Source organism: Lonchura striata, chromosome 7 (assembly GCF_046129695.1).
Source record: "Lonchura striata isolate bLonStr1 chromosome 7, bLonStr1.mat, whole genome shotgun sequence".
NCBI classification, from domain to species: Eukaryota; Metazoa; Chordata; class Aves; order Passeriformes; family Estrildidae; genus Lonchura; species Lonchura striata.
In genome coordinates, this window is record NC_134609.1 from 26,370,927 (window position 1) to 26,443,015 (window position 72,089).

Below are 72,089 nucleotides of genomic sequence, written 5' to 3' on the forward strand. Positions count from 1 at the left end.
GAAAAAAAATCGGACTTGGCCGTGGAGAGCTCCCCGCTGCAAGCGTAGCCTCCTCCGTTCTGCTCCAAAACAACGGCACCCCTCTTCGGAGAGGGATTTTAGGCTAAAGGATATTTCCACGGCGGTAGAGAAGGTCGAGGGAAATTTATCGATCATTTTGGAGGTTCTGCGTGTGTGAGGTTTCTTTTCAAACGCATATAATTCCTCCCTCCCCAAGTGCTAAATTACTCGATGCAGTTTTCAAAGGAGCCCCGTGATTATGTCAGGATGTCTGGGGAAAAAAAAAAAAAAAGGCAAAAAAAAGGAGTTGAAGTTTTTCCAATTCAGATTCATTCTTCAGTCCCGAAGAAGTGTAAATACGCAGATGCAGAACAGTGTTCTTCCTAGAAGGAGAAGTTTCTCTCTTTTTTTTTTTTTTTTTTTTTTTTTTTTTTCCCCTTCATTTTCAGTGCTCTGGAAGCAAGACCCCAGTCGAAATCAGCACATCAAACCCCCGTCCTATTCAGGGCACTTTCTCATCCTTGCTCTTGTCTATAACCCCAGATCTTTTCGAGAAGAGGCGTAACGACCACCGCTTGAGGGGAAAAAAAAGTTGCACGGAGAAGGGGTGAGGGGACTTTAAAAGTTCAGATACCAGCGATTCACGAGGGACACGAGTGGAGCTGAAGGGAATTCCTTCTCTCCCTTGCTCGGCTCTCTCAGCTCAGCGGGGCCGGAGTCCTGCGCTCTGGCGTCTTCGGGCAGGAAAGGTTTCCCCAAACGTGTGAGACCTGGGAGAATGGCACCTCTCTGCAAAATCTGCCCAAAGACTCGAGTTTTGCCGTGAAAAGCTCACTTTGCTCTGCGCCCGCACGCACGTGTGGCTGTGGATGTCTATACGTGCAGCCGCCCCACGCCTGGAGATCAGATTTACATTTCCTACAGAAGTGAACTTCTCCCTCCACAAAGTGCGCGCAGCGCGGGGTACACAAAGGGAAACACGGCCTCAAACAAAGGCGCAAGAACAGCCGCATCTTTGCGTGCCCGACACTGTTTTGTCACTTATATTATCCCCTCGATTTGGTATTGTGTTAAAAATATCGGCAGGCTGGGAACAGATGCTTTTAGCAGAGAGTGGGGAAGGAGAATAGAATTCACCTCGCCCTTTACTGGAAACAACCATTTAGACGGCGATTTGTTTTTTAGCATAATTTAATACAGTGAAGTAACGGATTTTTAGTGTATGAAGTGGAAAGAAAATAGAAAACAACGTCCGGGAGAGAAGGAAAGAAACGCGTGACTGGTTTTAAGACTCCCCCCATCCCTTGGTTCAACAGAAACATTAATTTACATTAGCAATTCTGCATCTTTAAGATAAATTACACAGCGGCGTAATAGATTTAAAGTACGCCAGATTTTTTTTATCATTAATTGTAAATGTGCAAAATACCTGCTGGTACTTCACTTTAGAAGAATGTAATTGGCAAAAATGGGAGGCTGATGAATAGATAATAGATCCTTAACTACCAATAAACAGTAAGCACCAGCCAAGAGTATTAGGATGTGATCATAATTATTCTGCCAGCCAATGGGAGGAGGAGAACTCAGCCCTAAAATCATCTCCGGACCCAAAGGTAAACGCGAAAATACGGACAAGGCTGGAACCGGAGACTTGATCCCCTGTCCCGTCTGCAGGAGTCCGGCGTGTCCCAGCTTTGCACGATGCGGCTGCCCTGCGCTTTGTGCTCCGCACCGCGCGGCGCGGGCAGCGCGGAGGAGCCAAGGGAAAATAAATAAGTTCGGAGCAGGAGGACGACCCCTTCTCTCACCGGGACGAAATCTTTCCCAAGCGGGGCATCTCTCCCTGACGCCCCGGGGCCGACCAAGGTAACCTCGCCGGGCTGAGAGTACCCGAGAGGTGGCAGGGACATGGGGTGTCGCGCCGGCGGAGCAGCCCAACTCCCCCCTGCCCCCACCCGAGGAGATGCAGGGCCCCCATCTCCTGTCCCGCTGAGCCTCCCCCCGGCCCCCGTCCGCCTACCTTGGTCGCCGAGCGGCGGCAGGGGAGGGAGGGCAGCGCGGCTGCGGAGGGGCGCGGAGGGGCGCGGAGCCGAGCGGGGGCGGCGGCGCGGCGCGCTCCCCCCGCGCTGGCGGGCGCGCTCCCGCCGCACTCCGATCCGCGGCTCCATCCCTCCCGATGGCGCTGCCCGGCGCTCGCCTCCCCTCTGACGCACTTTAAAGAGTCTCCCCCTTCAACCTCAAGGCGAGTAATAGCGACCAATCATCAAGCCATTTACCAGGCTTCAGAGGAAGCTGTTTATGTGATCCCAGCACTAATTAGGCTCATGAACTAACAAATCGTTTGCACAACTTGTGAAGGGGCCGATCACATCCATGGATTGTCTTTGGACTTAGGGGGGGAGGGGGGGGCGCGACCGCCTTTTCCTTGCAGGAGGGAAACTTCTCCCAGCAACTTTTTTTTTTGGTGTGAGAGTGTGTGCGTGGTGCGTGTGTGTGTGTGTGTGTCTCCCTTTTGGGTACCGCTGGCTGCCGCTGCCTCCTTTTTCTCCAGCCCCTGTCTATTTATGTGTGTATCTATCCCTCCTCAAGTCACTCCCTGCTGCAAACTTCCCCGGATCGTCTCCCGCGCACCAGAGAGAGACGGGCAGAGATTGGGTCGGGGACTCTCGTCGCGGCAGCATGTTTCAGCCCACACCCAAGCGGTGTTTCACCATCGAGTCGCTGGTGGCCAAAGACAGCCCCTTGCCCGCGTCTCGCTCCGAGGATCCTATCCGGCCGGCGGCGCTCAGCTATGCCAATTCCAGCCCGATGAACCCTTTTCTCAACGGCTTCCACTCCACTGGCAGGGGGGTCTACTCCAACCCGGACTTGGTCTTTGCAGAGGCCGTCTCCCACCCGCCGAACCCGGCCGTGCCGGTCCACCCCGTGCCCCCTCCTCACGCCCTGGCCGCCCACCCGCTGCCTGCTTCGCACTCCACGCACCCGCTCTTCGCCTCGCAGCAAAGGGACCCCTCCACCTTCTACCCGTGGCTAATACACCGCTACCGGTATCTGGGCCACAGGTTCCAAGGTACGTGCAACTTTTCTTCTCCTTCCGATCCAGCCCTGCATCCTCCGGCGGCCCCGGCCGGTCCCCGCCGTGCGGATGTTGGGGGACGGCGGGTGGGCGGACGGCCCCTGCCCGGAGCGGAAGGCTCGGCTCGGCCGGGCCCGGGGTCTTTTGTCCCCGTCTCCCCCTCCGCCAAACTTGGGAGAGCTGTCAGAGCCTAGGGGCTTGGGCTTGGTTTTGTTTTGCTGCTTTTCCCGGTTTGTTTTGGTTTCCCGGGAAGAGGGGGGCAAGCGGGAAGGCAAGGCCGGCTGGGACCTCGTCAGCTTTCTGCCCCCGTTAAGAGCAGAGGAAAAGGTGGATGTTTTTTGTTCCGGTGTGTTAAGAGCTAGAGAGGAGCCCCCGAAGGAAGCGGCCGCGCAGAGCGGGGAAAGGAGAGGTGGTGAGGCTGAGCTCCCCCGGGAAGGCGGCGGTGCCCGCCGAGCTGCGGGGCCGCAGGAAGCTCCCGCCGCCGCCCCAAGTCCGGCCCTCGTTAGAGGGGAAGAAACGAAGCGAACCCCAGAGAAAGGAGGAGGGGAGTGTGTGTGGGGAATTAATCCCAGCGCCGGAGCAGCGCGGGGAGATGGGGCTGCGGAGGACAGCGAGGAAGGGGCACGGAGGGCGATCCCGACCGTGCGGTCAGCGAGGGGCTCCGAATGCCAAGCGATTAATAACCAGCTGAAGCGAAATAACCGAATCCAATGGCGGACAATCAATAAAATCCCCCTTGCTTAACCCTTTGTAACCGGCAGCGTCTTCTCCGAGGGGTGAGCCGATTTCTCCCGTAATGGGTCCGGCTTCTGCCACTTTCATTATAGGCAAACCAGCAAACAAACAAACAAACAAATCAGCCTCCACTCGCAGGGATCCATCTGCCTTTTTTTTTTTTTTTTTTCCATGGTATTTTTATTTATTAATTCGGAACGAAAACAAACCACCTGCATGTTACATTTTCCCCGGCCTTCCACAGCCGGGCCGCTGCAGCCGGGTTGGAAAAGGAGCCACTCTCTCCGAAGCCAGGCGGTCTGAGACACAAAATGGATTATTACCCTTTCAGAATAAAATTACAGGTTTCGCTCACCAAATTATTTGTCGCAGGCACCAGGCGATTGGTAACGAGGGGTAGATGAAAGGCGGAAATGTCCTGGTGTTGAGCCACAGCCTGATTTCAAACACACCCTCCTCCTCCAACGATTTTTAAAGCACTTACAGAGAGAGCCCCTCGGTGCCGCTTCCACTTTGGAAGGACCAGCCCGGAGAAGCAGCACAGGGGCACCCCGGAGGGAAATGCCCAGCGAAAAACCCCGATTTACCACCCCCCGCTCCCGCCCCCGCTCCAGTGCAGGCCGGCAGGAACGGGATGGGATGGGATAGGATGGGATGGGATGGAATTGAATGGGATAGGATGGGATGGGATGGGATGGGATGGGATGGGATGGGATGGGATGGGATGGGATGGGATGGGATGGGATGGGATGGGATGGGATGGGATGGGATGGGATGGGATGGGATGGGATGGGATGGGATGGGATGGCCGCTCTGTGGCCTCCTCGGAGTTTGATTCTTCATTTCCACGCCGGTTCCCAGCGCCGCCGAGGCAGCGGGGAGGGTCATTGGGCCGGGAAGGCGGTGGGAGCCCCGCTGCGGGCAGCACACCGGTAGAACGAAGGGAAGCGGCGGGAGAAAGGCTCCGGCCGAAGTTTTGGGCGAGGGAAGCCGAGACAGGCCAGGGGAGCAGGCGGGAGGCTCCCGGAGCCTGGTGGGCGGCCAGGGAGACTCGAGGGGCTCGGCCAGACAGCCCCGAGAGCAGCTGGCCACGAAGGGAAGATGGAAATAACAAACAAATAGGGAAAGACGTGAAGCTCCGGTGATCCTGGGGCAGGGGGGCAGCCGTGAGGTGTAGCCGTAGACACCGCAGCCGTGCTCTGGCCAGTTGTTTTTTTTCTTCTGCTTTATTTTCTGTAGTGTTCCCCAGGTTGTGTTTTAGCATTTTAATTTATACCAGTCCTCTCCTGCTCCTGCTTATTTACCCTTCACCTCCATGTATTTATCAAAGGAAAATTCAATACAAAGAAGGAGCTGAAAACAAAAAAAAGAAACTATAGTTGGATTTATCCTGAGGATAATGGTGGGAGACAAAAATTATTGCCCTAAAAAGTGCTGTCGAATGCGTTTGGGGAAAGTGTTTTACTAATCTGTTTTACCCTGTTTCCCAGGGAATGAAACCAGCCCGGAGAGCTTCCTATTGCACAATGCACTGGCCAGGAAACCCAAACGGATCCGTACAGCTTTCTCCCCATCCCAATTACTGAGACTGGAACATGCCTTTGAGAAGAACCATTATGTAGTAGGAGCAGAGAGAAAACAGCTGGCACACAGCCTCAGCCTCACGGAAACTCAGGTAAGGGGCGAGCAGGGAACGGGCAGCTGGGAAAGCGAAAGTACCGGCATCTCCTTTGGAAAACCCACCCGGCCGGGCCGACCCTCGGGCAACGGTAAGGGCAAATTCTAGGGGTGTTTAGGCCTCCAGACCCGAACCGGTGCAGCGGGGAGAGGGATCTGCCCGGCCTGAGTGCCGTAAAATCCTTTCCCCGTTCGGGATCTCACGGCCCGTGCCGGGGGTCCGGCCGTGGGAGCCGCAGCGCTCGGGGCGCGATTTGGGGTCCCCCGGCAGCCGCGGCTGGAGCTGCGGCCCGAGCTGCGATCTGCGGCTCCGGTCGCTTTGCTGCGGGACCGCTCTGACCCTCCAGAAGGAGTTCGATGTTAGGGACAAAACCCCCAAAATAAATGCAAGGGGGGCAAGGGGGAGAAGCTCCCCTTTAGACCCTAAGGCAGAATCACTGTTTCTTGGATGAATTTTCGCTCGTTTCTAGCCGACAGAGGGGATGTGACGAGCCGGTTCAGGAGGGCAGAAAGATGAAAAATAAAAGCAGAGATATTACTCACAAGGAATCCCCCCCTCACCCCTTCCACTCCCCCCTTCCTCCCCCCGCCCCAGCAGCCTGGCTGCGGGCCAGAACCGCACCGGAGCCTGTTTCGGTCTCTCCGGCGGGACGCTCGGCGATGTTTCAGCCGCGGTCGTGCCGGGCCGAGGCTCTCGGCAGGTCCCGGGGCCGGGCACTCGTGGCGGGGGCGCGGAACGGGCCGAGAGCAGCGGCGGGGCCGGGCGCAGGCTGCCCCCGACGGCCGGGGAGCCAGGGCCGCTGCGAGCGCGTTTTTCACGCGGTTTTCTCCCCGCCGGAAGAAAGGCTGGAGTTTGGAGGATTGGTGGATTGGTGGTAGTTGTTGTTGTTGTTGTTGTTGTTGTGTCGGGCTTTTGTTTTGTGCCCTTCCAGGAGACTCGTGGAGAGAGGGCTCCAGATGGGGATTGTCTCTGCTACAGTATGTGGCACTGTACTGGAAAAAAAAAAAAAAAAAAAAAAAAAAAAAAAAAAAAAAAAAAAAGCCAAAATACCCAGCCGCAGCCTAGTTCAAAGTTCCCAGTAAACACAGCGTTCTCTGGGCGGATTAAGTTGTAACACTTTTTTTTTTTCTTTCTTAACTCCTTTTCGTGGGGGAAGCAATAAAGGGTTTGGAGCTTTTGTTTTAAAATGTCTCCCTAACAAAACAATAAAAAGGGATCGCCACTTTTATGAGGTTCCCCGAACAAGGGACCGGTCACAGGCTTATTTCTACTGGAAAGCTGTATTTAAGGTGGTCTTTGTGCTGCTTGATTCCGAAGCTGGTTGGGGTCTTTTGTCCGGATGTCAAACCCCCAGTCCCCTACAAATGAGCTCCCTTTTGGGAGATCAGCGTGCAGAAATGAACCGTCCTCCCCTTCAATTAGCAAACTAAAAGCAAATTAAACTCACCCCTTGTTCCCCGCTCAGCTTTTTAATGGGGGACTTTTGGAGAATATGAAAATGCAGCAGAGATGTGTGTCCGGCCAGTCAGGTCTCTGTTCTGAAGAGGCAGCGAAGCGGGTTAAACCAGCTTATTAAAATGCTCCAGTTCCCTTTCCCCCCCATTGCTGAGGCCTTTATCAGGCACTTTCAGACAGAACCAGAGTTTAAATTGCTTTAAAAAAAAAAAAAAAGTTTACCTTTCGACGCTACAAGGAGTGTGGCCAGCCCTGGAGATAGCTCCCAGATCAATACTATCTGTAATTAAAGCACTGAAGTCAGCTGCCGGATGGTTCGGTCAGATTTACGCGGCGCTGAACAAAATCAGAGGGATATTTCTGATTTTCTGATGCCACTTACCGCTTCCACCGCGCTGCGATCGCTCCTGGACGGCGCGTCCCAGGGAAATGCTGCGGGGAGCGATGGACCTTTTTCTATTCGGGGCATTTTTGTACATTTTATTCGCTTTTCCACGAGGGAAAAAAAAATAAATCCCGTGCGTCCGCCCCGCAGCCCATCCCGGCGCCCCGTTAGAACGGAGGAGGCCCGGCCTTTGCTCTGCTCGGCCGGGCAGGTGGGAGCCCCGCGGCCGGCCCGGCCTCCCCGCCGCCTCTCCCGGGGCTGGAGCCGGGGGAGCCTCGCCAGGAGCGGGGAACCGGAGCCTCTCCGGGCGGCGGGGCCGTCCAGGTGACGGCCCACGGGCGAGCTCCACGCAGCGTGGGCTACCTGGGCGCTGCTCGGGGCTACGCGCCCGCGGAAGCTGCGGGTGCGCGCACGGCGCATCCCCCGGCGCTGCTGCCCGCTCCGAGCGCCGGGAGCTCGGGGGGCCCGGGCAGCCTGCCCGTGCCTTTCCCGCAGAGCTTTGGGGGCAGCGGGGTCCCGGCTCTGCTCGACACGCCAGGCCGGCCAGGGTGACAGCAGTGGGGACACGCCGCGGGCAGGGCACGGCCCCGGTGGCACACGGGGAGTGAAGCATCCCCCTGGTCCGGGCAGGCGTCGGACTAACGCCCGGTGCCTTTCCTCCCGCAGGTAAAAGTATGGTTTCAGAACAGACGGACAAAGTTCAAGCGGCAAAAGTTGGAAGAGGAAGGTTCAGACTCACAACAGAAGAAAAAAGGGACTCATCACATTAACCGGTGGAGAATCGCCACCAAGCAAGCCAGTCCAGAGGAAATCGACGTCACGTCGGACGATTAAAAACTGGCACTTTTGGACTTTTGCAAGCCAGCACCCCACCAACCGAAAGTGTTAAAGGCTCACCCCCCCACCCCCTCCACCCCCGCGGCGTGGCGGTGCGGGGAAGGACACGGAGATCTTCATCCAAACGCGATTCCCACCCGGGAGGGAGCTGGGAGCGAGCGAGGGCCAGCCAGCGAGGGCTCCGAACTGTGGCACTGCCGGCACCGCTCTGGCAAAGGGGATCTGTCAATCAAAGCCAAAACACCGGGACGAGGTGATTGACAGGTATTCCGTTTATCGCAGTCCACTTTTAAAAGCATAACGTGAAAGAAAAAAAAAAAATAATTAAAACTATATAGAAAAAAAAAATTAAAAAGGAAAAAAAAAAAATAGAAGCAAAAAAAGCCCCCAACCAAACCAGAAAAATTAACACCTTACGGGACATTTTGCACTTCACGGTTTTTTCCGTCTTTGAAAGAGAAATTTCCATAAGCAGCCAAAACCCACACCTGTTTCAGAAACTTGAATTGCATGTGTAAAGCCGTCTGGGGAAAAAAAAAAAAAAAAAAAAAGAAAAGGAATAAAACCGGAAAAAAATTACTCCGGTTCCTAAAGACAGAAATGAATTGTAATTTTTTTTTCCCTTTAAGACAGGTTCTGTGTGCTTTTTAATTTTATTTTACGAGAAATGTGCAGTCTGTAAACATTTTATAATAACTTCTGGCGTCAAAGTGTTTGTGAAAGCTAAATGAAGTAGCAGTAACAAAGCATAGTGTTCCTTCCGGATGGACAAACACGGTGGGGAGGGGAGGGACGGGAGGGAAAGGCGGGGGGGCGGGGGAGGTTGGGTCTGGTCATAACTTTTGCTGAAAAAAAAAAAAGAAAAAAAGAAAAAAAGAAAAAAAATTCAAATGGAATTATCTCCCCCCTCCCCCCAACTGTACCCCATTGCAAAACCGGATGATGATTACTTTTTTTTTTAAGATTTACAAAGCGCAAACCCAGCGACCAGTTTTGGCGGTGGGGACACCTTCTAGGCTGGGAGGATCCAGAGAAAAGGGACTTAAAATCGCGGATTGATTTTTTTTTTTTCTTAATGACCATTTTCATTGGGTCAATTTTCAAGCACTGACCTTATAATATTCCGAGATCATAGAGCTACTAAAAAAAAAAAAAAAAAAAGTGACAAATGTTTCCTTCATGTCTCCTATACCAGAATGTAAATATTTTTGTGTTTTGTGTTTAATTTGTTAGAATTCTAACACACTATATACTTCCAAGAAGTATGTCATTGTCAATATTTTGTCAATAAAGATTTATCAATATGCCCTAATTTTTTAAGCAATATCTTTTCCCTTTCACCCCCAAATTTCTCGGAAACCGATGGTTTCCCCCCACACCGCCTTGTTTTTAGCTGCTGAACCCCCGCGGCCGCGCCGCGCATTCCTGCGGCCATAGGCGCATTTTCTTAATGTATTCGCTGGCTGCTAAATAGACCTCTAAAAATAAGCCGCAGAGGCGCACTTGCTGTATATAAATACCCCAAACGCCCCGAAACAGAACCAACCAACCAAACAAAAACCTCAAGGAGAAACCCAGCCCCTTCCCTGGTTAGAAGCTGGAGCGCGGACCGGTTCGTGATGGTGAAACTGGCCTGCAGCAGCCGCGCTTTCCTTGGCAAAAATATGTGTTTTATTCAGACAGAAGATTTTTTTTTTTTTGGTCTTTTCCCCCATCTTTTCCATCCCCTGTCCAGGTCGGTGAGGTGAGGAACAGCTCCTGAGAGCAGAGGCTGCGCCCCAGCTGCTGCTCTCCCTGCCGCTCTCAGGGAGCGATCCTGGGCTGTACAGAGTAAAACTCTGACATTAAAGAGGTGGGGGAAAAGGGAAAAAAAAATTAAAAAAAAAAAAAAAAAGAAAGAAAAGAAATGTTGCTCTGGGTCCTTGAGGAAACTAGCTGGTTTTCTGGGGGTACACAGTTGTTTTTTCATGCTTCATTTGCTCCTTAGCCTGATAGACTGCATTAATCAGTTTTATTTCCATTGATAGAGAAACCTCGTCTGCTCTGTTCGAGCTACAAAGAATCCTGCAAGCTTTTGTGAAAGTGCAAATCAGTTTAGGCAATTATCATACCAGGAATATGAAGGGGAAAGAGGAGGCATTGCCCAGTGGTCTCCTTTAATCTCTTAATCCGTGGATCCAGGGGGGCTAGTTGGACATAATTTAGGACAATCTGACTACCCTTTACACTGTGATAAGGCGAAGTTACAATGCATCGCAAAAATACAAGCTTTGTTAAACATACTGCCTTGAAAAGTTAAGATTAGACATTCTGTGCACGTGTTGGCTCTATCGGGTACTATGTAAATTTAATTTTTAAAAAAAAAATATCCTCTCCTATTATTTTTTTTTTTTTTTAGCATCTCTTCTTATACAATCCCGGTGACTTTCCATTCACTTGCGCTACAAATATGAGAGAGGCCCAGTCAGGGTTAGGACGCATGTCGCAATGCAGTCCCTTGCATTTAAACCTAGGCTAATTATTGAGTAGAGCTATTCCCAAGGCAAACTTCTCGTCGCGTTTCTTCCCTCCTCGAGCAGCTGATGGTGCAGATCTGGAAGCCAAGCAGGACGCACATTTCCCCTGAACTGCCCGAGCTGCCTTGCTCTCCACTTCAAACCCGGGCAAATGGGCAAACATTAAACGGATTGCGGCCGAACAGCAGACTTGGCCTTTCTAGAAATTGTTACCCATCTTGATAAAAGGCTTATTTCTGCAGGAACCATATACTTCTCTCCCCACGCCACTTTTTTTTTTTTTAAATTTTTTTTTTTTTTAACCGTGAGGGAAGAGAGAGGGAGAGAGGGGGGAAAAAAATTAAGCGTCCTATGTAGCGTAACAGCAATAAAATCTTCAGAGAATGCCATTAGCTTTGAAAAAAAACCCTAAAAGCTTTATTACAAACCCAGCTTTGAAAATAGGGGGGATTAGGAGTCTGAAAGGGTCCCACAATGGTTAGAAGAAAAGGTTTCATGCTAATGAGGTTAATGCCCTTTGTATCTCAGGACTCCACAACTTCATTACTCCCTATCTCCGGCTGCACCAAGCGGCTCAGAACACTGCAATCCACTCCAGCTCTCCCCTGCCTTGCCTAGAGAAGGATTTGATAGCAGCTCTGTTCAAACTAGATAATTATATCTTTTCAAGTCGGAATTAAGATAAAGAAAGTGAAGCAAAGGCGGCTAGCCTTGATCCACTGCAAACAAATTTGGCGCACTTTCTAGTCTCTCTCCCCCTGCCTCAATAGGCAGGACAGTCAGCTTATTAGACCCTCATTTGCTTTATTAATTCATCTATTTAAAGTGGCAGGATTAGAGAGAGGGAGAGAGAGGCAGAGTCTAATGTGGGACAGTGGATGCCAGGCAACGTGGAAATATAAATATTGGCGAGATGCTATCCGAGCGGGTGTTCAAAAATACATTTTATATGAAATAACTGAGAGGGGTGGGGGAGGGAGCGTGGATTTCGGGTGGCGAATTGCAAACTCGGGCGGATTTCTACGGCTTTTTTGAAGGAAGGCTGGGGCACGGCTGCCGGGTACGGGCTCTCCCTCCGGAGGACGCGCGGCCCTCGGTGCCCGGCGGGGGATTTGGCCCCGCTGGTGCCCCGGGGTGCCCAGGGGGCTGCAGGACAAGCGGGCACCCCCGCAGCCCGCGGCCCGCCCGGGGCCGCTCTGGCAGCGCTGCGCGGCGGCCGCGGGTGCGGAGCGGAGCGCGCTGCCCCGCGCAGTCCCGGGAGCGGGGCTGCGGCTCCGGGCGGCCGGCTCTGCGTGCTGTCCCTCCTCCGTGGCTCTGCTCTGTCTGTCGGCCAAGGTCAGCGCATCCCGCCCCCGCCCCTCGCCTCCCCCGGCCCCTCTCGGCCCGGGGTCCCCGCCGCTGCCGCGCCCGCCGGGGGCCGGATCCGCACCCTCCGCAGCGCTGCTGGCTCCGCGTCCGGGACCTGACCCCTCCGGCCTTGGGTTTTTAACCCCTTCCCTTCTGACACAGCCAGCGGCTCCCAGCCCTAGCTGCTTGCCGCCGGTGGGATTTGCGCTCCCCACGCGGCGCAAGCCCGCACCCGCGCAGCCCTGTCTTTGCCACTGGACCGGGGTGAGGCCGGAGGCCTTGGGAGCCCTCGCTTTGTTGTGTTTAAACGCTGTTTATTTGCTTTCCTCCTCTGACGGATGGCGCTGTTACCTGCGAGGGCTCGGCGGAAATTAGCGGTCCCCCCTAATTAGCAGCCAGCCTCGGCACAGCCCGTAGGAAACAGGCAGAGCGGCTCGGGCCGGGTTCCCTGCTGAACGGGATTCTCCCGGCCCCTGCTCCCGTGTCCATCAGCGGTTCAGCGCTGCTCGGAGCTAACAGAGCCATTGATTTACTTCTGCAAAGGGTCCCGCTGCGAGGGGGAAGCGGGAGTTTAGAGAACCTCCTGACCCCGAGCCGTAACCTCTCTCCTCGCCAGCCTCTCTCCTGGTGGGACACTCGCAGCCGGGGAAGCCCAGCCCGTGGCCCACGCTTGAAACCGAAAGGGCCATTAATCACCTTCCCTCGTCCGCTTTTAATTGACCTTTTGCAATTAGCGCCTGTTGCAGGGAAGGCGACCCGTCGGTGGTGAGGGAACCCTCCCGGTGCCCCCTCGGACCCCTCTTTCCCGGGGGGGCCGCGGCTGTCCCCGCCAGGCACGGCGGGGAGGATGCTGCGGGCGCCGCTCCCGCACCGGGCTCAGCCCGCCTGGCAGGTGGCTGCCCTGCCGGAGCAGGGAAGGCAGGATCTGCCTCCTCTCATCCTTCTCCTTCTCCTTGTCCTTGTCCCCGCCGTGGGGCCGCTCGGCCCTGCTGCCTCGGGAGCCCCATGTCCCCGCACGGCCTGGCTGGAGCCCCGGCTGCTGCGGGGGCTCCGGAGAGCATTTATAGACCCGCTCTCCATCGCCCACGGCTGGACCTGACGTCAGGAAGAACTTGATCTCGCCCGCTTTGCTCCTGCTTCTGAAACTGATCCTTGAAATGAGAGAACAGACTCTACACAATTCCCATGGCCTTGACATAAGGTACAGCGATAAATATACACCACTAATGAGCAATTACCATATAATCACCTTCCAATTAGCTCGCATAATGATGAATTAAACATTCTAGCCTGCTGGATTAGGTTTCTTACTTTGTATATTATTTACGAAGGCTAGCTTCTGCTGAGCACCAAATATCAAATTAGATAGGGAATTTTCAGTTGGGGGTAATTACGCATTCAGAGCATGCCCGGGGTTTTTGTCACCAGCCAACTAAAGTGTATTGGAAGGTAGTGTCCATCCTTTTCTGTCTTTCCTTTTTGATGTCTTAAAACAAAGTCCACGCTTTTCTGCCAATGTTCCGCACGTCGCCTCCCCCGTGTTAATTCTGCTTCCTTCACCAAGGCTGGACAGACAGAAAAACTGGCCCATTTTTTTCCCTGGGACAGTAAAATAATAGGGAGCAGGCAGAGGCAGGATCCGGGGGCAGCAAAGGATCTCGAAGTCCGAAGAAATCCGGCCTGTTATCCCGGACAGGTAGAAAAGCCCTGGCGCTCTGCTCGGGGTGGTGAGGACTGGCAGGACACAGGGGGGGACATCCCCCACACCACCACCCTGGTTGCTCTCGCACAGACCCCAGGACACCCTCCCACGAGTGGTTGTTTCCTTCACATTCCGGGGAGAGGGATCCGAAAAAATTGCGTTTGGTCGGTCTGGGCTGAGGGAAGGGGCAGGAAAGGTTTTGAGGGCCGATTGCCCCTGGAAGGGAGCGAGAGGAGAAGCACCAGCCCCTCAGGAGGAGGGAAGGATGCGGAGCCCGGGCACCCGGGCAGCCCCAGCCCTCACCCACAGGGGATGGAGGGACGGCGGCTCTGGGCGGGGAGGGGGCTCGCAGCCGCCGTGTGGAAAGTGGGAACCCGTCTCGGAGCTGCTTGGCTTTTGTTGGTTTAAGCTGGACCCTTAATGTTTTCTTAATTAAGCGCTTGAGTGTGAGTAAACCTCCGCGAGGCGTTTACAGCCTGGCTATAAAGTGGGAGCGGGGGATCTCCCTGCCTCCTGCAATGCCTGAAAACATTCCTCGGGGGCTTGAAGGGGGCAGAAAGCTGCTCCACAGGGAACAATGTTCTTACCCAGACTCCTACTTGGAATTACCTTTTTAAAAGTCCTTCACCTATAAAGGAAGAGACAAACTAGTAGTATCCTCTTTCCTCGCTCCACTCTCCCGCCTGACACATGGAGCTCTGGAAAGTTTCAGGGATTTCCAGTCAGGAAGGGAGCAGTTCAAAATAGCAGAGATGCTCAGCTTCAGCTGCAGGTTTTTTTCCCCCCCTCCCTTTCCTATGTAATTGTGTTTTTTATTGAAAAAGGAATTTAAAAAAAAAAGGGAAAAAAAAAAAAAGGAATGAAGAATTCGAAACAATTTTTCCCAGTGAAATTTGTCTGAATGAGTGTTGGTGACCTAGACCCAAATAAGCTTAGCTGAGGTGAGGAAACTCATCTGTCAAATCCCGCACAACTGGAAGCAGCAGCTGATCCGAGCCTGACTCGTGAGAAGCTGCTGGATTCCGGTGTTTTTGTGGAGTTACACTCATAGCTTTGTCAGTGTTTGAACAACCTTTTTGTGGTTTTGCTGTGTTCACAGAAAGCGCGAAGTCCTGACTTTCTCCGCAAGGCCGGAGAATACAAGCACGGCTGTTATTTTATCTTTAGATCAGCAAGTGGGTATCAGAGGCAGGGAAGAAAGTGCATTCTTGTGGGTTGCGAGACTGAGATATTCCTAGATAAACTCTTCTGTGATCTCATTTATAATCCACGCGATCACGGCTATTTTATTTGGCATACGTGTGTCGAGAGGAGGGGTTTGCTGCGATGGGAAGTTTAGGATCCTAATATGATTTAAAAACCTTTTTCAGAGAGTTATCTCCTGTGCGACCCTCCTTGTCCCGGGTAGCATGTTGCCTTTTTGTAGCCCACACCTTACCTGATTCTCCGTGGGCTGCCAAATATCTGCTCAGAATCAAGGAAAATAGAGGAAAGGGGAAGACGTGATTTGGAAGAGTAAAGGCTGTTCAAATAAACCATGAAAAGGTATTTTCATAAGAACAACATTATTTTATTTAAATTCCATAGGAATGCAAAATAATAGAAAGCCCAGACAGACTAAAATCTGCAAGGAAACAGAAGAAAAGAAAAGGGGAGAAAAAGAAATAAAGATGAAAAAAAAATGCACGTGGGAGATAGGGGAAAAGAGGGAAAAAAAGAGAGAGGAAGGAAGGAGGGAAGGAAGGAAGGAGGGAAGGAAGGAAGGAAGGAAGGAAGGAAGGAAGGAAGGAAGGAAGGAAGGAAGGAAGGAAGGAAGGAAGGAAGGAAGGAAGGAAATGGAAGGAAATGGAAGGAAATGGAAGGAAAGAAGGAAATGGAAGGAAATGGTAGGAAATGGAAGGAAATGGAAGGAAATGTCGTGTGTAAGGAGAAGCCAAGGTCCCAGTGTGGGATTGAGTGGAACCGTGGCAGGGACAGTATCAGGAGTCTGGGCAGAAGGGCCGTGAGTTCAGCGCCGGACCGACTTGGAAATTCACGCCAATTTGTCTTTAGGAGACTGAAGGGCTGTCGGAAATCCGCTTTCTTCCCACCATTGTGGCGAAGTCCTGAGAGGCTGGGGTCGGTGTTTTCTGTAGGTTTTCCCTGGCAAATCAAAATCCCGGCTCGGCAAAGCGGAGGGTCCCGGCGGGCGGGGAGCGGTGCCCGCGGAGCAGCGCCCGAGGACATCGCCGGGCAGGGCGGCCCCTCTGCGCGGCCTTTCCCCTCTCCCCAGTGGGCACTTCTCCTACCCGAGCGCCCGACCCTGGCCTTGGAGAGGCAGGAAAGGAGAGCCGGGGCTGCCCGGCGTGGGCAGCCGTGTCCTGCGTGGCGGGGACCACCTTCCCGCTGCCTCCCCGCGCATCGCCATGGAAACCGCTGCAGCTGCACATCAGAGTTCCCGGAGGCTCAGCCCCGGTGCCCCGGCAGGGACCGGCGGGGACCCCCCGGCCGCGCTGCCGCTGCCGGGACCCGAATCCCCCTTCCCCCGCCTCGTCCGTCGGTGGGCAGGAGCTCCTCTTGGAGTGGCTGCCGGGAAGAGCCACTCTGGCTCCTTTTCCACCCTGACAGGAGGGTCAGGGATAGGCGAGGGGTGGCTTTGAACTGGGCGGCAGCAAACGGGGACTGACACCGGCCAACAACCCTCTCTCGTCCCCTCCTTGTTCGGGAGGGAAAGGATGGAGATGCCAGCCGGCAATTACGGGCCCAGAGCTTGTCCCTGCCCTCCTCTACCATCGCTCAAGCTTTGCCCGTCCCAGGCAGCGACTCTCGTGTCGCCCCAGGGTCCCTGTCCCCGCACCCGACCCCGCGGCTGTGCCCAGCGCAGCGGGAGCTGCAGCCCCGGCCCGCTGCCCCTCCCGTGGAAAGGGGCTGCTCCTTCTTTTTTCGGGTCTAAGGGTAAAAGTCGGTCAACCTGCTCACTCCTCCCTATAACTTAAATAAAAAAGGAGTAAAAGGCAACGTTTACACCAGTTTAATTAAGGAGAGCCCTTGTACCTTGGGGGGGATCGCATCATTTCACATGAAATATTCATACAGAAGGTTTCCCGAGCTGCTTCGTTTAATCATTCCTGCTGCCAGCGAAGGGCTCTGTCTTTATACATAGCTGTAATTTGATTTTAATGTCTCCACTTTTCCATCTGCACATGTCCGGAAGGTAAGTTCCCGTGAGGAAGCCAGGGCTGAGAAACGCTGCCCAGCCCGGGCGGGACCCGCACCCGCGGAGCCCTCCGCAGCCTCCCGCGGGCGCGCATCTCCCGGCTGCGCATCTCGTCTCCCTCGCTCACCGTTCCAGCCGTGCCCGCCGCTTTCCCTCTCCTCCGCTGGACTGTTTCGCATTCAGCTGGGTGAAACAGCGCAGTTTTATATCCCTATTGAAAGGGGGGAAAGGAAAAAAAAAAGACAGAAAACAAAACACACAGAAGGAAAAGAATGTGGCGTCGGCTAATTTAAACCAGTTCGAGTGGAAGGGCTGTCAGTTCTGTAAGTAAATGTTACTGTGTTGATTCAGATGTTGATTCTCGCCTCGTTGCTGTCTGAGGGGGAAGAGCTGGGCTGGGGCTCGGAGCGGAGGGGCCGGGCAGGACGGACGGGAGCAGGACCCGACACCTCCGCGCTCCGCGCCTCTTGGCAGGCTCCGGCTCACCCTGCCTGGATGGGGAAGATGATAAAAGAAGGGACATTTAGCCCTGAAATGATGAGCCCCACTTCCCCCTCGAGGTACCCAGGCAGGCTTGTGTCAACCACGCTGTTTAGTGGGTGTCACCAGCTGGGCGGCGGGCAGAGAGGCGCATGTTAAATGATGCCATTAGACTGTAGAGCAACAAGCAGAGACGAGGTAATTTGCAGCAGTTCTCAGAGCCGGTCCGGTGATCTGTTAATCTGTTGCCACCAGCACTCAGTCAGGGAAGAAAATAATAAACCAAAAAATCTGCAGAATGGAGAAAAATCTGACTTACCTCAGACGTGGACACCTTGTTAGTGTTCCACTTGTAAAGAAGGAAGGGTTCTGAGTGAACCCTGTCTGTGTTTAATCAGACTGTTCCTCCATTTGCTGTGTGTAATATATCCTCCGTGGTTTAATCTGTTCTCCTTTCTTTGTTAAATTTGTTTTTTTTCCTTCCCTTTCTTCATTTGGATCCTGTGAGTTTTGGCATCAGCCTGTTGGAATTATGAACCAGAGGGTGTCTGCAGAGCAGGAGCACCATTCAGCACCTCTGCCTTTGCATGTCCCATGCAGAAGGCAGCTGTGTGATCGGAAAGTTTGGGATGGACGTGCAAACCTTCACCCCTCCAGAAGCTTTGCTCAATAAACGTCCCTCTGTCATTCATACCAGAGCACAGAAAGAGCTGCTTGTGCAGGTGGGAATGTTTGTGTGGGAGGCTTTATACAAGCCCTGCATCCCGAACCAAATATCCACAGTGGCTGGAGATGTGAAATAGAAACTTAAACAAGGTCAAACCAACTGTTTAAAGCCAATTCCTTCACAACATTACTTTGTCTCTGAAATAAAAGAGATAGGCCCTTGGGTAGCTTGAAGAAAACAGATTTTTAACAGGTGACTTGGAAGCAGCCGTGTTTTGAAGAGGTCAGGGTAGAAAGAGTGATACTCCCCCAAATTAAAACTGCTTTACAGAAAGTTGAAATCATAGGAGATGCACAAAACTACAATCATGATGTATATTTTCAGCATTAAGGAGGAGATATAAAGTGTGTTTGAGTGTGCTTTATTTTATTTCAGCCTTCCATCCTTCCTTGATATTTTTATTTTTTTATTTTTAAAATGGAAAGGATTGTCAGGAGACCTCCCTAAAAATGGTCTTTGGTCTTACTGCAAATATAGGGCTGAAACCAGCAGCCCTTACTTAACACTAAACCATTTCTGAAATGGCTGCTGGATTGCACAGGAGGGGATCCAGGGTATTTTCCATTATTCATAAATATTTCAAGCAGGTAAGTTTAAGATTTTTTGTTTTTGATGAGCTATTCTCACACACATGCACACAGACAAGAACTACTTAGAACACACTTGGATTCAAGTCCAAATCAATGAATAAATTACACAGATGGGTTTCATTGCTTCTATATTTGCTGTATGTAACAAATCAGCAAAAATGTTCAGCTCATTAGCAGGGACAATACTGTGTTGGAGGGGTCAGACACGAGAACGAAAGAAGCATTCATTTTTTCCTGTAATGTGACTGATGTCTGGCTGAACAAGTGTGATTTATACCAGACCTCTCTGTTAGTATAACATATTTCTGCAATTCTTGTGAGAGAGCCCGAAACATTCATACATGACAGAATCAAAAATAACTCCCTCTGAAAGGCTAAATTACATGGTTTGGAAAGTTTCAGCTGTATACATCTCATGACACTATTTTACTGCTGAAGAATTGTCTTTTTTTTACAAGTGATAACTGCAATCCAGTAGCAGCTAAACCATTCCAGTGGGTATATGTAGCATATTTGGGCTATATATTAAAAATCAGTAACTCTACATGCTCTAAAATAAAGGCTTTACATTTTATCTCACAAATGAAGGCCAGTAAATAGTGAAAGAGCTGTGCAGATATTAATAGCCCCTGTTCCATACCGTCAGTTTTCTAGGGGGACACAAAATATCTGTCTTTTCCCTATCCACTGTCACCCAGACTTATTAATTCAAGATAAGATTGCTGTTCTGAATGGAGCCATCAGGTCAAACACTGGAAACTTTTCCACTTCTGGCCCAGGGATGAGGTTGAAAGAGGGTGAGTGAGGACTGCTTGGAAAAGAATGCAGGAATTTGTGCAAATCTTTCAGCTGCCATCCTGTGATTGGTGGCAAAAGCCACCTGTTTTGATTTTCCATTGAACAGGACTTGCAGATTGTGATAAATGAGGCTGCTTTTTGTCATGACTGGTGTCAGAATCTTTTATTTTCAGTGCTGGGATGCTGTGCAGGTGACCATACAGTGAAAGCCCCTTCAGCAGAAGGCACAGCAGACGTGTCACTGGTGAGTTTGAGGTGCTCAGGGGACAAACATGGCTTTTGTGTTCTATATTCCTATGGCTGCTCAAGCCCAGCTCTCTCTATCTTTTCTCTGCTGACCGATAGAAGTTCTGTGATGCAAACAAGGCCCAGAAAATCTTCTGTATAGCACAAGGACCAATTATGCATTTCTTGGAGCACTTCCATTAAAGGAGCACCTCTTCCAGAGATAGTGATTCACTGCTGATTGGTGAAGCCAGTGATTTCCCACATGAAGGTTGGTGTGGCTCCTCCATTCCTCTGTACATGGCCGCTCCTAAAATCTGGCCCTGTCTCAGGGACACACGCTCAGTCACTGCCTTTGCAGAACACACAGCCAGATATTAAACTACTTTCCTCAGTGCATGTAAAATTCCCTTCAGAGCCTGAAATTTTGGATCTTTTCCTTGCCTAAAATTCTATTTAGCATCTAAGTGAGACATAGATAACAAGCTGGCAGGTTGGAGGTAAAATGACCTTTCTTCCAATGAGTAACAACTGCGTGCGAAGGGAAACAACTGCACGCAAGGGTTTTCCATGGGAACCTGACTCACAGCCTACTCAAGAAACCACGAAAATGCTTCACCAGGTTTACAGCACGTGTGCAGGGTATTTTGATGTGTTCTCGTGATGCAGACCTGAGTGGCAGCTGAAGTCACCGTGGCACTGGAGCCCTGCTGTGGGCGATGCTCTCAGAGGCTGCTGCTGAGCTGGCCAAACCCCCTGCAGGCAGCCTCAGCCTGGCTGAGAAATTTGGTTTATTCCAGATGAAAATTCAGCTGACCCCTGGGTAAAAAATTTGTGAATCTCAGCTTCAGAGTCAGAATAAATCTTAGCAAAAAGAGCCCCTTTAGCCTGTGAGAAGACAGGACCAAGCAGACCATGCTGCTGGTGCCTGTCCTCCTGTACCTCTAGCAGAGAGTGCTGCTCCCTCACTCTGCTAAGGTAACCTGGGGAGGTGAATACTCACAGGTATTTTCAAGCTACTTTGGCAAAGCTGAAAGACAAATCCTTTTGCTCTGTATTTGCACAGCACCTAACCCAGCAGAGTCCTGGTGCCTTACTGGAGTTGCCAGGGACTTCTAGAGCACAAATAACAAGTACATAATGCATCTGCTACAAACCTTTCATGTTATTTATGTACTAATCTGAACAGTGTGGGCCAGATTTTGATCTTGGTTACTCTGGAGTAAATGAGATACGGGTTTGGCCTCACATCCATAAGATCTATAGTCAATCAGTGTTTCTAATGTGCTCATCATGGAAATATCTTGGCATTGTGTGGCTGGCCCACTTCAGTGTGACTAGAATAGCAAAGCATTATATTAAGCAAACAGAACAGTTTGATTTATAGATTTGTGGTAAGAATAGTTCAGTTTTCCAGGGTGTTCAATTTAATTAACGTTCTCCAGGGAAAAAACTGCTATTGTTTCCCTAACCACATGCCTTCCAATACAAAATAAACTCTTGCTGGTGTGTATGTGCTGCTTAATTATCCTAAATGGTTCCTTTTGAAAGTTGTCTATTGACCTGCTTCTACACTTCACAAGTGGAGCATATCCTATTTACTCAAGAGTGTGTCTCTACCTGCACTTAGCAAGGAAGAGATACCAGATGAATTTTAACACTGCTAAAATGACAAAACAACCTGCTGCATGCAGCATTCCCCAGTGGTGTGAGTGAATAAGGCTGCAAGGGTGCTTTATAGAGCCAAGTAAATTCCAAAAATACCTGCAAGTCCTAAGCCCAGCCACTGTTTGATGGTTGGGGATAAATCTACAGGAAGGAGCTTGGATGCTACTGGAGCACAAAACAGGAGAGTAGGAACAGTTTATCTGTTGGACCCACTAGGGATCAAATCCTGCTGTTGATATTCACCTTGAGCCACTCCATGGTTTTGATCTGCTGATCTTCAGAGGGGTGAGCTACAGGTAAAGCAAAAAAACCTGGCCTCAGGTCACCCCTGGCTGCCAGGGCTGTGTAAATCACTCTGCCTTTTGCACCAACACAGTGCCTGACCTGCTGTTTTCATCTTTCAGACCCTCTCGTAGTTTTTCCAGAGTGAAAAGAATTCAGAAGAAGAAGAAGAAGATGGTGGAGCAATCCTAACTCCATTTTCCCCCCAACATTTAAGTGGAAACAGAGCTGGGCCCAGTGAGTGCAGCAGTGTGGGATGACAGGAGGGTGAGATTTCGTGTAGTTGAGTCAGTAGTGAGAGCTGGCTGTAGCCGGCTCTGACTGAACACAATAAACAATTCCACTTGCAACATGCTGTACTATTTAAGGGCTCAGAGATGCCAGTGGGAGTTTTGCCTGAATAGCAGGCCAATAACAGGTCCTTACTCTCTATCGTGTCTCATGGAATATCACAGCCCCACGTGTGCTGCAGAGGCAGATAAGGGAGTGGTGGAGATCAGAAGGGTCGGGGAGGGGCAGGAGGAGCAGAAGGGCTGTGCCACTGCCTCCCCACTTCTGGAGAGAGCCTCCTCCACTGGTGAGCTCCCACCCGTGCTGGAGCTGTCTGGAAGATGCTCTGGGGATGTCCAGGGAAGCTCCACAACCAGGCCCTGGAAGCTATGGAGTAACTGCAAAGTAAATGACATGATTGCAATGATTCCCTCCACATTCAGCATCTATTCATCTCTGCCATCATGTCTCCATTAGTTCTGCTTTCCAATGACTCCTTCTGTCTAAAAAAGGGACCTAAATTTTAGGGAAAGGATAGAAATACATTTTTTCTGCTGTGCAATGTGCAAGCAATTTATTGAATAGTCTCAGAAATCCAACTACTTTGCTTTCCTCCTTCAGTACTGCTGATTCAAACATAAAGCAGCAGGTTAAAATATACTCATAAGATGCTAAAAAAATGAAACTTGTCAAAACAAACTGCAGATTTCTCCCTAATATTATGGTATACAATTTTTATAAGTGTGGAGGCAGCTTTTCTTAGAGGCGTATTTTAGACTCATCTAAATTATATTAAGAGTCAAGGCCCAATTTGGTAACAAGCTGTGAGACATCAAGGGTTCTTTTAATGAAGAATTCACGCTCGAAAAATGTATGTCACAAGGCATATGACTGGGTGCCTCCATGCTTACTAACCCTTTGCTCCCCATGTACTGATGTGCACTGAAGTGTAAACCCAGAAAAGGGGGTTCAGATGAAATCCTTGACTCCAAATGGCCATTTGGGTCTCTCCATGAGCACACAGCCCTGCAAAACTAAGCAGCATCAGCAAAGATGCCTGAGGTTTGATTTGAATTTTGCTCTAGTTGAGTGATACTATTTATACCCTGGGCTAATCAGAACCAGGGCTGTTTCATCATTCTAAATGTCAGGAAAAATATATCATGTGCATCAAGGGAGAAATCTTGGCCCCACTGAAGTCAATGGCAAAACTCCCATTGATTTCACTGGGGCCAGGATTTCACCCTGAATAAAAACTCATGTTTCATACACAGTTTAAATGGCAATGGGTTTATCCGTGAGTGGTTTTAAAAACTATTTTGGAGAAAAATACATTACTGAAATGCAATTAGGCATTTCTTTAACCTTTACAGAGCAATCAATGTTTTCAGGAGCAGTGTAAAGGAATTATTTAAGAAGAGAAACTCAGGGCTGAAGTTGTATGACATGCAATTGGGCAATTGTTAGAACACATAATTGAGTGTGATTCAATGTCTCCAAACACAGTTTCACTAATAAGCTCCTGGGTTTGCGTCTGGATGATCCAAATGTGAATATTTTTTCCTGCTGGGTGACGTAATAGCTCACCAGGACACCAGTGCAACGGATGTAACATATTTGATTTGATGAGCCTGTTGGACACAAGAAAGAGCTTGCAGTTGTCTCTCTGACTTGCTCTCACACTAATGAAACACAGCCCTGTGGCCTCTGGAGTCCTGCTGGGCTTGAGCAGCTGTCTTTGGTGCTGTCCCCAGCACAGGAGGTGGGCAGAGGGTCACTGTGGGCTTTGAACATCATTAGAAAGGTTTGGTGAAGTCCTCAGCTCCAGCCTTATTTTAAACCCAAAGATTCTCGTATTTCCTTGCTGGCACAGTAAGTGAGCAAAGTGTTAGGATTTGTGAGGTTCTGTGTTTGCTGAGACAATTCACAAGAAGGAAAACAGTCTTGTTTTCACTGTCTAATTAGTTCACGATGCATATTTCTTCAGCTGTGTACTTAATACTTTGAAAAGTATCATGGGATCAAGAAAACAGCTTTGCATTTCAGTCAAAAAAGGAGGCAGTGGAAAAAAAACCCATACATGAACAACATTCAGTGATTGGAAAGCACCACATCCCCACTCAAAAGTGCTTTCAAAAGATATGTTGTACTCAATGAATCTCACTTCTTCTAACCAAAGCCATAAATCTGATGTACAAAATGTTCCCTTATTTTGACTGGATCTATTCAAGCTGATTAATTTCTCACAATTTTCTCTGAAAACCACACTGTGGCATCGCTTCAGCACTGACTGCCCATCTCACACAGACACCATCGGTTCCTGAAGTACTTGGGTTTCCTGTGAGTTTAGAATGGGTCCCTTCCAAGTATTCCCTTTGTCTGATCTTGTTTAAATTATTTGAATGAGCAAAATTATAGCCTTTGATGCTACGTTGCGAAAACATTTAATCTATTTTGTTTTCAGCTTTCCTTTGACTGGTACAAGAAACAAAGCCTGGGAAAATAGGCAAATCATGACTTATGGGTGAGTGGCTAGTCACATTTGGAGCTAATTTCTTTTCAAAACATTTATACTTCCTAAGAAAAAGTTTCTCCAAAATAATGACTCCTGGAAGAGGCTACAGTAGTGGTCAGAGAAGAGGAAAACTTGACATTTGATGTAGTCACCTCGATTAAGGTCCTGTCCAATTAGGTTTAACAAGACAGGGTTAGAGAATCATCCTAAAATACACCGAGGAGAGGAAAATATTAAGGAACAAAGAAGCCTCTGACCTCAAAGAACAAGAGAAAAGAATTTCAAACCATCTTGATGAATAAGTATAACCACAGCTTGATGGGAGGACAAAAATGGGATGACTCTGGCTCTGAGGATTGATGCTGAGATTAAAAAAGCAAACAGAAAAATAAATCCTTTCACTTCTAGACCACTGACTTGAACTCATAAAGCAGTTAGTCATCATCATCTGATAGTTACTGAACATGTCCTCTCTGGAATAAACTGGTGGTTTCAACAGGAGCTCTAGGAGGCATATGACAATATTCAAATCAAAGAACAATTTCCTGCTTGGCATTATTGCTGGCCATCTCCATAGGAAGGCCAAAGGAGCAAGCAATTAATAATGGGGGGAATCCCAACAATAGTTTATTACTGTTATTATTATTATTACTATTATTACTGTTATTAATTCACAAGAGGAAATTATACAGTTGTCTGAGTATGGCAGTAATTATGCAGTTGAATGGGATTACTGCAAAGCAGGGCTGAGATGAGGGATGCAAGCTGTGGTCGGATTAGGAAAGCATCTGTGGCTGCACTGCCTTGGCAAGGGACAGAACCAGGGCTGTCACTGCCTGAGACCCAAAAGCAGCAGCTATTATTGCAGGAACTGGGTCCTGCTTTTGCAGGCAGGGCTGCAGCAGCTCCCAGCCTGCCTGGAGATGCACTGTGCTGGGGAGGAGCAGTGGCACAGGCTCACCCGTGGGTTGTGTCCTTTCTTTTGGATGGCCCCAGCAGTTTAAATCCCTTAATAGAGTGAAGATTCCTCCAGAGGATCACTTTCCTCCAGGAAACTGCAGTCAGGCAAAAGCAGGAGTTGCACTGAGGCAGTGCCACAGCATCCTGTCCTGGCCCTGGCTGAAAACACAGCAACCCGGAGAGCTGCTTTCCCCAGGGCTGCCTTTGCTTTCCTCCTGGATGGGCAGAATGGAACAGTCACACAGTGCTCTCATGATCACTTCACCAATGTTTGAGAAGGGCATCATCCCCCAGTCTGTTCCAAGGCTTAGAACATAACACTTCATCTATGTTGGCCCTAAGGTGGTAATTTTAGTGAGCTTTGTATTCTGTACTGATTTATGGTGGCTAAACTAATGTAATAAAACTTCCCTGACCTTTTTCATGTGCATTATTGATAAAAACACTCAGTAAAAGAAATGTGTAAATCCATCTTTGTGAGCTCTAATACTTGTTGGTGGCATCTGTTTTTCATTTAACAGGATGACTGAAAATGAATGTAACTACAAAAAACTCAAACAGCCAAATGTGTACATATCATTGTGTAAAAACTGCAATTTCACCACTCACTGATAATCAGCCTTGATTTATTTGAACAGACTTCGAGGTTCTGACTCCATTTCTCACCCAGGGCTTCAGCTCAGCAGCAGCTTTCCTTAGGCAGGGTCTTCCAGGTCTGACCCAGACATATCCATTTGCAATAACAGCCACTGGAAAGGGTTTAGCACACAGTAATAGCAGAGTGAATCAGAAGAATTGAAGTTTCCATTCAGGCACAATCTTCTGTGCCTTGGCATCCCCTTAGGGCATTTACTAAGTGAGTATGAACATCTTTTGTGCTATCTTATGACAAAATGGCCTGTTTATGGAATGACACCATTTCTGGCTATGGAAAAGTTACCTTTTATCATAGATCATGTGTAACGATCACATAAGAGATTAAAAAATGGAGATATGTGGGAAGAAGGGAGTGTGCAGTGGATTATTCAGCACCAGGGAAATACAATGTGCAGGAAAAGAGTCTCTGGAGACAGTCTGGGTTGTTAGCATCGATAAGAACAACTGGGATGTGATGCTGCAGCTGCTCTGGTGTTTGTGGTCAGGAATGGCTTTCAGGGGTTGCTGCACTTCCCTTGTATGGGACAGAGCCTTGAACCTGAATCTGTCACTGGCACACACATGCCAGAACAGGTATAAATTAAATTATCTTTCTCTGTGCATGGTGATGGAGTCCTTGCAGGTTCATAAAGAGCAAATCCAGCTGGTTATCTCCCCAGGTACAGAGTCTCCCAGAAAAAGAACTGGAGCAGCTCTGATGTAGCAGGTAGGGATCAGATTCTAAACATGGGCAGGTAAGGGCAAGGCAGATATGACTGTAAATGATGGGAGACATCAGCAGCTTTCCAGCATAAACCCACCTAAATGCCCAACAGCATGGGCTGAACATTTTATTGGGACAGTGTCTGGTGTAATTTGCACAAAACTGGGCTGACACTTCATAGTCATGAATAATGTGACAGTCATGGCACAGGTGCAACCAGGATAAACTTTCTGCCAAATTTATCATCTCTGGGTGCACAGTGACAAGTGCTCACCCAGCTCAAAACAAAGCTGGGAATCCTGGACCAGTGGCTGAGACATCCATTTAGGATGTGCCCCTCAGTCATTCTCCAGCTATTCCAGCAGCTTTTCCTAATGATGCTTCTTTCCAGTTCTGCCTAATTTGCAATCCACAGCTGTATGGCTGAGGAATGTAATAGGGTTAGATCCTTGGGAATTTTGGACCTGCAGGCTTCAATGAGCCTTGAGGGAGTTATCCAGGCTCGGAAGACATCCATCAGGTCCTTATTCCAAAGAAAACCTCCACCATCTGCCTCATTCCACACGCCCTGGAGCCAGTGGGAGTCCTACCAGATAATTCAATAAAAATCTGCCCAGGACTCACCTAAAAACACACCTGTTCCTTACAGCGTGAAGTGATAAGCTGCAAAAGGTTTGGTTTTTAATTGGACACTTAATACCAGCTTTGGCAGGTGATTAAACTGTGATTTACTTCCAAGGGAGATAAGAAGTAAATTTCTAAGGAATTCTGGAGCGATGGTTTAACAGCGTGGTAATTATATAGAGACTCTTTTGGAAGAACTGGGCAAGTTAAGGGAGAACCAGACATAAATAAGTGAGTTATTTTTCTTCCTATACTCAGAAGACACAAGAGATTAGAAAATGACCAAAAAAAAAAAAAAAAAAAAAAGAGCAGTGTTTAAGTAGTTTGAAAATAAGGGATTGTGAGCAGATACAAAAGCTGCCCAAGAAATGTTTAATAAGGAGCCAACAAGGAATGTATTTCCACTCCAACTGAAACAGAAGTGGCCAGTGCTATCAGAACATCAATGTATACAAATCAAACAATACAGCTTAACTAGCTCCCATGGGTAAAATAAAGAGGCATGAAGTAGGGATTTGTCAGTCATTGAGACCTTTATTAATAACAACTGCAGTTTAAAGAGCGTGGGTTCTGGTACTTGCAAACAAGAAGCAGCAGCACTCAAACAAGAAAGCCAACATTTCATTGCATGTAAAGGAAGATCATAATTCAGATGGAAAAAAGAAATTTTTTTTGAAAACAAATTAAGCTATATGACTGCAACAAAGTCTGGGATACTAATAAAGCATTTTTGTGTTTTGCATTATAGAAATACCATATTCTTAAGTATTGTATTAGAATTGTCTGACTAGTATTGGGACAAATATGCAATGAATAAAGAGAGCAACTATTCAGAATAGTCAAAGAATGAGGTTCATCTCCCACATTCATCTGGCTTCACAGCAAATTTTTTAATTTTCCCAAGGACATATTAAAGTAGTTTTTCACCTTTAGGCTCCTGTTTGACATGGGAAGATTATTTCAGGCCTCTTGTGGTGATGCTAACCATAGTCCTCTATGCAGAAAGCTTTTCAAGCACTTTGGATAACTCTGTGAATGGGAGCAGAATTGTTTATCCTCAGCACCCAGGCATGAACTGTACTGCAGAGCGTATACCCAAAAGTAGCTGAATGTGGCTACTATTTTTGGCTAGATTATCTCTACTGAACCTTTCTTTTCTCTGGTTTGCTTGTGTTCCCACAAATCTGACATGAAAGATCTGCTTTGGGGGACAGTCCTCCCCCTTCAGCACCAAATAACCCTGGGGTGGGAGACTGGGGTCTTGTAGAGCCCATCCTCTCAGGGCACCAGAGCTCACAGTAAGAAAGCCCCATCAGTCTGTGACACCCCTGCACCCCTTACAGCCATTCCTTTGTCCCCCTGAGCTCTGACTGGTTTAATGGCAGTTGGACCATGCCTACTGTGCTTTTTTGCAATTGTTCTCCATTGCAAACACAGGTGTTTGCTGGGGCTATAAAGTACACACAACTCAAAGGGGGGTTTGTACCTGTCTCCTGGTAATTCTAAGTTAACAATTTTTCACCTGAAAAATAAATATTTCCCCTTTGTCCTTTCCTCGGGAAAACTGTAGAGAAAAGGACTGCATCCTGTTTTGTGTAACTAGGTCAAAAGCTGCAGTAATTATATAATAATGGCTTGGAAAGGCAGTATTTCAGGACAAGGTGTTTCAAGCCAACAACTTCAGTCATAAGAATGACAATGGTATTTATTGCAGGAAATCCCTTGCAAGAAAAATATCTGCCTATTACAGACAGCAATAAAGTAAAAATTTTGCCTTGAGCATATTTCTTCCTTAGGCAGAACAGTAAATATCTGAGCTGTAGAAACATTAAAATACCTGTAACTAGTAAGAATTTACAGTTCTACAAAAAACGTTGTCAACAATGTGTGTAGCTGCTTTAGAGATAAGTAGGCATTTATCAAAGATTTATGGATTGCTGTGTTCTGTGACATCATAAAATGTGGGGAATCTGAGTGCACGACTGTTTGGTGGTCAGCAAAAGGCTCTTCTTAGACCATTAGGCTGTGCCATACATCATTCCTAAGGTTATTTCCCTGATAGGTCTTGGAAAAGGTGTTGTATATCACAAATAGTCTATGACCTCAGGAGCCAGGCTGGGAGCACTTTTTACTCCATTAGCAGTTGAAGTTAATTTCATTTACATTTTTACAAAGAAAATAATTGCCTCGAGGTTTTAAATGCTTTTTCTAGATTGAAGCTGTGACCTCAACTTTAGGATGATGTTGATGTTTGTAATCAACCTTATTTCTGAGTTTGATGATTCCTCATGCACTCATTAAATGTGATTTTCTTGTGTAGTTGTACAACACATTAAAAGCAAATGAAGTTATATATCCTCACTTAAAATAGTTTGAAAGGAAAATCAGTCACACTCACTGCTGCTTTTGTGCAGTGTGCTTCCACCCTCACTGGCACTTAATTTAGTGAAGTGAAGGATTTTATCTCTAAATTTCATAGCTATGTAACAGAGAGTGATATAAAATGAGATACACAAGGGACACTGCTATTATGGAGTTCATTTTAGCTGCTTTGGTATATTGCATTGCCTTGAAAACAAATGAGAATCTTCAGTCTAAGACCAGAAAGGCCAGGAAGAGCAGAGGAAATTTTACAGACTAAGTACAGTAAGGTGTTTGGGATGTGTATCCCTGGAGGTGATCTCTCCATTCATAAATTGCTTTGTGTTCCCCATTCTTCCCCTCCTTTCCCTTTTTTATTCCCAAAGGACCTGGCCTGGGTACACCTGTCATCTTGCAAAGGGCAAGCAGAAACTGGGACATGGTTCTCCTGGTGGGAGCATGACCAGGACAGATGACCTGGGAGCCTTGCCCTGTGCAGGGTGATGGGACAGAGAAGGTCACAGAACCACAGAATATTAGAATGGCAGGGTTGGAAGGGATCTCTAAAGGTCACCTAGTCCAATCCCCCTGCAAAGAACTGGGACATCTTCAACCAGATCAGGTTGCTCAGAGCCCCCATCGAACCTGGCTTTGGATGTTCCTAGGGATGAGACATCTGCCACCTTTCTGGACAAGCTGCTCCAGTGTTTTGCCACCCTCATTGTAAACCACTTCTTCCTTGTATCTAATTTAAATTGACCTTCTCTTATTTTAAAGCCATTACTCCTTGTCCTTTTGCAATAACCCCTGCTGAAAAGCTTGTCCTCTGTAGGTACTGGAAGGTGTTCTAAGGTCTCTCTGTGGCCTTCCCTTCCTCAGATGAACAACCCCAACTCTCTCAGCCTTTCCTCATGGGAGATGTGTTCAATTCCTCTGACCATCTCTGTGGCCCTCCTCTTGACCTGCTCCAACAGGTCCATGTCTTTCCTGTGCTGAGGACCCCAGAACTGGGCACAGGACTCCAGGTGCAGTCTTTCTGAAGTAGGTTAGCAAGGCTAACCTCCCTCAGCCTCACCCTAGAAATTTAGAGATAAGATCAAAAAGAAATGGAAGGGGAAGTTACTGGAAAGACCAATCTGTGCCAAGATTTCAGTGTGTTCTCTCCCTTCTTTTCATGGGAATGGACATCAGGGGCAAAATAAATGTCTTTATTGCGGGAAAACATATTAAAACTGAAGCAGCAGAGGCACAGAGGGATTGCAGCAGCCAAGGAGAATGGAGGGCTTTGCATATCCAGAGTGAAGCTGCTGGGAAGGAGCTGCAAGGGGATTATGCAAATCCCTGATTGGGTGAGCAGGGGCTGATTGCCAGAGCAGGGCATGCACACACTGCCTGTACCTGGGTAGTGATTATGCAAATCACACCCCCCCAGCCAGGGTCCAGGGCAATTGGCTAAATGTGAAAAACACTGGTTCTGCATCAGTAAATGCTCAGCTGTGCAGAGCAAACACAAACACTCAGCCCTGCCTCCCTTCTCCCTGGGATCCACCAGGGTGCCAACAGATCCCCGTTAGGTAAAAGTGGGTGTCCACTTCCATTTTCTGTGGGTCAGCCATCAAAAGGATAGAAAATGGAAGCTCAGATGAAAACTTCTCCATGTTGCCTGCAGTTCTCTGATGCCAGGAAAATTCTGTTGTTTGTCCAAGGAGGGATGCACCTGCACACACAATGGGCTCAGGCCTTAGTTTTGCACTATGCACAGGAAAGATCTGGAGGGATATGAGATGTAATTAAAAGATCAAATATTTAATACCTCTTCTATGTGTTTTTAGGGGTTTAATGGCATCTAAATTTGCAAGAAGATAAAGACATTTCCCTGCCACACTTATAATACAACTTTAATGTTCAGAAGTTTCTTTTTATTCTTTCTTGTTCCAGTGTGTACAATTATGTGCCTATGCAATCCAGCATCAGTTCTCAAATGCAGCATAATATCTCAATATAATTTAATTTAGTTCTGAACTGCCTTTAATGTTTTCAGGAGCTTCTCACAAAAGGAATCTCATTCCCATGAACACCTAAGCCTCTATAATTCTCACTGCAGAATGTTGGAAAGACACGACTCAGAAATCCAGGAAAACACACTAATTATATCATACAATTAATTGTGGTTTTCCTAGCTTATTGGTAGATGTGTGATTCAGATTTTCAGGCGATTGGGCCAGTTTATAAACAGAATATAACTCACTAATAGCTGGACATGTCAGAAGAAAGGAAGAAAATTGTCCATCACATCTTGTGGCACAATATAAGAGCTCACTGAACTGGCTGACAACAAAAAACAGTTTGCTAGCATGTCAGGATTATAAGCAAATTTCTTGACAAAGCCCATGCCAGTAAAGAAGAGAGTGAAAAAAGGGTCCACAAAGTTTTTCACACTGAATTCTCTCCCTAATTATTCCCCTGGGTGGGCAGAATCTGCTTCTGTGTACAACAGGTTATTGGTGATATGGGCAAATGTTAGTCTCAGGGGACCAATTAATTTTAACAGAGGTTCCACTGAAAATCAGGGAACGTGGTCAAATAATATTCCAGAGAAAATCAGGTGAGTGCTTACATCTGGGGAAAAACAAAGACGAAATATATAAACATATGAGGCATGAGGGAAACCTAAGTGTGGTCTGCAGGCAGGACAGGGTGCACAAGCCTGGCTGGGGGAAGCCCAAGTGCCTTCAGTCATAAATCAGTTATTATAATTCATCATATTCAATCTCAAAATTAACTGCCCACTGCCAAAAGATGGATTTTGGAAACCCAAGCTGTGGGCAGTTATTCCCAGTCTCCACAGGCTGTGGTTGGTGATACAAAATGGGGAGCTGAGGAGAGTGGAAGCTGATAGGAGATTTTTTTCTGATTAACACTCTGCTCTCTTTTTAATAAGCTAAGAAACATTGAAGAGCAATACATTGCAATAACTGATAACTCCTAGAATATTCCTAGTTTACTTTTATGGAGGTATAGAACAAATACTAGTTAGATAACTTGCATCTGTCATGACACCAGCTTGGTCTGTACCTGCTGGGCTGCAAAGCTGTGTGAGCAGCAGCTTTCAATGAAGTATTGATTCTTGCCAGTTTGCAAAGAAGAAAATAGAGAATGTCAGCCCTGCTACAAGAGAGACATCATGGAAAGAGGAGAAGATCACAGGAGAGCTGAGCTGTGCTGCAGAGTCCTCCCCTCTGGCTGAACTGCAGCTCCTGTCCCCCTGTGCCAGCAGTGAATGAAATTTGTGGTCAGTGCTGCTTCCTCACCTGTGACTTCATTTCTGCTCTGGAGCACCAAAGAGCTGCTGGGGATCTCTGCTCAGCCCCTCGTGGGCAGGTGTCCCAGCCACAAAAAGCACTGTGACAATTGATGTTAATTGGCACCCTTGTTGCAGTCTCCAAGGAGAGGCTAAAGATTTAATGGGCATTGAGAGTGAATTATTGCCACATGCCTCAGGGTGGTCCCTCCAGGGCTCTGCTTGGGCAGGCCAGAGCCAGACTCCTGAGCTGCCACCTCTGGTGATGGATTGGCTTCACTAATATTTTTAAAGGACAAAGACAAAAGGGAGAAATGAGAAGCTTGGAGCAACAGGGAAAATAAAAGAATAGCATGCTGTTTCTCAAAGACATCTTGGAATGGAAGTAAATACTTTTTCTTGGATAATTGTGAGGTCAAATGGGTGAATCTTTATGTAAATTGGTGACTCTTCATGGAGGCAACCCCTTTATATGAGAAAATGCTTCATATTGATGCTGCCTCTTTTTGAGAGATAAATTATTTCACCATCTACTTATAGATGAACCACAGATTTTGTTATCACCTTAAGTAGGCAAGTGTTAAATATCTATACTATTTTGCAGATGAGACCTGTTTAAAAACAAAGCAAAAAAAATTCCATAAGGAAACAGTTTATTTCTGAAATTCCTAGGCTTCTTTTTGTTTGCTTTATCCTAAGTGTGAATAACAGACATTTTTTTGTGGGCTGCAGGATTTTAGAAATAATAAAAGAATGCTTTGGAAATGTGTCACCTCTTCACAATTATAACTCAGCAACTCAGGAGGCAAGATTTTCCAGTGCTAACTTCTCTCATGTTGGCTACTATGTCTGGGTCTGAAACAATTTATTTTCAGATTGACTATAAAAAACAAGACATCACATAATTGTCTGGCCATAAAATATGTAAAGTATTGCACTACTGGGGCTCATTAGCAAAAGCATAGATGCTTTTTAGTAATCCATAAGGTGATACTTTTTAATGAATGCTGCAAATTATTCTACTGACTACCTAAAGATTAATAATAGATATGTCTGCTGCAACAAACAAGCCTCAAATCTCTGGAGAGAATGGGAGAAAGTGGATAATAATTAGAATAAGAGCACGACAGCTATTCTTATATTCATAGTTTTGATCCTATCAGCTAAATGGTGGCTGTGGTTTGTGTTGTGTCTGCTGTAAACAGATTTCTTTTGGAGTGGGATCCTACACTAAGAACCCTGCACACAAGCTTGGCTTGTGGATAGGAAGAGAAAGGGATTTTAACCCAGACTCAGGGTTTAATGCTGCCTAAATTCAGGAGAGTTAAACATCTTTATAAGACCTGAAAGCTTACAGTTTAATTATCTCCAAGGATGATGTCCATCCTTTTGCAAGGAGACTGAAAACAGACACTGCATTTAGCTAACTTTCTTCTGGACAGTGGACAAGGACTCTCACAGGTTTTATTTTAGTGCAGTCTCTCCCTTATTGCAGTATGTGGAGCTCTGCAAAGGAGGTATAGAGGATGACTAGAGTGTTGAGATGTAATATCTAATATATCTAGTCATGTGAATTATTAAAAATCGGGCAAATATCTCTGTGGTAAACAGCACTGGACACCTCCAAAGCCCTTGTATCACACCTCTGAAAGTTTGTCTGTCTGAGAGTCACACCATACTGCTGGTTAACCTGTTGCCCAGGCTTTGGAGGATGGTGGGCACTACCTCATTCCCATTCCCACTGGGAGCAGAGCTCACTAGGACAGAGACAGCCCAGTGTCCCTTCTGACTGGCTCTGTGCATCAGCAGGAGAATAAACGGCTCTAAAAGAGCCTATATGGGTTATTGAGGTCCCTATAATTGCACTCAGTTCTGTGTTCCTATATCCATATCAGGTGAAATATCTCAATGATCCTAAAAATGAAAGCTCCAGAGAGAGAAAGGCCAGGACACCTCAGTTCCTCCTGCCATGAATCTCACCCAGTGTAACCAAACTGGCTTCTCTGGGTGCACTGGGTACAAGGCTGTGCTCATTGCTTAGAAATGCTTTGTTTTGGTGCATCATCTCTGACCTAGGCTTGCTCTAAAGCTCTCAAAATCCACGGGAACATTCTCAACAGACTTCTTTAAAGCTTGGATCAGTTTTATTCCCTGGCAAAAGAAGGCCTGGCAGTCCTCGAACCCTCATCAATCCTTCCAAATGGCATGTGACTCTGCCAAAACCTGTGGTGGTTTCTGGAGAGGAGGAAATTCTCCACAAAGAGGAACCTCACATAGTTTTTTTTTTTTTTGCCTTCAAATGAGAGAAGGTGAATGTTACAAGACTCCTGAGATGCCTCCTGTTGTTCCACCTGCACTTCAGCAGTGATTAAAAAATAGACTGCCCACAGTAACCCAGCACATGACAATGATCTCAAACTGTAGATAAAATTATTCAGAGACAATGATTCATGGCTGGCCTGGTATGCAGAACAAGCAGAAAGGCAATTTAATTTGAACATGTAAGCACACACCAGTCCCTGCACAGTACCCTGCCAAATTGGAGAAGTCCTCTGTTACTTTCTGCCTATATTCAAAAGAATTCCCAGAGGTTCCTGTTTAAACAATGTCTAAATAAACACTTTTCTGATCATTTCATAAATTGCTATAGCACCTCAGGAAACTCAGTGAGCACGCTCATGGAAATGGATGGTTACACCATCCATTTCCAGTTTGGAAATGGGTGGTGTAACTGTTATAACAGTGTTGGGCTGGTCTTTCTGTACTGGGAACCCTCACTAGTCAAAAGATGTGTCTTCCACAAGGGTGGCTGACTTTTCAGTGTCTTGCCTGCTCCCTGAAAGGGAACTGTGGAGTCTGAGGCCATGATAAATTAATTTTTAGGTAGCCTGACCTCCTGGATGCAGCCCTGGGGTTTTCACAAAGACCTGCCACTGTCCTGGTGCATCACCTGGGATCTTACCCCATCCTCCAGAGCCCAGTTTCTCCACCTATTAAATTAGAGCATGAGATGTAGATTCCCACTGAAAAAAAAGAGTCTGAAGTCTGTATCTCCATGATAGAGATGTTCTCCAGGATGCTCTACAGCTGCTACACAGACTACAAATCATTGTTAGGCATCCTCACCTTCTTGTTTGCCTTGGATGGCCAGGTAGGGAAGCAGTATCCAACCCTCTGGATTTGATCCTGAACTGCTGGTTCAAGTGACTTGGCAAATTAGATATTTCCCAGACTATTTTAAAAAGCTACAGCCTACTTTCATTTATTAATCCTGAGGAAATCTAGATTTCTAAAGGAAGCTTCCCTATCCTGACAAAGCCCTGGGGACATCACAGTATAAATGGCATAATCAAATTCAAAGTCAAAAACAAATATGAACATTCACCAGAAGTTCAAAAACATTTAAATTATAAGAATTCAGTGGTTAAAACCATAGGGAGCTTACTGTTCACACACTATTGAAAATAAAATAAAAAGGGCACTTCTTGATTTAAAAGTGTAAGCACTTGTTATTTTTAAGTAGGATTAAGTATCTGGACTTCCAATTACACAATGGAAAATCCCTTTTTTATTGGTAAGATTTTAATTAAGTACCTTGATTTCTGTAAATGGGAGCTTCATTTGACACTTGTGGCCAACTTTGAATAAGTGCTAATAGAAACTGTGTAAATTCTGCTGAACTATAGCTCTAAGTGCTGCTCAAAGAGCAATCTGCCTCCAATTTCAATTCCTTTAGAGAAAATCTGAAATAAGCACATTGAAGTCAATGTTGCACTGGTAGAAAGCAGAGTAAGAATTGAGCCATGTCTAGGCCTGCATTAGCTTGTGCACAGTATGGTGGATACCATAGAAATATACATAAAAATGAATATATTTTTCAAGTCCTGGTGCAGCCATATGATTTGTACAGGAATAAAGTGGCACAAGCCTGTCCTCCTGTGCAGCTTTCAGCCATGGATCTGCCTTTCTGGTGAGGAAGCCTATTGGGGAAAATAAAATACATTGCCACTTGCACAGGAACCAGCAGAAAAGAAGAAAACATCCTGCATTTCTGCCTTCAGAGATGGTTTATTGCCTTATATTTCTGAATTATATTACTTTCTTAGCCTTGAGTTTTAAACATAAGGTAGATATCATGATACATTTATTTTGTAAGAGCATCCTTTAATGTGGATATATTGACAGATTAACACTGTGAAATACACTTCTCACAGTGTATTTCATAGACAAAAAATTGTTAAATAGATATTTATTAGATAGATATAGAACATTAACTCTTGTGCCTCTAGTAAAAGATGACATATATTTCTGAAATAGATGACACAATATTTTTATGCTACTTAATTAAAGAAATAACTAAAGAAGCATTCAATAATTCCCGAAACTTTGCTAACATGGTAATTTTAATTATGTTAAATTCATAGTAATTCATAGTATCAAGAGTTGTCACTTTCCAGTCAATGACTGAGCATTATAACTATTACATCACAAAAATGAAAATTACACACTTGATGGAGAGTATGTCTTTTACTAATAAAATTTTGTTTATTCCTTCTGTTGCTTATTTTTTTCTCTGAGTTTGATGTCATGTGGGTAACGCTCCTCTCACCTAGTTTCAGCTGCATGAAATTCAGATCTCTTCCTCTGAGCTGTTTTTCTGGATGACATCTGACTCCTATGTGATTATCACAGTCACCAGGTAAGAATAAAGTGCAATTCACAGAATTTTTTAGATTTTTTTTTCTGGTAGGATGGGTTGTCCTTGCAGTATTTATTTGATTATGAGGAAAAAGTTCAGCAAGTCACTTGCACCTGGATGTCTACTTTTAACAACTCACTTTATGTGATTTCTTGGCTTATTTGCAAAGTGTGTACATTAGTTAATGCTAATTACTACTTTAGTTTCAAGAAGACCCATGGACTTCACTGAGAGGAATTGTCCAACATAATTTAAAGCTCAATCCATGGCTTGGCAATAATTTATATTTTTCCAGCATTTAGATTGCATTCCCATACACTCATCCTTTTCATGTCTCTGCCACCATATACACCCTGTGTATTCTGCATCCATTCCCCTCCTGTGCCTTGTAGCACCATCCCTCCCCTCCAGGCTCTTCACCTCACACACAGCTTCAAGGAGCTGCACCCTAAGGTGGCTTGGAGGAAAGTTTCCCAGGAGCTTTCAAAAAAAAAAAAAAAAAAAAAAAAAGAGATAAGAAAAGTTCTTTCAGAAGCTGGTCACTCACAAATGGCAGTTGCAAAGTGGTGCTGATAGCTCCAAAGAAAGCATTGAACGAAAAGTATAAATGATAGTAAAAACAGGTCTCTCACTCAGAGGGATAAGAGCACTGTTCATGCTCTTGGCTTGATGAAGAAAGCAGGTGACATCATGTTGTTTACAGTAATTTACAGTAATTTTTTCCTGCTTTCTGGTTGTCTCCTGGCACACCTAAAAAAATAAAAATAAATCCCATTTCATCCATAAGAGCTTTTGTACTGCTTTTCTCTTTCCGAGGAGAGATTTCGCTGAAATTATTTGATAGTGTCTGAGTTATGTGATTAGTTACCTATATCACATAGCATGGGTTCTAATCTCTGAGTGAATAAATATTGCTCTTGGGATCAGAAGGAGAAATTCTCTGGAGACTGAGACCTCATTGATAGATGGGAAACAAATAAGAAAGTAATGCAAGATTTTAGGAAACCATGTGAACAAAACTTTAATGAGTATTTCTAGCAATATTTAGTTGCATAATTTAATTTCATTTTTTTCCTGTGACATTTGCACAAAATAACTGGGTGTATTTAATCCCAATGTGTAAGAACAGGGAAGGAGAGAAGAGGGAGGGAAGACTCCCTTGTGTTCAGCAAGAAAATGTTTTCCCAAATTCTAGTGAACTAGATTTACAAGGGGAGGGAGGAAGTGTGGCACAGGGATGTGTGGGATTGCCTGCTTGCGATTTGTGCATAATGAAGTTGGTTAATCAGTGCAAGTCAAATTGGAAATCCACAGATTATGTGATACAAGTATTGTCTGCAGCACTTCTGAACCTGTTCTAATCAAAAGCCAGGTTGAGGGAAGATAAAACAGATTTGTGCTAAAATGAAAGAGAAAAAAATCTGCTCTCTCTAAGCAATAATCCATCTTGATGAAACCAGAGTGATCCCATGAGCAAAGCTGTTGTGAGCTAACCAGAGTGGGCTCACTGCAGTGAGCTAAATGGAACTTGGTTGTCTACAATGGTCATTACAGCTTTTCTTTGCATATTAGCCTTCATTTCTATCACACGTGCATTTACAGCTTTGGGCAGGTATTGACAAAAATCTGAATATATTGCACCTCTGCTGCCTAATTACAGTGGTGACAGTAGAAGACAAAGGATATACATGAGATCTGAGCGAGGTGTTAAATCATAATAACATGTGTTCACACCATGCCCCATTCCTATATATGGGATGAAAAAATCCCACTAATTAAGGTTACTTTGTTAGACTGATAGGTAATTACCAGAGCAAAACTTATAACCTCCCAGCCCTTAGTAGGAAAAGGTCAAAAATAATGGTGTAGTCCTTCATAAATCTACAAGGAATGGAAAAGGAATACCAAGTAACTTAACACAGAGGAATTTAAAGTTTCTATACACACTCTTTAATGCTTCTTAAAGAGCACTGCTTAGATTTATATTTCTTTCAGCTTACAGGACATTCTGAATTTAATCTCCCTGTAGCCACTCGTCTACAATGATTTCAGCTGTGGGTCACAAAAGTTAAACCTGATAACCACTCCATTGCAGCCCTTCTGCTTTAGAGGTCAATGGAAAGTTTCTCAGGAGGCATCATTCAAAAATAATATCTACTTCTACACGAGAGATTTGAGTCAGAGTTTGATTTCCTCCCTCCTTTGACTTAGAGACTTTTCTTTGATTAAAATGAAGAGAAGTACTAAATGCTGAACAGCTACTGGAGAACACATCTCTCTTAAAGAGCCACCATCACCGAGCTCACATCTATAATATGAACCATGATTTTGTTGGTACAACAAGAAATAAACATTGCAGACAACTGTTAGGAAAAACTGGTGACATTAGGGGGCCTATTAACACTCCGTCAAATTAACAATATATTTCTAATTCCCTTGAGTGTCATATGTGTTTTTCTTATAATATTGTCTGATTCTCTCCTGCATTAATGAGGTGGACTGCTGCCAAAAATATGCAAATGGAAATCCAGTGGACCTGCCATTGTAAATTCAAATATCTAGGAATTCGCACTTAAATGAGAGTTGAGAAACTCCCAAACCAAACAGTCTTTTGGTGGCAAATCCTGTGCTGTTAGATTGCTTGCACCAGTGCTGGAAAACATCAATATGTAAATACCTTGAACTCTAAACTCCTGGAGTCTGTATTATCTGAGGTTTTACAGTGGAGGTGTCAGGTCCCCTTTAGACCCTCTCCCACATTTAAATATAGATCTGCAATCAAATTATAGAGCTTTCCCTAGGAAACAGCAAGTCATGTAGTTCCCAGATAATGTAGACAAACAAATCACATTTCCTTGGCTCTCCCACCCTTTCTGAATCTGAAAATTACTTCTGAAGCTGAAAACGATGTCTGAAAGCAGAGGAGAAGAAGCACATGCATCTCTACACACACACAAACGCCTTATTTAATATAGCAACAGCTTGTAATTCTCCTTAGAAACAAAACAAAGCAACAATAATGCTACAGAAAGCACTGGCAACCACACAAACTCACTCAGTGGCCCCTACTAAATCTGGGGTTAGGCATTATGGCACGGGGTATTGGAAACCACCCCATCCCTGCCTCTCCACAGCCCTCTTCCCATATGTTCCTTATTTCTGGTTACCTTCCAGCTGCCAGATGTTCTTTCCCACTACCACCATCCTGGACCTGCAGACCCCTTTTTCTGGGTAGAAATAATAGCATGCAGATTTCAGGAATATTTGCCTTTATTTGATGCTATTCTTGTCCCGCCCTCGCCGTGGCTCCAATCTCGCTGAAAATCACATGCTAGATGATCTTCATTTATTGGGCACATATTCATGGGTTTTAAGGCAAGCAGGGACCAATATCACTGTTTAATCTGGATTTTTGCATGACAATATTGTGGATTTGAGCTGGTGGTGCTGGTGCTGAGTCCAACAGGCAAGAACATATCTAGCAGCCCCATACTCCTGATTGTATGCAGGCCAAAGGACAAACTGGCTCACATGGATAAACTCTAAAATTTAACCCTTCTCCCACTAAAATATTGGATTGTATTCCATGTGAACAGAGAGGATCCCTGACCAACTCAATCTCTATGAGTCCACCTTCCCAAACTGATACTGATCCTCAGCTTTTTCCTGTTATCTGGAGAGCTACCTTACAATTCCTAACATATGAAAAGGAGACAGTAAAAAAAATCAAATAATAACAGAATTATTTATCCATTTCTCCATTCAGCTTCTGGAGACCATCATCTACTTTCTGTTGCTCTTATGCAGTAGGATCTAGGCCACTCTCATTTTTAATGAAAGCTTAATGTAAATAATGTGAAAAGTCATGCAGTGTTTCCCTGAAGTGTCCATGCTAAATTGCCTTTTAGGAATTCATACCTTTCAGTGGGAAAAAAAAAGTTTAGTTCCTATTTGAGACAAGTGATTGTCATATAAGTCCCAAACAAGAAATATAAAATAAAAATATGGAAGAAGTGAAGTTATATTTTTATCCTATTTAGGTACTTAAGCTGTAGCTAAATGTGTAATAGAGATTACAAAAGCACATAAGTGATAAACTATGACTTCAGGAATGAAAATGCTTTACAAGTTTTTTCATAGTAGATGGTGTCATTTAAAAGAATTGAAGCCTTGTCCAGGTACTCACTGGGTTCTGCATTTCTGAAGACTCCAAAACACAACCACATGAGCAGATTTATCAAGGCTTGCATAATTTCATGTTTTCAGTAAACAGAGCTACAGGACCCAGCTGCTCCTGGGGTATATCTGTGCATATTTGATTTTTTTTTTCCCTGTATAAAATGCAAAATCCACGGCAAAAATAAGAAATACTGTTGAAGGAGGAAAATCTTCCAGAGAGTGAAATAACTAGTAAGATGAGATCCAGTTTAGGCCAGGTGAATATCAATTGCACAACTGTAGAATGTAAAATAAAATTGATTTATTGGACAATATCTGATTTCAGTGTCTTTAAACCAAGGATGCATTAGCTGAGCCAGTATTTTGAATTAAAGAACACTGAAAAAAATCTTTTATGCTTATCACACACCTGGCCATAACCAGCCCCAAACTTCCCTTAAATTAACTTGTCAGAAATTCACAAAGCAGCAAAATGCAACTCTTGAGCTAGAATCTCACAGTGCAATTGTGCTCTAACAAAAATCAAGATTTAGACCATGTGTTTCCTGTATGATGTTGATCTGGTAATTGCCTTTCTTGCTGCTTTAGGTGAGATTCTGATATCCACTGTATCGGTTTTTCCAGGTGTTATTTTTAGTCATCTTCCCTTTGCAAATAGAAATAATTTCTTCTTTTCGATTGCATTAAACTACACTTTAAATGAGCTCCCTACCTGTCTTGACAACTGCAACCACTGAGTGCTTGCAAGCAGGTACCCAGAGCAATTCAGACCTTCACATGTATTTATAATGAACCTTAAGCCATGACACAGTTATTTTTAAAATCTTTTCAGATAATCACTGCTAAGTTCTAAAAACATTTGGTCTGAAATAAGAGCTTCCTCACTCATCTCCTTGTGTTCTGCCTGCTGGATACCCCAGTAGGAATATAATGGCCTTGTGTGTTAAAGGTGAGGAGACCCATCAAAATGGCTTTTAAATGATAATTATTTAAACTACTAGAAGATAAACGCTGGAGAAGCTGATAACTGAGATTCCCCTCCTGGGAGCACTGCAGAGACCCCTGAAAGCTCCTCCTCAGCAAGATCACAGTGGGCTACATGAGGCCAGGTGCTTCCTTCCCCTTCTTTCATCATCTGATGGTTGGTGGGGGGTTTGGAGAAGGGGAGGCAGAGGAGAAAACAAAACATTTATTATATATTTGAAAAAAAAAATCACTCTCTGAATCTTCTCTTCTGCAGAGGAGTCCGGAAAGAAAGTTTTGCACGCCTGTGCATGAGTGTGCTTCTCAGAGTCACAGAATCATGGAATGGGTTGGAAGGGGCTTTAAAGATTCTCTCACTCCAATCCTCTGCAGTGAGCAGGGACACCTTCCACTGGACCAGGTTACTCAGAGCTCCATCCAGCCTGGCCTTGAACAGAGATGGAGCATCCACAACTTCTCTGGGCAACCTCTCCCTGTGCCTCAAAAGTGTGACATCATTTCATTGTAACCACATCATTTCAGTAAAGTTCTGCAGAGAGGAGTTAAAAAAAAAAAACAAAACACCATTATCAATCTATTTTTGCCCTGTCTTTATGGGATTTTGGGTAACATGTCCTGGCTCAAATACCTCTGAGAGTGTGAGTGTGTAGTAGCTTTGTGCTTATGGCTTCTCAGTGTGTTCAGGCAGCACCTGGCCCCTGGGATAGTGGCAGCTTCAAGACCTCCTTGGAGTTATATTTACCACCTAAAGATTGGAAAGCTGAAAACAGAACCCTGCTCCTCCTCCCTGTCATCAAGTTTATCCACTGGTAGAGCACTATCAAACTCTTTCAAGAATCCCAAAAACCCTCAAAAGATACTGTACATGATGGCCACTGACATTTTTGAGTCTTGTATGGTGCTGGCTCTGTGTAAAAAAGCTACATTGAAATAGATTATACTATAATTATATAATATCATCTCACAAATACATGTGAAACTCTATAAATACACCAGAAAAGCACACAACATTACATTAAAACAAAAGTGAGCACATTCTGAATTAGTGGTATCAGGATCTGAGATTATGCCTTTGTTTAATACTGTAATTTAAACAAGAAATGAAGTTCAATTTTGTGCATGCTTGTAAATAAACAACATGTTGTAGATTTCATCATGCTCATTATATGGAAAATTACTTCACTTTTTTTTTTTTTTTTTTTTTTTTTTTTTTTTGTCTTTCAAGAGCTGATGATACCCAATCTTCTGTTTATCTCAGTGATTTTTTTTTCCGAATTAAAAAAAATAAAAAAGCATTATGCATCCTAACATCCATATCTGTAATTCTGTGAGCATCCCTTTTGTTTACTGCACACAACATAGTTGTAACAAAGACATTTACGCTTTTGGAGTCTGAAGCATGAAGTCGTTCTAAATCTGTGCCCACAGGTAATAATTACTTCACTCATTAACAGATCTCCCTAGTCTCTCATAAAACAGCTCTGAAAAGGTCTCTTGGGACAGAGTCAGGAAGTGTGTTTTATGATCATTAATATGGTACTACCTTGGAAATACCTGGTGTAGCTGGTTCAGCCCCAGAGCTATGTTTGTTTGCACAAACCCAGCAGGTTGCAATGATGGAGCAGACTAAAGCCAGCCCCAGTGGGTCCTCTTCATCCTCTTCATGCTGAATCACATCTTATTCTTTGGCATCAGCAAGTCATTACTAAGAGAAAGGGACAAAGCAAGGCTAAAATATGAATAATTTATGTAGGGCATTCAACAGGATATGAGAAGTAAAAGATCAAAATGTAATACCTCGTGGCAATTTTGTGTGTGCATGTATTCAGGAAATTTTCAAATTATTGTCTTAGCTAAAAAACAATCATTAAGATAATTTATTAATAAGAGTTCAGGGCTGACAGTCAAACAGAACAGTAGTGTAAGGAGGCAGGACCTCACTGAAGCATGTACAGCTTGGTTTAACTCCATGAGCAAGGAGTTTGGGTCTCTAGATCTGTTGTACTTCAGTTAAATACTCTTTTAATAAATAATTGATCCATTTGTATGAAGACCTTTGGCATGCTAAAGACAATGCTGCAGAAGGAAAAATGCCCTGCAGGGAGATCTAGATGGTTAACCAAACTAGACAACCACTTCATAGAGTATCCAGTTTATAAAAAATATATTAATTTGGGTTAGTCTGCATGGGCTATGAGAAAAGTATTAAACAAAATGTCAAAGGTCTGCAAAATTGGAGCCTGTCTTTTGTATCCTGTGGGTACCAAAATTTGACACAAGTCAGTAAAAATTTACCATTAATTCCTATAGAAAACCAACCTAATAATCTCAAATTTGATAAAATGGTGTTTATCACAAAACCTGGGGTGCTGTGGAAGGTTGACTGTCCTTTCAAGCTAGAGAGAGAATTACTGGGCACACAGACTGGGATTTTCTTAATGTGTCCAGACTTTTTCTGGGACTTGGCCATGAAAAGTCCTACCAAAGCTTGTATGCCACCAAAGAATCTGAGGAAAATTCAAGATAAAAAAAGGCAGCTGTCTGCTATTGAAGGAAAGAAGGGTTGTCTTGCCCCAGAGTACTTACAGCACATGTCAAAACTGTCTTCCTCAGTACTGTACTTAACTTAGTGCATCAAAAAGACCTGTCACTGTGCTATATCATCACTCAGAGATGCCACTCAGGGCTTTTCATTTTCTTTTTTTAAACAGACTTCATTTTAGACACCTCAATCAATTCCTCTGTTGTGGCTTTTCCCCTTCAGGCCAAAGCATCCCAATTTCAATACTAATTATTCTTATTACAAAAGTCCCTCAGGTCCTACTCAGACTGCTGAGCTTAGGGGTATGCTAAAGTCTAACTGGAAACATTCCCAGTGCCAAAGAATTTACAAGTAATTTAAGGCAGGATGCAACAAGTGGGTATGTGAGACAGCAATTAAGGTGAGGGGATTGGAAAAGAAACCCATAGTGGCACTGAGTGGCCACACTGATTAGCTCCACACAGTGGTTTAGACTCAACTGCAATATTTTTTTTTTTTTTTTTAAATGCTGAGGTATAAACAACTAAAATGGATACAGTTGTGATTTAGAGCTTAAGTGCTTTAAAAAATCCTAAATGCATGGTTTGCAATATTTATCAGTTATGTACCCAAGTATCAGCTGAATTCTTAATTTTAGGAATTAGGACAGGTGGCTGAGGCTGGGAAAGCTCAAAGGGCTCTAGAACCACCTGATAAACTCTCAGCGGGGCAGCAGAATTCAGGCAAATCAGGCAGTTCTTGTTAACAGCCCTGTAAGATCCCCTTCTCTAATGGATGCTAAAGTGAAAGTTTGGAGCCATGAAAATACAGCCTAGGCTGATAAAAGTCCTCCCAAAAACCAGTAGAGCTTAGTGAGCAACTTTAAATCCCACTCAAAATCAAGTGCTTGATTTTCTGCCTCTGGGAGAAACTGGGGCCAAAACTTCTCCTGCCTTGGGTGGTGTAGCAGCAAGAGCTTTGTGTGCTCCAGTGGTGTCACACGCATCCTCTCCCAGCAGGAAATCCCATCGTGTCCAGCAGGGAATGGATCTTTGGCCAATGTAAACTGGCACAGAGATAGTGAGGCTGAGAGCATCTGCAGATCTGCCAGGGAGACATTTACTCACTGCTTGCATGGGAATTGGGATGGATAGATAGGACAGAGAAAGTGAAGGGTGGTGAGGGCACGTGTTTGCAATATCCCAGCACAGGGGAAATTAGGACTTAAATTAGCTTTTCATTTTCAGAGGGAAGGTGGCTGATCCTCTGGCCATCAAGACAGGTTGTTTGGACATGATGAAAAACTGAGACAAGCTCTGAGGCCAAACGGCCCCATGGAATCTCCTAAACATAAGAAAACTTATGTGATCTGCAAGAAGCTGGAAGACGAAAACCATATTCATGTCTGCCACTCAATATAATTTAATGTAGCAAATAGCAAACACTCAGACTGAACATATGAGAGTAGAAACAGTGCAGTATTAATATATCTGCTCTTCCCACAGATTGGCAAGCAGCCTAAATCCACTGCTACCTGAAATTATGCCAACCTGTTCAGCACATCTGAATTTAAAACTAATCTCTTATTTACAATCAAAGCATCTACAAAGCTGGTGCTTGTAATGGGTTTTATTATACTGCATTAAAGATTGTTGTTGAAATTTGCATTTCCAATGACCAATTAGTATATTTATTTATTAGAATTTAGCCATGCTATTTCTAGTAAATGAAATGTAGTGCGTAAGAACATAAATAGGATTATTAGCTACATTCCTCTCTTTCCTCTTCTATGGACTTCATTATTTTTGCACAGATGCCAGGATTTTCTTTTCAGTGAAAAATTAAGATTGCGTGAAGGCTTGCCCACTCTCAAAAGCTGTGATGACATTGAGTGTGATTGCAAGTTATACCACATTAAAAAAGACATTTCTCTGAAAGCAGTGGTTAAAACCCAGACGCCTACATTTATTTACATTTGCAATGCTTGTGCCATGTGTATAGGATACAGTGAACTGCTAACTTTTGGAATGAAAATAACTTGTGTCTGTGTTAAATGTCACAGGAAATTGTAGCGCTGATTAATAAGTAAAGAATACATAATTAGAAAAAAAGTTGCTTCTTGTAAAACTGCTGCGTGTGTTTAAATTTTCATTCATTTTTTTTTCCCCAGGAATGAGCAGATTAAAATAAATAGAGGGATCACGTAATGAAATTTGCTCTCTCCTTTAATGTGAGTGTTCAGGTCTCAGGATAACATTGTTCCTTAACAATTTATTTAAAACAGGAGGCATAATATTTCTGTTGTTTCCTGATTTCTTGAGCTTCCAAACACAAAGAAAAAAATTGTTTCTTTGCCTCAAAACTGCAGGTAATATAAATTAAACAACAGTTTAAATTACTAGAGAGTAAAGTTTTTAATTAAAGCTATGGTAGGAATTTCTTAATATTTTCCTTGGTTAGAGGTCTACAAATAACAATTATTGGGGTAATGAATGGAAGGGAGGAGATTCTGATCCAGATTGGAAAGTTCTTGAAATTCAGGACTTTTGTTTCAGCTCCCAGTTTCTCTTGCCTCTTGCAGCATCTCCTTCCTGGGTGCTTTACATGTGAAGGTGTTGGTTTGCTTTTCAAACATGAATAAAATATAACAAAATGCAGATATAAAACTAAGAAAATGCTTCCCTCAGATTGTTATGCTAGGCAGATGAAATCATTAAAAGGTAAAAAAAACCCTACATCTTGTGGTTCTTTGGAAGCTTTGATGCTGACCATAATTCCTTCTTTTAATAAAGTCTTCAAAACAAGTGGACCAGCTCTAGGGTAAGTTCTTCATTTGACAAAATCTTTATGAACCTTTAGTATTTTGTCATTCCTTACACATAAAGAATCTGGAGAACCATTATTTACATAATTTGATCTGTAATGTACCTGTAATGAACTGTTTTAATTAAAAATGGTTAAAATGGTTGTTAAAATAATGGAGAAAATGGTACACCTCTATGTACTTATAATTTTAGATGACTGAGATTGCTTTTTGGCAGAGGGAAAGCGAAGCATTGATAGGACAGATTAAAATAGAGTTCTCTTCTTGCCTCTATTTCATAATTATATTCACTAGCACTGTACTGAACACCAGCTTCACGAAAGTCCACAGCTGTGCATGGCATTGAGAATATAATGTACTCTGAAGCCAGGGTTCTCTTCCTTCATTTTTTGTTGTATTCAGGTAAGAGGGTCTTGCTTGAATTCAAGCACCAGGTCACCTTTGCTGGATAATTCAACCAATTTGTTGTTTCTCTGCAGCAGCCAGGTTACAACCAGAGCAGCACTTCCATTTCTTATCTAATCACCCCCTGTGCTCACTTTAAGGAAGTATTAGAGAAAATTACATTTGAACACTTAGAAGTGCTCCTCTGCTTCACTTCCTCTATTGCTATGAGCCAAAAAATGATGAAGGACAATCCTTATTTAAATTCAAAATTGAATTTTTTTTGATATCTCAGTTTTAGCATGAATATTCAAAGCCATTAGTCTCTTTGCTTGCAAAAGTAACTTGAAATCATTTAGGAATTAAAACAACTAAAGAGAAAACAATTCAGCAAAGCCATGCTTAGATTTCAAGACTATGTTGAAATGGATCATCATGAAAGAATTTTTGGAGTTCAAAGCACTAAGTAAGTACTTTGCTCTTTGACAACCATTGCTCACAAGTTTGCCAATCATTTCATTACATAGATCTGAAAATAGACATGACTCTACTGGTATAGCTCTGATAAAATCATCCAGGATGCTTTTCATGCTGGCTGCCAGAGCTTCCAAGTGACTACTGTGATGTTTGCAGAGGTCATTAGGAGTTGCTTTGAAGAAGTGTCCCACCAAGTGAGCAAACCTCCTGTCATTCAGTGTGCACCATCCACGTAAACCTTCATGTGCTTTCCACACTCCACATAATTCCTTGGAACTTCCTGTGCTTCAGGCTGACCACTTCCAGGGTGGTGAGCAGTGATGGAACGGAACATCTTCCAGCAGTGATGGAACGGAACATCTTCCAGCAGTGATGGAGCAGAACATCTTCCAGCACTGATGGAACAGAACATTTTCCAGCAGTGATGGAATGGAATATCTTCCAGCAGTGATGGAATGGAACATTTTCCAGCAGTGATGGAACAGAACATCTTCCAGCACTGATGGAATGGAACATCTTCCAAGAGTGATGGAATGGAACATCTTCCAGCACTGATGGAACAGAACATCTTCCAGCAGTGAAGGAGCTGAACATCTTCCAGCACTGATGGAAGAGAACATCTTCCATCACTGATGGAGCAGAACATCTTCCAGCACTCCACTCCCAAATGCTCATCACTCCTACAGGCACGTTGGTGACAGCAACAGGGACAGTAGACTTGTCTCACTGCAGAGTAGAGGCTTGTTTTGAACATTTTGATCTATTTTCTGAATCCAGCATGTGGAATGGTGTCTGCAGGGGTATCATATCACATTTCTTGTCTGACTTCCTGCTGAGTTTTGCTGACAATCTGTTTTTCCTTGAAGGTACAAACAAGTCTTCTGTGACAAAGCAAAACTTTCTGGCTTCAGCAATGTGTAACTCAAATAAAAAGACACTTTAAAGATTACAGAATTCACTTAACTGGCTAAATAGATACTTTCCTTTTTCATTGTCAGCTCAATGACTTAATGCTCTTTACTCTTTGAAAAGATTCAAGCTAGTAAAGATGATCATCAGATTATAGGAATAGTTTGTAACATGAGAGACAACCTAACCTGAATTAATTTTCACCTGAACTTGTGTTGTTTCAGCACAGTCTATTTTCCAGGTCTGTTACAGGTTTGTTTTTATCTTCCTTCTGGGACAGCAAGTTCTACAGACATCATCCAGCTATCTACATTTATCATGTGTGGCAATTTATTATTTCTGAATGATATAAATGTGGTTTTTTTGCTTTGCAACTGTGTTTGAGCTCAGGCTTCACATTATCTGTCTAAACTTACAGACCCAGTGCCATGCCTGAAACAGCAGCCAGTCTGCAAGAGGATATATATAACTGATGGAAAAATGATAATATTACTGTAAAATTTCTGCAGTGGCAAATACAACATCAGTGCTGAGGAAATATTCTGCTCTTCCCCATGCCCCATCGATGACAGCCTGAAAACACCACAAATGAACAGAATTAATGGAATTTAAACGCTATAAACATCCAGATGCTCCATATGCATCTGAGCCTGGAACTGAGAGGACAGCAACACAAGTGGGAAACTGCTAATGCATCTGACCTTGCTTTGTTTGCCTTTCCACCCTACCGAGAATTCAATGCAGCTTTTGGAAATATTTTTAAGCTTTCAGGCAAAGCCTCATGAGCAGCTCAGGAGCTTGCTGGTGCCAGAGGGTTTCGTTAGATGGGCAGTCTCTTGTAGCACTCCATCCTGAGCTCTCTCCATGGAAAGTTTATTTCCTGGTCACCTTTCTCAGCCCCTTGGCAGAGGGTTAGATCCTTTCTAGCAGGGATGAAGGAGCTGGTTGTGAAGAATGGAGAAATGTTAGAGGACATCTCTGTCTACCAACCCCTCTCATGGTTCCCATTCCAAGCTCCTTTCCTCCCTGAAATTTCCTGACAGCTCCTCTGTTAGCAGGGAGCTTGTGGAGAGCTGACTGAAGATTTTCCTGGTGGTAAGCACAGGAATTCTTATGTGGATCCTGCATGGTTGCTTCCCATACTGTGTTCACACAATGTCAAATCTGCTTCTGGCCTTGCTGCAGGCAAGGAGCTCCAGAGATTTAATTTCCAGTAAAATCAGAAAATTCATGGGTTGAGATAAGAATAGGTTAATATTTGAAATAAAACTACAACAATATAAGCACTAATATAATATAATATGATATGATATGATATGATATAATAAATATAATAAATATAATATAATATAATATAATATAATATAATATAATATAATATAATATAATATAATTAATATAATATAATATGATATAATATAATATAATATAATATAATATAATATAATATAATATAATTAATATAATATAATATAATATAATTAATATAATATAATATAATTAATATAATATAATATGATATAATATAATAATAAAAAAAGAAAGAATCTAAATGCCTAAGTCTGGTGTAATTTCAAAGGTTGGGACACTAATTCTGAATCAAAGTTGTGGACCACAAGAGTTAAATTTCTGGTGAGCTATAAAAAATTCATTAAAAATGTTACTGCCACCTTATTTCTCCTCAAGCCAAGCATAGACCTTATATTCAAACACATGAATATGGAGATGCTGATTTTTCATTGGGATGTGTATCTTGAACCTTATGACATTTTTGCCAATACTTTGATGATAGAATATAAGTTTATGATTATTATATAATTATGTACATATATAATATATACATTTAATATATGTATTATATAAGTTTTGAATTTTTTTATCCTTGTTAACACTGTGGTTGTGACTGAACGCCAAACAAAAAATCACGTTAGGCCTTGTTCAAAGTCAAAGGAGCTGTCAGTCCTGCTCCAAAGAATTCACAAACATATTAAATTCAAGGTAATCAAGAAAACCACATTCTCTCTATGAGCATTTACAAATAATTGTATGAAATTTTGTTGACTGTGTTTCTGTATTGCAAAATTTTGCTGGTTCATCATCAGATTTCATGGACACAGTTGCTGATTTATTCAATTTCATAGCAGGTTATTTCCCATGTTTTCTTGGTCTGAGGTGAGTTATAATAGTCCATAAATCTCCAACTTTCCTGGCTTTTTATGAGAGGCAGAAATCATAATGAGACTCCCTAGATGTCATAAACAATTACTGGATTTTTAAAGCCTTGTTCATTTGTAGGGGTTCTTCACATTTTTCTAATCATAGAATTCCAGTCAATAAATTGTGTCAGTGCAGAGAATAGCTCTTCCATATGAATTAGAAAATGAGTGAATAGTTTGTTTCTCAACAATCTACCAAAAATCTTGTTGGAGTCTCTTGGTAGAATAGATTTTACTTTTCTGTTCCTATTTCTTCTTTTTAAGTCAAATTTTTGGAAAGCATTTTATATCGTAAGGACTGTATGAACTTTCAAGAAACGAATTTATTTAGCTATGCCTGTTACTCATCCTACATAGAGTGGTGGTGAAATCAGAAGGAGCTCCAAACAAAAATCCTAAATCTAAACTCAGGAAAATTTAAATCTTCTGCAGCTGCATGACAAAGACTGTGAAACTATAACCTTAGAATATTTGAAAATATCTGCATTTAGGTCAAGACTTGACACTCTGGTTCCTCCTTATTTTAATCTATCTGAGTGATTAGTGGAATTTCAGAGGTTTTCTACAAAAACTGTTGCTGATAGGTATTCTCACATGAATTTCTAGACTTCTTTAATTTCCAGTATAAATTCCAGTGCCTTTGGATTGAAGGTAGCAATGTTCTTATATGATCACATGTTTCTGGTTTATAAGTTGTATTTCATTCTGTAGACAAACCCAACAAAGAAGTATTAGAATTACAGAGTGGCTGCTTTAATTGCTATAGTGTGGTACAGGTGTCTGCCATAAGATATTATTTTTATCATTTTTTTAACAGATATTTAGAAAAACAATTTCTGGGGAAAAACAAACACGAGAAAGCCTAATTAGTAGTGTTATGTGTAAATTTGTTATTAATATCCAACAGAGTCAAACATTTATTTGTTGGGGTTTCTTTTCCCCTAAATGTGATTTTTAAAATATGAGGGTTTTTTTCCTTTTTCTTAAAAGGTGGCCTTTAAATTTCATCATTTTACTCTGAATACCTCAACTGTGACTTGATGCTTAATCATGCTGAGGCAATGTCATCTTTAGAGTCCTTTGAATCTCACCTGGCATAATTTGCCATGGATAAATAAATGACAGCAGTTTATGCCACCTAAGAATTTTTATCAAGATTTGTTGCTTTCTGTTATTTAAGATAAAACCAAAGCTTTTATTTATACATGCGAAACCAAGGAGTTTGGAAAAGTGGTATTTATGCCATCCATTAATTGCCTCTACTAAAAAACAGAATAGATGCATTTGGTAAATCCACAAAAAATCCTCTGTGCTGTCAGAATGGCTGCAGGTTGCACAACTCATTTTATGTACATTAGTGTGCATAGCTCCTTATTTTGTTATTTTTGGGTGCTAATGACATGCAAGTGCTAAAATTACACCTATGATGTGTAATTAAGCATTTCCACAGCAAGAGTTTTTCAGTCCTATCACTGTTGGTAGCTCCTTTGCATTGTCCCTTCATTGCTTACAGTCTAAATTACTTTTTATTTTTTTTTGGTTATACTTTATCTCTGGAAATTTGCATACCCAGTTGATTTTTAGTGGCCAGCAGCTCTTCTTTGTGATATCCCTTTGACCTCCTTCTGACAAGTAAGTAACACAATTCCCCCAGGATTGCAACTTCCCATGGCAGCCATGGCTAAGCTCGTGGCTGAATGTCCTGGGCCTGCTCAGAGAGCACCATGGCATTAAGAAAAGATAATATTTCCACCAGTCAGCCCTACAAGAAAAACTCTGCAGGATTACCCAAATTTATGAACCTTTGTAAAATGTGTTTTTGTAAGTATTTATTTCTTCGGGGTCTGTCTGTATATCTAATTATATAGATGAACACACACAACACACAGATCTGATAATTAATCAGCTGCTATTATTAAATTTTTACACCTGCAAAGACTTGCAGTGAGGAAGCCATGAATGAAAGATTGTAAGATTCCTATATATAACTTTTACAAAAGGATTTTTAATGAACCCCTTGCATAAATTTTAGACAACAGTGTTTGGTAGTGCCATGTCTGTTGGCAGGTTGATCTACAATATGCAAAGAATTTGGGAAAAGAAAAAATCCCTTAGGCATATGAGCCCCAAATTATAAAATAATTTCGCTTCAGATGTAAAAGCCAGATTAACTCATGGCAGCTGGCTTGTAAATGTATTAAATGGACACAGGCATAGTGAATGTCCTTCAAGATGAATTTCTTGTCATCTTTTCTTGTGAAAAGAGGTTTATCCCATCCCTTCAAAATCTGTAGGGTATCCTATTTTTTTAGTCTCAAAAATATATTTGGTTTTCTTTGAAGATGAATAAAACTGAGATGCTATTATATTCAGTTCCTACTTTGCAGCATCCAGAAATTCCTTTGCTATTAATATGCCAGAGAAACAGATTTCTTTGATTTTTTTCAGTTTAGAAGATCAAAAGCTGTCAGAAATTGTTTCAAAAGAAAAATAAATCTTTGAGAAGTTGGATTTGAAATAATGAGTCTCCAGCATGTTGCATATACAGTACTTAGAACTGTTTAATGGAAGATGCTGTTATAATTGTGGGGTTTGCCTCTTTACAAGTATCACTCACCTAAAAGATATTTCAGCATTAGTTTTGCTTTTTCCTAAAGTAATTATTAGAGAATTGGATATTGATGGCATCCTTTCTTTGTAACTTACTGCAAATACTTAGGTAAAAGAAAAAAGCAGCACACTTTCAGACTGAGAGGAAAAAGTCTTAAAACCTGTTTGGGAGTTTTCACAGGCTTTTATATTAATGTGAAAGCTTTTCATGATTCTGTTTGTACTTAGGGAAACTGATCATGACACAGAGAGGGAAGAGCACTTTTGTTGTTGCTGGAATTGCTCTGGGAGCATCAGGGATGGCTATCCTTGTGCTAACCAGCCACCAGCCACGACTGCAAGAGCTCTGATGTGTTCAGAAAGACCTTATAGTGCCACAAAATTAAAACCTGGAAGCTTGGGTTTGTGTTATCATCATCAGGAGACTGAGACTGATTGGTTTGTGTCAATAACATCAAGAACAATGGTGTGAAGATATCTCTGCTGTAAGGGCTGAAAGATTAAGTAGTTAAAAGGAGCTGAAACAAGAAGATTAAATATTGATAAACCCCAGGCCCATGTGGAAACAGCCCCGAATGCATAGAGCCTGCCCTGCAGCTGAAGATGAAGATGTCATTGTGGCTTTCAACTTTTTCATCAGTAGAGCTCTAAATCAATTCTAAACCTGTAACCCACCTCAATTATTCTACATTTGAAACAGCCTATTGGGAACAATGTTCACCAATTCATCAGTGAAAAGCTGTCTAATGACTGGGCTGGCAAGTAAATAAGTCAAACATGCTTTTTTGGAAGGGGAGTGAGTACACTTTTACTTCCAAATTAAAATATTTAGTGCTGTATAAAGCAGTTGCTATTTAAACTGCCAATAATGTTTAACACGAATTTACTCACCACTGCCTATCCTCATACTGTATAATTTATAACACTAAGCCCTTTCAATACTCCAAAATGCCAGATAAACTTTTCTCATTTGCTCTTAATTTGGTCACGCAGGATAATACCAACATCTGAAGGCTCTTTAAACTGCTTTTTAAAATGCATTCCTGAAAGCACCACCAATGCCACCTCTGCTCCTTGTCATCTTCCATAATTATTTCCAATCCAAAGCGGTCCTTAATGCGCTTATTAATCTGGCATTCTCCTCAGTGTGAAGCACATTCAGCTCTATTAATTTTTAAAAACCCTTTTTTATGGTGGACTGCAGATGCTTGGCTATTACTGAAAAGCTATTAGAAGTTAACACCTTTCTCTCCCCAGGGACTGGCATCATCCTATGCTTCCAAATGCCACCCTATTTTACATTATCAGCTGCTAAGACTGAGTATTAGAGACTTCTTTTTTCTTTTTACTTCTGAACTGTTAATGCTATTATTAGCTAATGGCAGAGTTCTGTACAGAGTATAGATACATATACTCTCTCAATGTCTACAGCAGATGGGGTTTTATTTATCTGCCTTTGAACAATGAGACTTTTCATTCTTGTCATCCACGAGAAGAAAACTCACATGTAAACAAACCACTAATCTGATATGCAGGGATTGAGATTATTTTTGCCTTTTCTCAACTTGGATGTTATGATCAGGTGAATATTTAGTAGAAAAACTGTGAAAGAAACAAAGTCATCATCCATCAAGCCTCAAAAGGGAGCTCTTTCCCTTTTTGAGAGTATCTGTCTTTGTGAAACACAAACACTCCTTGTATGAATGGAAGCTAGAAATTCTGGAAAAATATTACAGAATGCCATTTCTGAGCTGATAACAATTATTAGAATTGATACGGTTTCAAATTTTCTGAAGGAATTTTAAGTCCCAGCTACTCATTTCAGGATCTGACTGCTGCTGTCGGCCTCAGCCAGAGGTTCATCGTTACCATGAGTTTTCAAGAACAAAACCACTGAGATAAAATGGAGAGTGAGTTTGTGTCTATATTCTGTATTTGCAGCATTTTCATTGAAATTCACCCTCCTGCTAATTTTCACTCAAGATCTCAGCTTTTATCTGAGTAATGACGAGAAGTAGAAATCAGCATTCTGACCATTTTGAGCTGTGATGACTGAAGACAATAAACTAACATATCATGGCTTGGAAATGCTCAGATTGTGCTCACTAAACCTAAAGTTCTATCAAACAAAATACTACATAAATCATGATACAGTCAGATTAGTAAATTTTCTGTATTAAATTTAGTAAAAATCTATATTCAAAGTGCTTCAAAGATATGGAACAATTGTCTCCAGAAGACTGAAGAAAGTTTGATAGCAACAAAAATTTAGGTCTAACCTGCCATGAAGAGATTCAGGAGCCAGAACATGAACCTAGATATCTGCACAGCAATTATTGGGGTTTCCTGTCTCAAGGCCAAGGCATTGCAAAGGCTGGAGGGAAGTCAATTCCAAAATTATGGCAAGTATTGTGAAGGGAATTTCTTGCCAGAATTCTGATAATATTCTGAAGATATTTAAGAGATAGTGGCTAAAGTTGAAATATTGCCAGAATTCTGATAATATTTGAACTTCAGCCAGTATCTCTTAATATCTTCACTCATTAGCATCTGAAGGACTGGGTAAAGACCAGGGCAGCAGCTCATAAATGATGCAGAGTTCTTCCCTAAAAACTTCGTACTTTCTCTTTGTAGAAATGTGTAAAATACAGAGAACAGACCAATTCAAGAAGCTGACCACAGCATGCTCTGAATGTGAGGCTGGTTGGCAGTGAAAACTTGCTGTGGTCCTTGTGAAATGAGCATTGACAGTAGATGTGTCTCCATGCCATGGGCAATGAATTCCCAATGATCTTTATTATATTCATGCTATATATTTGTTAGCATCTTGAGAAATGCAAATATTACATCCGTGTCATGCAGAATGGAGCTCCTGCTCTACAGGAGAGGCACGTGCATGCTGTTGGTGAGAGCCAAAATAAATTTAAAGGATAGATTTGCTGCAAATCACAGTGGCCCTTTAAATGACAGCCAAAAGAACCTAATGTATCCTACTTCAACAATTTTTGTGCTGTGTGCCCGGGCTTCCCTTTTTTTTTTTTTTTTTGCTTTTTTCTTCAAGCAATGTCTTCTGTTTTAGAAGACATTAGTGCAAAATCCAAATTGTCGAGTCCTGTCCTAGATTTATGGAAGAACGTCACTGTGTTCAAATAACAATGCTGGAAAATAAAGTGGAAACATTGACACTAGAGAAAATGATGATTGAAGTGTGCTTTAAAACACACAATGACAAAGCTGGGACACTCTGACCTGGGCTAGCGTCAGCTTAAAAAGAAAGCCATGAGGAGTGGTGGCTGCTTTAACTGAGAACTTGCTGGCAGATTTTTATTTTCCTGAGAAAAGTAAACCTAAGCTAAGGACCTGAAACATCTCAGCTAGGTTTGTGGGTTTTTAAGACATAGGGAATAAAGACATTGATATAACTTCAAATTTTCAATTAAAAAAATTAATTTTTTAAAGAAAAGTATTTTAGGAAAAAAAAAGTGATAGAAAACTTGAGTATAAGCCTCAGCTCCACCTGAGATGTGTGTTCTCTTTTGCTGTGCATCATTATTAATGCACAGGGGCTGGAAAGCTGTTTGGAAGTTTACGAAGATATGCAATTAGTTGGTCATCATAAATTCATATTATATGCTCAATAACCTGAACTGCTCCCATGGTGTCCCTTCAGCCCATCCCACAATTGCCTTATCAATGCATGTGCTTTTCCACCAGTAAAGTGCTTTTCCTCAGGTATTTTGCTGAACCACATCCCAGTGTATGGCAACTCAGTCTGGCTGTTCTAAGGCCATTTCCAAGGGTCTGTGCAAACCCAGACAAAGAGCAGAGCAAAACTCTGGTGCAGTCCAGGGAACCAGAACAGGAGAGCATTTATGAGAGTTGGCCTCAGCCTGGGAAGGCTCAGAGGCAGCCCTGAACATCCTTGGCTGTGCTTGGGGAGAGCCATGAACAGCCATGGCAGGGCTTCATCCTCATCTTTGCCCAACCCATCCAGTGTCCACGAGGGCTTGAACATATTGGTGCTTCTCTTTTCTGAAAAGACCCAAAGCCACAGTATGGGGTTCTTTGCAAATATTTCACCACACAAACTACTGGCCTAAATTGCAGTAGGCTGTCTATTCAGCTGGCCATGTTTCCAAGGGGCTGCAACTGCAGCTGGGCATTTGCAAGGCACAGGATCATCATCAGTGATTTCCTCCCCCTGCAAAGCAGCCTGGAGAGAGGTGGGGAGATTCACATCACAGACCTTTCTGCCCAGGCTTCTCAAGGGAGCAGTAAAGACATTCAAGTTTTGACTTGAAAAAACTCATTAACTCCAACAAATTTGGGGTGGCTTTGTGCCGATTAAATTATTTGCCCAGTCCTATTGAACACTGAATAAATGTAGTCATTCAAATGTTGGATAGTGTAGTAAAGGCACTTTTTCCTCTCTAAAGGTGTAATTCTTTTGCATGAGATTTAGACAGAAGATATTGACAGAAGAATAGATAATAGATAATTGATGTCAAAGGCTGAATAAGAAAGTTGTCGATCAGCCAGAGTTTAAGTTATCTCTATGTAAAGTATTATAAAGTAACGATGATTTATTGCTTGAAACAGTTGACAGAGTGGAAAAATTCTTTGGAATTGCTGGTGAATGCAGATTGATTTTTCTAAAGAGCTCTACCCAGACCTATTTCTCTTCCAAAAGAATGCTGCTGGTTCTAATTATATGTATTTTACAAAATTGCATTTCTAAAAATGTATACTATCAGAACACCCAACATCCTATCTTTAATACTCATGGAAAGAGGTGTATTTTCAGCTGTCTAATTTGATACAGTGAAGAGATAAGAAAAGGTGTGATTTGGTTTTTCAACATCCTTCAGATGCATTGCATCACACAGCCTATAGCAGCTTCTCCTGTTAAACGTTATGGAAATGGAATAAAATCCTTTGTGAAAGCAGCAATAGCCTCTAAGGCATGATTCACTAAGTAAACAATGAGTATTGGAGGAGTAAAGTGTTAGTACTGGAGAAAGGTGAACTGTTTAAAAGGTATTTCCTTAATATCAGGACAGCATCCAGTTTAGGAGTGCTTCTCCCATGTTTCATTTAGCCACCTCTCACACTGGAAATCTGCTTTGAATCCAGGAAATAATCTCATGTTCTTTCCAGAGTCCCCTTGGAAACCCATTGCACACAAACCAGCAGAGGTATAAGTTACACTTCACAGGGATCCATCTACGCAGAAAAAAAGCTCAATATATTCTTCAACTTAAGTTCTGGATGTTTTCCAGAGTCATAAACATGGCATCCCATCATCTGTGCCTTTACTGTGCCTTTTCTAATTTTTTTCCTGTTATCTTTATGAAAAAGACTTTCTCAGCATTGGCGACATGTCGGTATCCTGAAGCCAATGAGATCCATTTCTGACTAGAACACCTTTTTTTTGTGTTACTAGAATCTTATGCTGTTTTCACAGACTGTATTTACAACTCCTTATATTGTTTAGTTTATGCTACTCTAGAATTTCACATATATATTCAAAGGTGCTTGAAAGAAAGCACAGCACTTAAAAGAGCTTATGCCACTCCCCTAAAATATTAATCACTGGTGTAACTCCATGAGAGTTACATCAGGCATGAGTTTAACCCTACTTTTTGTTTTAAATCAAAAGAAATTGATTTCTTTAGCAAACACACCCTAAACCACAGGATCAAAGGCAACTGAAGCACTATAAACCCTGTTATTTCTTTCCCCCTTCCACCTTCCCCAAAAGCTACAGGGCAGCCTGTAAACTGGCTTTTAAGCACACCAATTTTGAAGCAGCTGATTCTGCTAAGAGCAGTCCTCAGCAGCTGGCAGTGATGTCACTGGTTAACACTTTGCAGCCCACTTTGCTGGAATGATTCATCCAGATGTCTGTCTGTCTCTGGATCAAGTGAAAGATCCCTACAGAAGCAAATGAGTAGATGTGGTAGTTGTTCAGTATATATATAAATATATATGTGTGTATATATATATATATATATATATATATATATATATATGTATATATATGTGTATGTGTATGTGTATGTGTATGTGTATGTGTATGTGTATATGTATATGTATATGTATATGTATATGTATATATATTACATGTTTTGTTTGCAGTAAGATTGAGTTAAGCTTGCATTCATGTAATCGATTCTGCAGAGAAAAAGAAACTAGAAATAAAACATTTTCTTGAAAATAGAAGAATATTTAAGTAATTAATGGATCATATCTTTGTATCCCAGTGCATTTTCAAGAAATATGTCATAAAGCATTCTATAAGGAGATACTGTATAGACAGAAATGAATGTTAGCGATTTGGGATAATAATTTTATCCAGATCAAGCCTGTAGTAATTAATGTTTTATAATATTGCATAAGTAAGTCCAAACCCCAAGACTTCCTGGGAAGTGTTACTCTAAAATTTCCACATATCATACACTTATTTGGGGTTGAGAAATGTGTTTCCATGGTTAGAAAGTGTGCTTCTATGGAGTTTTTGTCTTCAACTTTTCATTACAGACTTCATTCTAATAGAATAAAATAGGAAAAAATAGATACAGGCGAAGTGTAGACATCAACACTTTGTCAGATACAGAAGTTACACAAACCTTTGAATCAACAGTAGCCATTAAAAAATTCAGAAGCTTCGAATGAGTAGTGCAATGGTGTAAAAACAAAATCAACAAAACCAAAATCAACAAGAGTCAAGCGCGCCCATGTTTCGATGCCACACGAACTCTCGCCCTTGTTTACAGCCCTGGGTTGTTTACAGACCATGGTGTCCCCTGCCAGAGCTCAGGGCTGGCAGACACCTGATCTGAGCGCTATGCAGTGATGCTGGCACGGTGCTGCCTCCTGACTGGCACTGTCTGTCCCCTCCTGTCGCCCCTGATGGGTGAGATGGGGCAAAGAGCCCACAGCCAGCCCCCTGTGCTGCTCTGGGCTCCACCAGCCCCGGCAGCACCCACCTCCTGCCATGGCCTGAGCTCAGCTGTGGCCTGCCCCCTTCCCAGGGAATGCCTGAGGAAAGGATAACATGGTTGGGCAGAAAATGCCATTGGACAGGGCTGAGCTGTCGTGTGGGGAAGGAGGTGCAGCCTACTGAGATGGGAGCCCTGCTCTCAGAGCCTTTTGTGGAGGCAGAGCAACAAAAACTCGGTCCTGTTGTGAGATGGGTGTCAGAAGCTTGCTGTGTCCCTTATTATCCTTCCCTGAAGGCCCTTTGTAGCTGTCTGTAGGATTCTGCTGGGCCCTGTGTGGATACCTCCCATGTCCTGTTTCCTGCTCCTTTTCCCATTTATCAGGCAGGGGTAGATTGGTGTTGGTCCCAGCACTGAAATCTTATCAGTTGAAGGCAGAGAGGATCTAGGATGTCATAAGCAAGACAGTGATGGCCTTTGCTCACTTGTCTCTGCTTAAAAGATGTTTTGTCTCCTTCTGTGTGAGATGCCCTCCCAATGACTGGCACTGCCACAGAGAATGGACTCTGTACACATTCACATTTTGTCCTTACTGTTCAGTGCCTCAATCTGTGCACTCTCCCAGGATGTTCTGACTGCTGGTGGAAGATTAGAGGATTCCCTGTGGGTTCTCAGTTGCCCATTTTGCAGGGGTAGCTTAAAAGCTCCACATTTCTCTTCAGAAAGCCCTTTCTTCTGAAGATGTGCCATTGTTCTGTGAGCTGGTTCAGCACACTGAGTTGTGTGAGTTAATTTTAAAAGGCAAAGAAGATCCTGGAAAGACATTCAGTGGTGTCATGCACCAAAATGCTGCTACACAGTGTGAATCACAGGGCACCAGCATCTTTGCTGGAATGAATCAAAGTAGCTCTGCCTTGCTATGTTGCAGTCATAGTCAAGCCCTTTCTCATATTTCAATTCCATTTTATATCCCCTGTGGTTGTACACAAATTCCACGGTTGAATAAACAGACTTCAGCAAAGATTACTTGGAACCTTAGGGGTTAACAGTGTTCTTAGCCTTTCCCCTAATTGGTGTTTACTCTCTTGATGCCTTTTCATGTGCACACTATAAAATATTCCCCAGAAAAAGTTTTGCCTAGTGCCAGGATGTTATGCTTTGTAGTGGATGAAATTCCTTGACAGAAAGTTATGAAATGCACCTGTTGTAATGCCATGATAAAAGTCTGTGAAAAATATGCCTTCTACAGAGCACAGACCCCAGGCTGAGAAATGGTTTTGTGTGCTCAGAGAGGGCTCTGCTCATGCTGCAAGGCAAGTGTATTTGGGTGATTCCACAAAGGATCCACAATTGAGCCTACACCACTGAGGAGAGATCCTGATGGGGAAGACTTGGCTGGTGATATGAGGTAGTGTGGAAGAGAAGGCAAGCACAGAATTTAAACTTTGGCTTTTCTGTGCTTTATTATGAATCTGAAGAGGTGGAGAGCTCAGCACAGCTACCAACCTGTGTCTACCTGAGATGGCTGAATCAGTCAGCTCCAAATAAAAACCTTCCTGTGTCCTGCAGCAGTTTACCCCAATTGCAATACAGACACAAATAGCAGCTCAGATCCCCACAGCTGTGAGGCTATAAATCCATGCTCCTATTTGTGTAGCTCATGTCTCCTGTTTGTGCTGAGAAGAGAGATTGGCTTTCAAGAGGGATCTCCTACCACTCAAAGTCATTGGTATGGAGGTTAGCAACACCTTTAATGCTCTCTGTACCCTCCTGAAAAAACTGGACTCTGAATTGGTGCTGGAAGTCAAAGCCCACTCCTAATCCTCTTAGTATGGGAGGATGTGGCTTTGAAGAGAGGCTTGCTTATGGTCATCGGCTCTTGATGAGCACCCATGGCATCCTCTGCCAGCACTCAGACAGCAAGGAACCCCAAAACCAGTGCAGAGATCTAGATGGATGGATCACAGGATCACAGAATATGTTGAGTTTCAAGGGACTCTTCTCCAGGCTGAACAGACCAAGTCAGTCAGACAGTCCCCATACAACTTCCCCTCAAGGCCCTTCACCATCTTCGTTATCATCCTTTGGACACTCTCTAATAACTTAATATTTTACATTGTGGTGACCAAAACTGCACATAACATTCACTGGGTTGAGGGTTGTAACCCTATTAGAGAAGGAGACTTCCTCCTGGAGGTTGCAATTAAAAATGCCATCATCTTGTCTGCTTCCCAGCTTTCAGAAAATGTGGCAGTGATCCAGCTGACAAGGTCCTGAAGAATGCACACATAAGGAGACCACTTGGATCTGTTGGGAGAGGAACTAGGAAGTGTCATTTGGAAAGTGAACACACCAGCTGTGAATTAGATTTCTGCCCCCTTCAAATTTGCCTGTGCTAACTCATTGCACTGTGAACTTGCATCTAAAATTCAGGCACAGAGGAAGATTTGTCTGGCTGCTTAATTCTCTTTAAGTGTACAGGTGGAAGATATTTCTGTGCAAATAAAAACAATGTTGTTAGGCTGAAAAACCACATAAGAGGAAACTAGCATTTATATATTTATCGACGATTTATTCAACAGTAATTTTATTCTGTGATCTTATCCAAAAATAGGCATGTATATAATCTGTCAGCATACTTGTTGTTGCCCCTTATAACTGATGTAACCCATTCACAGACTCTACCTCCTTTCATATTATACCCCAGCTCTAACTTAAAGCCACCTCTTCCTACTTTAAGAGCACACACATAATTTAGAGAAACACATGTTTAACTAAACTTCACATTAAAAAGTGAGAAGTGAATGTAAATATTTAAAAAACCTTCATGGTCTCAAGTTTAAGAAAGCACCTCAAGCAAGACTGACTGAAGATTTTGCATCAAGGCTTTTTTTTGACGGAAATCTGGATCTGGTTGAATGATGTCCCTTTAATTTCTCTACCCCCTCTGACCCCAGCAATATCTGCTTTCCGTGGAATTTTGCTTTGCTAAGAAACTGAACATCTCTCTATTCTCCAGATCTCTGTTTAAAAATGATGTGCTGTCAATTATAATTGTGGCTGGGGGTTTTGCACTACTTCTTACTCTTTGGCTCTGGGCTCCTTTCATTATCCTCCACAGGGGATTCCTTGGATGCACCCTGCCAGGTCAGCAAGAGGCAGAAGTCCCCATGAAAGAAATGATCTCTCTCTCTCTTTGTTCCTTGCCTGTGTCTTCACTCCTTCCTCTCTCCAGATTTCAACCCTTTGCCTTTCTATTTCTTAGTCTTGCTCCCTGATTTCCCATCTCCTCACATTGCACAACAGCAGCTTCCCTCTCATGCTGCTTCCTAACAGTAGGGAGATCATCAAGAATGAGACTGTTTTCTTGGCTTGCTGGTAACTCCAAAACAAACAAGCCAAATAAGTGTTTAAAAACTGTGTAAATACAAGGATATTCTATTTCTTTTCCAAAATTCTGAGAAATTGAGAAAACAAACTCCTGATGGATAAAAGTATTTCTCTTGGCCAGATGAGACACAATTATTCTGAATGCACATGGGGTTTTTCATACTGGATTTCAACACTTATTTTTCAATCAAAGTGAAGGAAATTGTGTAATTGAAAGTGGTTTCAGACACAAAAACTTCTAAACTGTCATTTTGGAAGATGTTTCAATAGGTTTCCCTTCTTCAAATAAATTTTTCCACAAGAACATTTTAGCAGAAAAGACAAAATCTTCTGGATGTCTCTATCCCTGCCTCCTTACCTTGAACAATGAAGCAAAGCTTCAGAAAACCCAGTTTATTCTGGCTTTATTGGTATGCAGGGACAAGCAGACTCATTGGCCTCCATTCAAGTGCTTGGTATCATGGTTGATGTGGCAGGGCTGGTGAAAGAACCAGAAAAATCCATCAGGAAGCAGGAAGAGATGACCACTCCATTTAATTAATATAGAGGCTAGTGTGATGTGCTGCTAGAATATGTGAGTCTATTTGGCTTAAAATATTGGATTATGTAAATTCCATGCCCCCAGAATTTGAAAAAATGAGGAGTTTTGGAATTTGGATTTCAGCACACGTTCCCAGTATCTTTCTTTCTAGTGGTACTTTTACCTGGGACTGAATTTCTGCCTTTCTGAAGTAAATGGGAATTGTGATTAAACTCACCTTCAGCTGAACTAATTTGCAGGATTTGGCATCAAAACCTATAGTTCATGATTTCAGTGAAGCTGAGTGTTAAGTTACTACAAATGTCTATTTAAAAAAGACAAATGAAACAGAAAACATCTCTGTGGGTTGTCAAACTTGCTTCTTAGTACAGACTTCCAGCTAGACTAGAACTATATTATCTCCAGTAAAATAAAAGTAGAGAATTTTTCTAATGGCTTTTCAAAATCAGATAGACCAGTTATGTGTCTTGTTATGTGTCTTCACATTTCATACAGAAATGTCATAATTTCATTATATATGAATTTCCTGGCTCTTTTTTTGAATGAACTTTTCATGATTATTTGGAAGCTTGGTACTTTTGTATTAAGTATCAGTTTGCATTTTGGACATCCTTAAGGTATTACCAAAACTTACAGCTAACCTAAAACATTCAGTCACAACCCTTTAAAAGGATGGCTCCTATTTAAATTATGGCTGTACTGTGATTTTACCAGGATGAAATGAGAGAGGTTAAGCTGTTCCGAGGTGGACTTCATAATTGCACCTCTTTATATCAGGCTAGTGATTTTCATTAGCTTAATAAAAAGATATTTTAGCATTGAATACTTTCCAGAAACTGTTTAATGGATTATCAAAAGCAACTTGGTTATGGCAAAACCAATGGTAAGATTCAATATAAACATCAAATGAACCTGATCTTATATTGGTGGGAATCAAATTCCTGGAGGAGCAGTACCACAAATATGTCAGTCACTGTAGCGATGCCCAAATTCCACATGATGACAATCATATGTTCCATTATGAAGAAAACTTTAACTTTGGTCATGAATACTCTCCCTGGTCATGCTTAAAGTACATTGAATTACACATTGACCCACAGGCCTTCTAAAAAGAGGAATTCCTTTAAAGAAAAAAGCTATAACACATAGATTCTTAAAATGTGGCAAAGATAGGATTTATGTAAATCTACTCCTCTCTAGAGTTTAGTTTCATAAGAAAGAGGAAACACACTTAATGTAGAATGAAAACCTGGAAACCTTAAATGTCCTCCAGGACTGTCAGTCCTGGACATGATTTCTGGAGCTGTATCCAGTTCTGGCCTCTCAGTTGCCTCTATCCAAAGCATCTGCTGGAATTTGCTGGAGGTCCCTCTTTCCCTGTGCAGGAAGGCTGTCAATGAATCCAGTTCAATATTCTGCCACTAGATAGCTGAGAAGGGCAAACATTTCTATACACATGGCCCAGAAGAAAAGCAAACTGGCTTTTTGCTGATACTCACACTCCTTTAAATGGTGTTCCAAAGATAGTCCCCACTCATTCAGCCCCACGACAGATACGTGTGGTGCTGATATCACTGATCTATAGACTGGCATTTGTGATAAAATTGATTTTCATACACCTTCCCAGCATGGCAAATTTCCCATTGGCTGTAAATCTCAAAGATTTATACATTAACTAATCTCATATTTCTGAATTTGTCTCAAAAAGAATTTTCAAATGTGATGAAAGGCTTTTCACATCTCAGGCTAGATCTTATGTGCAGGAATATATTTGAATGTTTTTTGGATCAGCACCATGGTACAGCAGCTATTTATGGTGTGACTAAATAGAGAGAATAGAAATAGACAAACTGTGACTCACTTTCAAAAAAATATTTGGTGTCTGACATATGACCTAAAATTTACCCAAACAATTTCCTGGCGAGAGGCCATATATGCCATATCTGAAACTGAAGATATTCTATTGTAATTTGGACCAGTGGGAGGGTAAAATTTGATTTATGATGGAAATAATCCTAACCACAGTTATGGTAAAGCTGCCACTGTCTCATTACAAATTGCCATTTTTTTCCATGTTAATTTTTGCTCTTCTTTTTGCACTCTATATTAACAGAAGGAAATCACATCTGAATAAGTTGTGCAAATATTTAAATGAGCTAAGTTTCTTTCTGTCAATTTAATTTGGGTTTCCTTCATCAGTCATCTCCACAACAAGTAAGTATTTAGTGCCACTACAAAATGTGCTGGAACTACTTCTGTGAGTTAGCAATTACTGTCTCCTGAATAGGTGTTCTATGTACGGAGTAAAATAATTATATTATTTCATCTTTTGTTTCCCTGCTTTTCAGAAAAGGTGAGGGAGAAAGAGGTATGTACAGAAAAAATGTGTAATTTGAAAATCATTTGGAGAACCTTATTTTCCTGTGTAGAGTAGGGTGAAGGTCTGATTTTTAATCCAAGATGACTATTTCTTCAAGACATCTTTACAGTGTTCCCAGCCATTTGATTTCTGAAAGAATCAGCTACACCAGGATGCTTCATTTGTTAAAACTGAGATTTGGAAGTTATTCTAAAGGACCTGGAACCTGTGAATGAGTGCAGTCACCTGGTCTGCCACAAATTAACAGGGAGTGCTCAAGGGAATATAATGATCAGACTGGGTTGATGCCTGTTCTGACATGTGAATATGCTCCTGCAGGGGGGATCTGCAGAACCTCTCTCTATTGGCCACCAAGGAGAAGTCTTTTGGTTGAAAACATTTCTAAATCAGACATACTAAACTTGCAGGAATGCCTCTTTCTTCATATTTTGGTTCTGATGCACCTTACCTCAAACCAACCCCCCAGATGTGAGTTTTACAGTTCTAAAGAAATTTATCAACATAATTTTAAAACAACCATGTGTATAATTGTGTCAGAGGTGGAGGTGGAGCTGCATTAGCTGGTTTATGCCATTTTGTCTACATCTTATTGGGCTTAGAGGATTCTGTTGCACTAGAAGCAGAGCTGCTCTGATAAGTGCAGGTAGAGACAGATACTATGCAACATCCTTTGAGCCTATGTCTATACTAAGAAATGTAGATTAGCAATTAATATGTTTAAACCTTTATGTGCTAAAACATCAACATGCCATCTTATACACAATATAATTTCCTTGAAACAAACATAAAGTAAACTTTTGCTTTTCTTGTCCTCTTCTATAACTTTTCCTCCACATATTTTACTGTTATACCACAATTTCAGTGTTCTTTGAAATATATTTCATCTATGTATTTTTAACAGATATTATTTCATTTCTAGTTCCTTGTATTTGATTCTTTGTTCAGGTAGAATACTTGTTAATATTTCATTCTCCCACCTCAGATGACCAGTGACTCATGAAGATCACATGTATCACCAATATGTCTTTTATTATCAGACACAGGAATTTGTGTCTCGTTTGTCTCAGAGCAAATTTTGTATCTCACTAGTTGTAGTAGAATTTCTCTGCAGCGTCCATAATCCTCCATAATTTTGTCCAGTTCTGCTTTAGTCTCAGTTCTCTTGGTTTCTGCCATGAAAATTTGCCTCATCATAATAGCATGAGATAATCCCCATAATCTTTCTCAAAATGCCCCTCCCCACACCTACAGAGTACTACCTTCCCTAAAGAGTACAATTGTTTTACAGCTGGTAAATTAAGGTCAGGAAAGCTTGCCAGGCTTCAGAGCAGCAGTGGCTGCTCCTCTGCTGAAGCCCTGGCCAGCTCTGACCTTTACAATGTGCTCCATGGGGCAGAAGGCAAAGGCAAAGCTCATCCTTCTTGCTTCCTGCTCATGTCAGAGCTGGCTGGGCCATCCCTGGGACAGAGACACTGAAAGCCACATGGTGGGGAGTTTGTCCCCTGTGCTTCATCATGTGTGCTGCTGCAGGCTGCAGCCCTGCCCAAGCTGCTTCTTATTCTAATTTTGCAACCACTTTACTGGATATTTTCCTTGAATCCCGGTTTAGATTGTTGCAGATTCTTTTAGCTGATTCAGCCCAGGACTATTACCAGGATGAAAAAAAAATGTATTCAGGGAAAATGGGAGGAATTTCGAGCAGTCAGTGTAAATGTGATATAGGCACACAATGAATGCTGTGGGAAGCCTTGAGTGAGAGCAGATCAGTGGTGGTATGCTTCAGGAGGGGAGAGCTTAGAAGAATCAAAGCCCAGGTTGTGCACACAGCTTTGTTGGGTTTGGAGACATGCAGTCCCACCCCAGTACCGAATATGTTGTGGGGTAACCCCCTTGTCTTGAACAGTGTGTTGTTCCTCAGCCCCAGGTTGTGATAAAGGCTTAGTGTAGAAACTTTAGAAATGGAACTGTTGAAATCTGTAGAGGTGCTGCACTGTTTTGTACACATATGCCTGCACTTTGCCAGCGCTTTCTATATAAATGATTCCCAGATTTCCAATTGTATTTTGTTTATAGACACGTTTTGCTTATCATAAATTGCATATGTTTTACCTCTAACTTTGGGTCTGATCCTTTCACAAAGACTTTGGCCAAGAAAAAGAGTAGGCGATCCCCTATTTGTTAGCAGTTCATTTTATATATAAATATATATGTACATATATGTATAGATATAGATATAGATATGTCTCTGTGGGATCGATACTGGGAGGTGCTGAGCTCTCTTAATCTCTTGTGAAGTCAACAGGAGTTGAGGGCACTCAGCACTTCCCTGAGGTGGTCAGGAAACAGCAGTTTTGGGCAACTTCTTGCTTTTGATTTTGCTATCTAAAGTACTAGAAAAAGAGATAAGCTTCTTAAAGCCTTCCTTAAATGCTGGCACCTCGAGATTGTAACTATTTATGTTTTACCACTTTTTCACATGCAAAATGTGTTGCATGTTTTATTTATTTATTTTTTTGTTGTTGTTGGAGTTTTAAGGATCAGATTGATGAAGGAGAGTTCAGAGCCAGACGTACAGCATAAGAGACAAAGGTTTAGTAATGAGTTCAAAATTTACAAAACACAGAAGCAAATATGGCTTTAATACATGATGTGACCCTTTATAAGGCTTGAAATTACTCTTCAAAAATCATTCTGGCTTGACTTCAGAGCCGAGTGGATTGTGGGATACCACAGATTGACTTTGAGTAGTGGGTTGGTATTGCAGGAATTTTTTAATTTCCTGTAACTCACAACAATTTTCTTCCAGTTAGACCTTATCCTGCTGCAGAGTATTTACTGAACAATTTAGTACAGTGTATAAGCCAGATCAGAGGCACATGCATGCACTCATATGCTTACACACACAGAGTAAGGAAAATTAAAGTATTAATAGTCAAATTCAAAATGATCAAAAGAGAACGGTTCAGTGTGGTGATGTTTACATTATAATGTGCATTTTGTATTTAATATCTAACTAGTGATGTAAGGGGGAGGAAGAAACTTTGGGCAGAAACAGATTTTTTCTATTTTTAAGAAAATTAAAATTGTTCAAGCTGTATTAATGAACAGAAAATAATTTGGGAAATACTGGTTATTAATGTTTATAACAGTCAGTTCATTATTTCTTCAAACACATTTTTAGAAACTCTCCAAAGATACTCAATTTGCAGGATGTAAAAATGAAATAAAGTTCCTTAAACTGATGAAGCTGCTTATGTATTTTTTACCCATAAAGCAGCACTAAAAACATCCCTGTAGATTAAGGAGATAAATACTTCATGCCACTGAACTTAATGTGCTCATTTAATTCCAATTGTATCCCAGGTATTGCAGGGTAATTAATATAATATATTTGAAAGTTAAAAGTACAACACAGGTGTGTTATAACAAAAACCCCCCACTATGGATGATGGCAATGCATTTGGGTCACTGGAACTACAGATACAGATTTATATCTACAATTGATTTAAAAAAGCTTCTTGGTGTGAATGGGCTATTGCAGCCCATATGTATTTATTGTTAAAAAACCCATTTACCAATAAATCTAACATGGCTTGTAAATGATTTCTATAGGCACACATACACATGCAATGCTTATGTATGTGAATTTATGGCATGTTTTATCCTTTATCTAAAATCTATTAGTGTTCAAGGAAAGCCTTTGCAAAAATTGTAATTGGGTTTGCACTGACCTTGAAGAAATGGGAAGGGAAGAGTGCATAAAACATTTGTATGTTATGATGAAAATAGGATATGTATTATCACCATAATACTGGAAGGAGAATTTTTGATGAAAAGGAAGAACCAATACAGTACCTATTAAAAAAAGCTTTCTTAAAATTGGTGGTAGTGACAATGCTAACTGGCCATGCAAAAAAAAAAAAATCAAATTGTACAAAAAGAAAAG

General features: G+C 42.9%; 1 protein-coding gene across 3 annotated transcripts; it reads left to right on the plus strand.

Moving 5' to 3' along the window:
• Positions 1–2,408: 2,408 nt before the first annotated feature.
• EMX2 (empty spiracles homeobox 2) lies at positions 2,409–19,752 on the plus strand. Of its 3 annotated transcripts, XR_002466769.3 has the most exons (4): positions 2,409–3,070; positions 5,302–5,486; positions 7,996–8,430; positions 19,696–19,752. XR_002466769.3 is itself a non-coding variant. In XM_021545196.3 (3 exons), exons 1-3 carry the CDS (start codon positions 2,680–2,682, stop codon positions 8,161–8,163), a joined length of 744 nt encoding a protein of 247 aa, XP_021400871.1. In that variant the 5' UTR covers positions 2,409–2,679; the 3' UTR covers positions 8,164–9,478. The 3 variants fall into 3 exon arrangements, 2 of the variants coding, with proteins under 2 accessions (XP_021400871.1, XP_021400872.1); XM_021545196.3 differs by lacking the exon at positions 19,696–19,752 and having other exon boundaries at positions 7,996–9,478; XM_021545197.2 differs by lacking the exons at positions 5,302–5,486; positions 19,696–19,752 and having other exon boundaries at positions 7,996–9,478.
• Positions 19,753–72,089: the final 52,337 nt, after the last annotated feature.

Excerpts from the sequence above, each read along its gene's own strand:
- EMX2 (XM_021545196.3), top strand. The coding sequence starts at position 2,680 with ATGTTTCAGCCCACACCCAAGCGGTGTTTCACCATCGAGTCGCTGGTG. Across the intron at positions 3,071-5,301 it reads TCTGGGCCACAGGTTCCAAG|GGAATGAAACCAGCCCGGAG; the intron begins GTACGTGCAACT and ends CCTGTTTCCCAG. Across the intron at positions 5,487-7,995 it reads TCAGCCTCACGGAAACTCAG|GTAAAAGTATGGTTTCAGAA; the intron begins GTAAGGGGCGAG and ends TTCCTCCCGCAG.